General features: G+C 42.0%; 3 protein-coding genes across 8 annotated transcripts; 2 read left to right on the top strand and 1 right to left on the bottom strand.

The window, feature by feature from the left end:
- Nucleotides 1-13,942: 13,942 nt before the first annotated feature.
- Nucleotides 13,943-22,967, top strand: PROKR1 (prokineticin receptor 1). The gene is made up of 3 exons (XM_065679258.1): nucleotides 13,943-14,119; nucleotides 15,626-16,302; nucleotides 20,723-22,967. Exons 2-3 carry the CDS (start codon nucleotides 15,806-15,808, stop codon nucleotides 21,417-21,419), a joined length of 1,194 nt encoding a protein of 397 aa, XP_065535330.1. The 5' UTR covers nucleotides 13,943-14,119; nucleotides 15,626-15,805; the 3' UTR covers nucleotides 21,420-22,967.
- A 10,348-nt stretch (nucleotides 22,968-33,315) lies between these two features.
- Nucleotides 33,316-70,778, bottom strand: APLF (aprataxin and PNKP like factor). 6 transcript variants are annotated; one of them, XM_065682287.1, is made up of 9 exons: nucleotides 70,425-70,778; nucleotides 57,941-58,092; nucleotides 56,376-56,502; nucleotides 52,307-52,482; nucleotides 49,218-49,606; nucleotides 42,895-43,020; nucleotides 41,005-41,051; nucleotides 38,910-38,948; nucleotides 33,316-34,335 (listed from the first exon to the last, which is right to left on the bottom strand). In XM_065682287.1, the coding sequence occupies exons 2-9, from the start codon at nucleotides 57,971-57,973 to the stop codon at nucleotides 34,130-34,132; spliced, it is 1,143 nt and encodes a 380-aa protein (XP_065538359.1). In that variant the 5' UTR covers nucleotides 57,974-58,092; nucleotides 70,425-70,778; the 3' UTR covers nucleotides 33,316-34,129. The 6 variants fall into 6 exon arrangements, with proteins under 6 accessions (XP_065538359.1, XP_065538361.1, XP_065538358.1 ...); XM_065682289.1 differs by lacking the exon at nucleotides 70,425-70,778 and adding an exon at nucleotides 70,219-70,412; XM_065682286.1 differs by lacking the exon at nucleotides 70,425-70,778 and adding an exon at nucleotides 59,260-59,825.
- Nucleotides 59,343-63,615, top strand: FBXO48 (F-box protein 48). The gene is made up of 2 exons (XM_065682296.1): nucleotides 59,343-59,823; nucleotides 61,398-63,615. Exons 1-2 carry the CDS (start codon nucleotides 59,542-59,544, stop codon nucleotides 61,557-61,559), a joined length of 444 nt encoding a protein of 147 aa, XP_065538368.1. The 5' UTR covers nucleotides 59,343-59,541; the 3' UTR covers nucleotides 61,560-63,615.
- Nucleotides 70,779-71,760: the final 982 nt, after the last annotated feature.

Genomic DNA, 71,760 nt, shown 5'->3' with positions numbered 1-71,760 from the left:
AGTATATTACAAAAGATGTAATTACCTGGCAGTAAGTCACATATTTTTGCTAAGAGAGCTAACTGAGGCTTTTATGGAGATCTGTGTAGGCACCACACACTTTCAATGGGTTGAAGGCTAAGCTCCTTAAATTCACATAGAAAAACACCATGTTTAAACTTCCCACACAGTGCTTCATCTCACACAGCCAAGGGACCCACAGTTACCTCACAGGGATCTAATGAATGTGAGGACCCCCTAGACAGGTGAGGAAGGGTGAGCGTTGCACCCAAGGTAGAGCAGATAGGAACACAATTGGCCTTGGCACACTAGGGAGCTCCAGGAAGTCTCCTGCTCCCAAGGAGGCTCTGCCTCAACCTCCCTCCCTCCTGGCAGAAACCACTAAATGGACATGATTTGTAACTACATGCTTAGTCAGACCTCAACACATTCCAGCCCACCTGAAGGAATCGGAAATATATGGAAACATGTAACCCACATATCTGGTTTCCTTTTTGTGGTAGCTTTTCTGAACCCCATACAGGTGATCGCCCTGCTAAATCCCACTGTTTTCAAACTAGAAAAGATTGCACTGGTTTCAAAGGACTACCTCAGGCCCGTTTCTACATGCACAACTTCTCAATGCAGAATTTCACTGGCGTGCCTTCATCACTCTGCCAGCTGTGTACTCATAGAGCAGTCTTAACCTGCTCATGCTCCTCCAAAAGAACAAACAGAACAAAAACTATCCATCACTTAATGCAACAATGCAGCTGGGACCGAGACCAAGAGCAGATCTGTACAGATAACGTGGTAACATCTGCTCTGCTCTTGTACAGGCTGAAACTCAAAAAATTGGTGGTCTTTCCAGCCACACCCTTGCTGAGTGACTAATTAGGCTAAGTGGACTGCTGGGCTAGGGGATTAAATGAGGAACTGAACACAGGTTCATGGAGCTTTCCCTTCCAATGGGATTTCTTACGTAAATGAAGGGAGCATCTACTCCAGCTGGGCTCCTAGAACAGGAAGAAAGCAGTATCTAAAAGCAAATACAGGTAGAGAAAAGTATTTTTCTTGCCATGTGGAACAACAGGCAGCAAGGTAGAACTACGCAGCATCGAGGCAGTCAACGTGAAAAGCCTTTCTGACAAAGCATGAAGAATAGCTATATTGTTTGCCAAGATTCAACTTCAAATGAATCCAAGTGTAGCCTGAAGCAAACAGCAGCATAACTGTACATCACTGATGAAGCTGAGGCAGGGACGACAGTACCAAGCTTCTCACCCAGGAGGAAAGGACACAGCTGCATAGCCAGATGCCAGCAAGAACAACACAGTCCCAACTGCGGCATGCTCTTCACAGGCCAGCCAGATGTCCAAATAACATGGAAAACGCTACATAAAAATAAACATACTATCAAAAAAACCTAGGTCATGTTTACTGTGTAACCCCATTTTCTTTAATATGCATGATGCTTTCCCAGTTGACATTGATGCACATTCTAACCTCTTCTAGAAACCAAGAGAATTTTAACCTACCTTTCTGAAACAGGCAAAGGAGATAAGGTCTTCAGCATACTGATTATTTCCCTTATTCCCTTAGCTCTACCAGCTAAGCTTACCTACAACTTTGGTAATCACTACTGCAAGTTCAGGATCACAATGCGTGAATGTTACAGCATTTGCAGTACTGAAGGTAATTTAGGTTGGAAATAAGTAAAGTAATTCAAAAGGCCAAAATGCTGGTGAGGTTTGAAATACCATTGTCTATCAACACTATCTTAATTTTACAGGGTGCATACATAAGCATTGTAAAAATCCTTTTGCCCTTGGGGATGACTGCAACTTAGTTTAGCATTATGGTATCATGGATTTCCTTAATCTTTCCTCAGAGTATTGGAATGATTCTATAAATTTCCTGACTTCTCTTTCGAATTAATTCACACCTGCAAGTATGGCTCTAGAGGCCTATTCTCCCTATGCCTGCACTTTGTTTAATTATGCTCAAGGAAAAGCAGCAGCAGCTGAGGACAGAATATTGCTGCTCTGCCAGCGTAGTGTTCACCATCACTGGGAACAGGAACAAAGGCACTGCATTGGAGATCTGACTGTTTTTACACACCACTACAAACCCCCTGGAGAGGGTACTGCAAGTGGAATGGCAGGTCCGTATACTCTAATGCATTTGGTCTCTAGATATTTCTAAGTCTTGGAATAACTCGCAGAGAAAACACAAATGCTGTTAGGCACTGCAGTTTGTCTGACATTTTAGACCTTGTAGAAAACCCACATGGCTAAAAGCTACAATCAGCACCCTGGCGTTGGGCCACCCAGCCATAAGCTTGATCAATATTACATTTGGTTCCATAAGCTACTATCCCTATAACAGAGCTATCAACACCTTAGGAGCAAAGTGTCTTTTCTGATTCAAATTTCAAGGTCACCTTGGTAGCACACAAGAAGTTTTAATTGAAGACAACTTCTGTTGCAAGTCATCTGCCTCAGTGGGGTTCCAATGCTTCAGCCTGACTAGTAGTTTGTCCCCATTTCAATGCTATGCAGAAGTTTCAATTGTCCAGGTTTACCTCCTATGCAATCCGTCTGTTGACAAGTCACCCTTTGACATCAGTGATGCTTAAACGGTTTTCTCTCTGCCTGCTCCCAATAAAAGGAGATGACTAATTTTCTTCTATGTTCAGATTTTTTTAGGTTACTTGACTCTAACGAACCTTGCCTTTCACAATCACCCATAATTTTACTTGCTTTGCAATCCTGAAGTCCTACAAACCTAGAAACTGACAGTTCCCATTCTGTTGCTTGGAAGGACAAAAAAAAGCCCTATCCAAACAATTAAATAACTGTTTGAAAATGTCTTTAGCTTAAGCTCTTCTCAAGGTAAAAATGGGGCTCTGTAATGTTACATACACGGCTCCTGAATTTAGGCTCCTGGGTGCCTGAGCAGGAGTACAGGTGGAAGCTCCAGGTGGGGTTAATCAGGGTCATTAGGAGCTATTAGTGCCTACAGAGCCCTGATGCTGAGTTTGTGCAATCAGTATTTATAAGAACCAGGATTGTTCATTGTGTCTTTTTTTTTTTTTTAGAAACTCAATTTAAAGATGTGATTTTATTCCCCCCATCCCTGAGACAGCAGCTTTATGCTTAGAGCAGTGAGGGAACCATACAAAGTTCATCTCTTCGTTAGGGTAAACTACTAGGTCAAAATTTCTCAGAGCAGATAGTAATGGTTGATCAGTTTGAGCTCCAAGGCAAGCAAACAGAGGAGTGAGAAATACGAGGTTCATCCCATCATTCATCATTTCTACCCACCAAATGAATGACAAAAATAAGATAACCTTTAAAACTATGAATACCTGAATACTGAATTTTTAGTACTGCGTAAACTCGTACTTGGTGTATACTGGAGGGTGGAGGGGTGGAATTTTTCAGCCATTTGTATGTAAGCCTGTAGGCTCTAGTAACCCCCTTTTCATCCAATTTTCATGGAAATGATCAGTCAGGAGCAAAGAGGTATCATCATACTAAAAGTGACATTTGACCTTCAGGAGACAAAGAGAATTGTTTGATCTAGTATTGACAGCTTGCAGAAGCTAACAGGAAATTCAAGGGTTTGGAGGATTTTTCCCTTTATTTGTTAGGTCACAATCTCGTGAAGAACACCTGAGCCCTTCCTGAAATCCACTGGGTGACATTTGCTGGACAAGAGTAGAAACATTTTTTCTTTAAATTTTAGATCATGTCAATTTTTTGAAGACCGATCTTGTCACTTTATTTGGCAGCACAGTGAAGCAGGCACTGACAGACAGTGAGGGCTTCAAAGTGGTTCCAAATACATCATTTCACAACAGAAAGTTAACTGAAGCAGACTTACCATGGTGCCTGAGCATTCACAGAGCACAATGGAAGAGCCCCTTACTACCTCCCTCTACCCCTACCCAGCTTAGCAGTAACTTGTTTGTCTGCCTGTGTGACTTCTAGAGAGGTTTATCACCTCTGAGCAATCCCAGGCAATCGAACTAATTTAATTAATGTTTAATCCTTTCTGGATTAGATCTGTTTAACTTGTTCACCTTCATGAAGCAGAAAAGGATTGGTTTTAATGACTGGTAATTTGTGTTGCCTGCTATTTTAACTGCAGAATTTGTTAAAGACTCTTGTCTGTCAGCATGATGGCTCAAGACTTAGACCACCCCACCAGCACCAAGTGACTTTCTTTAAAAGTCCAGCAGAAGGGTTGCCTCAGGCAAGAGGCAAGGGGACCTGTGTACCAGAGCTCAGCAACAGTTTGCTATTTCTCTTCACATTAGTAATGTTTCAGGAAAAGAACCCAAAAAGTGCAGAAGCAATGCAGAGCAATGCATGTAGAAGAAGGAACTCTAAAGCATTCCTGCAACAGCCCTCAAAATGATCAAAGTTATCTTAGGGTCATTTTGTTCTGAATAGCCTCAATGCATAAGAAGTGGTAGTGGACCTGTTATCGGTATAGGTGAGGGTTCTCAGTACTTTCTTATCCCCTGCTGACTTGTCAGCCCTATCTACAGACTTTCCTATGACTGGTACTACTGCAGCTGAGGAGGAGCTTTCTTTCATGGGAGCAGACTGGCACACCTCCATCTGACTGCTGTTAGACTTCCTGGCTTAATCTCATTAGTCAGATCTATATTTGAAGGATGTCAAATCTCACTGAAGAAGAGTGCATACCCTGAAGACAATCAGCAGTTGATGTACCCTGGGGAGCACTGGTCCTTTGACTAGTTTTCTGTGGGCTTTACCAAATGACCTCGTAACTCAATCAGCTAAACAGAATAAAAATACAAGCAAAAAATATTCCCCTGCCCAGGAAACCAATGCAGAAAGCTCAGGAAAATCCATTTGCCTTGGCAGAAAGAACATCCTTTAATGTCCCTGCACAGTAGGGAGGGGGAAACTTTTCATCACCTTTCTTTCATTATCTTTATCTGTGGCTAAAGGGTGTGCCAGGTTCAACAGGGAGCTACAGACCTGGAATATGCAGCCAGCTCTAACAGCAGCAAAAGGCAGAAAATAGTAATGTAGAAACCGCCAGTGGTAAGGTAATGTTTCAGGTATTGGGTAGAAAGGCATCTGACAATGGTTTCAGAGAACATTAGTAAGTCTGAAAGGCAAATGAGCCTTAAAAAGACCTTCTGAATGGTACTCAAATAACCAATCTGTCATCCTTTTCTCTTCAAAATGAACTCCCTGCAGCAAAATTACATAATTTAGGGTACTGGGAAACTGATTTTTTATATAGTTAGAAGTGTTTTACAGTTGGGCTTTCTGGTAGCTAATGACAACAAATTGGTTAATAAACAATTTCATTTGAAAAGGCCATTTGGGCTTACATGAAGTATTTCTTCTGGGAAAACTTGGGGCTTCAAATGTCAAGCTCATTTAAATAAAAGTTTGAGCAGAAAAATACTGTGGCTAAGAGCAGGCTGTCCATCAGCAGTCACAGGGACAAAAACTCCTCCAAAAATTGTCTCACAGCAGCTAAGTTATGCTCTGATTCAAAACCTGCACCAGATCCACTATGCTGGCCTTTGTGCATCATATGCCACAGGATGTTATTTTTCAAAGTGAACTCCCACCGATTTACTTTGGTATCATAGAATCATAGAATCATAGAATAGTTAGGGTTGGAAAGAACCTCAAGATCATCCAGCTCCAACCCCCCTGCCATGGGCAGGGACACCTCACACTAAACCATCCCACACAAGGCTTCATCCAACCTGGCCTTGAACACTGCCAGGGATGGAGCACTCACAACCTCCCTGGGCAACTGATACTCAAAAGGCTTAGATAACCTCTGAACACCTAAATTTCTTCTTGAAAGAACTTCTAGAGATTGGCATCTCGCGGCTTCATGGATTTAGCAGCTAGAATGCAGTTTTGGCTGAATAGCCCATTCTTCCTGAGTTATTTTTGTGGCACTATGACTGTGTCACAATCCCTGTGCAGTGGGTCATTTAAAATTCCTGCAGTTAACAGGGTTTGATTTCAAAAGGCTAGTACCATTCCCTGCAAATTTTGTTCTCTACCAAGTATCAGCAACAACAGCCTTTAGAAAAGGTTGGGACTTACTTTACATATTCTTAATCAAGAACTTGTAATTATGGAGCTGAGGGCTGCCCCTTCTCACACAGCTTTAGCCATGGAAAACTCTCCTAATGCCTCTCATCTGTCCACATTGTTTCTAAATATTCTGTGAAAAGCAGACCACCACTGTTTTGAACCAGGAAGTGCTAGTTTGTTGTGATCCTAGTAAGCAAGGCTCTCAGACTTTCTGAATCATCACCTAAAACGTCATTCAGTAGAGCTAACACTACAAAGAGGATAGTATAGATAATCTTACCTCCCTTCAGATGGTGGGACCCCTGAGCTGTGCAGTATTGAAGAGATCTTCAATCGCAGGGCAGCACACCATCTGCTTTGGCCTTGGACAGGATTTTACGAAAAGAGTTCTGTTCATCGTTCCTCCTATCAGACAGAAAGGATGTTTATACGAGAACTTGTCACTGCACTTTTAGTTAAAGACAAGGACACACAGGTGGTATAATTGCCTATACTGAGGGGAAGAAGCCTGCAGGTTCCTTCATTACAATCAGCTAAGATGACCTTGCAGCAGGGGATATGCACAGCATCATGCAGGCATAAAATCCAAGTTACGAATGTGGCACAGGGCAGCACGCTTACACAGGTTAACTGGTTTGTGGATCACTAACTGCTTCATGGGCAATGGATCACTGTGACCACCAGCAGAGAGAAGTGCAGCTTTGCTGTTTCGGTGGTGGCAGGGAGGTAAAGACATTCCTTTCTCAGTGTGCGGGTTTTGTTGCTTCTGCCCCATGGTATTTATCACACATCATACTAGGAGGGGAGATGCTGAGCCCTTGGCTCTGGCATCTGTGCCCCTGAGTTGTCTTTCTCAGGTTAAGGTCTGCCTTTTTTTGACCCTAACCCAAAACATCTTAACTCCCACAGAGCCATGGACTGGCAGCAGTATGCATGCTCCACCATAGCCCTGGGGTGCTCAGAGGGACACAGCCCTCATCCCAAAATATGGATGTGTATCTTCTGGGTTGAATTTACTTCATCTCCACCTTGTTTGGGCAGCATGAACATACCTTTCATCTCCTGTCAGAGCAGTCGCTTTTACATTGCTGCCTCAGACTTCAAAAATGTTATGAAAAGATGGCTAATCTGTCCCTAGAGTTTTGACACCACATCAAAAGAACTTTAAAAACCTTTTTTAAAGTCAGAAATAAGTTGTGATTGCAGCTTTTCACGACTCATCCTGACACCAAGACTATGGTTTCATGCTCTAAGCAGCTTCAAATGAAACTACCATTAGACATTATTCTGTTGGGTTAGAATTTATTTCAAGTGTGTACAGAAACAACCAGCAACATATGATACCTGCAATGAAGCTTTCACAGTTTATTAATCTTTCTCAGATTGACGCTGAACTCCTGACAGCCCTTTAATTGCAAATAAGTTGTGAGGGGAAAAAAAAGAACCATTAACTTTTAATGAAGCACCAGAAAGTATTTTGGGCAGTAGAACGGGGCATACTTGATGTCTTGATCAAGGAGAAGCTGGGCGCCTGGGGTAGGGCCCCTCTCTGCATGTGCCCAAACAAGCCGTGTTTGACATACACACTGCTCGACATAAAAGTGCTTCATAGAGACATGTTCTGGTCTGTATGTTTATGCTGAGATGGCAGAAATAAGGAAAAGGAGAGAGTCTTTCAGTAAAAGTGGGATTACGGGAACAGCAGAAGGAAATTCTTGGAACCATTCTATCTGCCACAGAAATACAGGGTGAAATGCCAAGTTGCCAGTGACAATGGCAAAACCACCACAATATTCAGAAGGAGAGACACAAAGAAGCAGGATTCTGTGGTAAAAGAACAGAAATTCATGTTCACTGAATAAAAAGAGGAAAAAAAAGAAGATGCTGAAGTGATGATAACACAAATCAAAGGGCTTTGCCAACCGAGCACAGAAAGGGCAAAGGAAAGTGCTGCCAGTTTAGCTTAAATTTAAGATTGTAGCAATGGATAATGGTTATTTTTTTAAAGAAACGCAACATCCAGCTTCTCCTACTTATATCCTTCCAAAAACCTGCTGACTTCCTTGGAGGTCTATCTCCCACTAAGGTACTTCAATTAAAAAGCTGCTTCATTTCCAAAGGCATTCTGCAGCTCATAGCACCCACTGAAGGAGAATATGCACGAAGTGTATCTTTGAGTAAGATCCAAAATAAGCAAGACTGTCTCTGAAAATCCAAAGGAGTGATGAGCCTAACTTATGTATAGGACATATTAAGCTCCTTTTAGGTATTTCTATATTCAAAGGCTTTTGAATATGGGGTACGAGTAAAAGAGTTTTTGAGGAGGAGGCCTAATGCAGACTCCTGATCTGGATCAGAGATACTAAAATGAGGAATTTAATTTATCTGGTGCAGCTAAGAAACCTTTAATAGTTTCATACAGAAGACATGAGCTCCACATTACAAAATTTCTCCACCAACAGGCCAGGAAACGATTTGTCACACATCATTTGTATATATGTAACACCGCCCAAGAACAACAAATTAGGTGATAATCCTAAACTCTCTTTTCAAAGGTTGTTCTGTGTGAGCTACTTACTATTTCATCTTCATTCCCTTAGAACAATGTTCAGAAATAAAGAAAAACTGACTGCCTTCTGCAATTGTAAACCTTGACTAATAAGTATTGGTTTGTACAATGGGCACAAAGGTAGAAGCAGAGGAAAATATCCAATTTCCAGGTAAAGTCTCCAAGGTTTAAGTTTGAAAAGGCATTCCTAGAAATACCAAGTAATTGCAGTAACATTCTTTAGAGGCCAGTATCAAACCAGAACATTTCAACTCGCTAAGCTGATTTTTATCTCCAATTGGCAAAAGTTTCCAAGCACTCATCTTTGTTATTCCAAATATCTGGCATAGAACAGACAGAACTTACAATGATATGGCCTTTTAGAGTCTCTGGAAATGGTCTTAAGAGTTGTAGTCTAAAATTAAGCAACCCCTAAGAGCTGACTGGGACTATTGTGACAGGGAAGAGTCTTGGCAGAGAACAAAGCTGGTGAGTGGAGCAAAGTAGGCTGTCTCAGCAATCATATGCCTTGCTGCAACAGCAAGGCAGTGCACTGCTGCTCACTGCTGCTGCCCACAGCCGGCACATCAGTATCCACCAAGCTATGAGTGTGCCCAGGCAGGATCTGGGGAGAAAAGCATTTAAAATTTGCCTTCCAAGGGGGTCCTGCTCCGGAGAAAGGTTTGTGGTAACAGGCGTTTGCTCTAAGGAAGACTGGGTTAAAAAATATATATCACAAAACCTAACAAACCCATCATAAATAAAGGAGAAGAAAAAAAAAAGAGCTATATTTAATAATTAAACAAACTATTGAATGTTTAAAGACTGAAATGTTGTTTCTGTGGTCATTCATATCTTACTACTGTGGCATCCAAACCTGTGCACAGTCCCTGGGCTGGTCTCTGCTTTCTACATTGCCCAAATACTGTCATTTTTGCTGTAGGTAAGATGGGCTTCTCTAAGTAAGGGTGGTAACTGACAGTTAGGAACATAAGCTTCATGTAGATATTTCTACGTATTTCATAGACTATTATTGAGGGCAGGGGTGGGCTTCTTACAGAAGAATGCCATGCTAAGCTGAGCTGAGCAAAATAAATATCATTTTCTTACATTGTCACAAAATCATAGAATCATAGAATAGTTAGGGTTGGAAAGGACCTCAAGATCATCCAGTTCCAACCTCCCTGCCATGGGCAGGGACACCTCACACTAAACCATCCCACACAAGGCTTCATCCAACCTGGCCTTGAACACTGCCAGGGATGGAGCATTCACAGCCTCCCTGGGCAACCCATTCCAGTGCCTCACCACCCTAACAAGAAAGAATTTCCTCCTTATATCCAATCTAAACTTCCCCTGTTTAAGTTTTAACCCGTTACCCCTTGTCCTGTCACTACAGTCCCTGATGAAGAGTCCCTCCCCAGCATCCCTATAGGCCCCCTTCAGGTACTGGAAGGCTGCTATTAGGTCCCCACGCAGCCTTCTCTTCTCCAGGCTGAACAGCCCCAACTGACGACAAAAACCAAAAATACGTGTTGGAGGAGAATTAAAGTGACAAAAAAGAAACAAGTAATAGGAAAAGGGCTTCTTTTTGGAAGAAGGTTGCCAATTTCGCCTGGGTCACCTTGCACCATTAAGTAAGCTCTGTGCAGCCCTTCTAAGCCTTGTGTCATCTGGCCATGAGATTTGCCTTAATGCCACTGTCTGCAGAAACCTGTGCAGTTCTGAAAGGGGAAAACGTTTTGGATGAAGGTGCCATGTCTGCTGTTTAAACAGTGCTGACGACCCTCTTTGCAGAGTGGGCCTATGGCTATTGACAACCTGCAATGCTGCTCCTTCAGATGCTTTGCCCCTTTTTCCAAGCCAAGAAGTGATACACTCTGTAAAAGAGCAGGAAAAAGTGGGTAAGAGAAAAGTGGCATGATGGCATGATCCATTACTAATGGCTCTGCTCTCACCTGCTCTCTGATCCTGCGCTCTGCAGTCTCTGCTCTCTCCTTCCCAGGATTTCTCCACAGCCCCAGTCACCATCGGAACAGCTGAGCATGGTGAGGTTACTCCTGTGTGCACCTTTTTGCCAAACTCCATCCAAAAGTTGCTCTCCTTTAGTACCACAAGGCATGTTTTAGTGAATTAGAAAAATATACCTAACTCTTTAAGTAAGCAAGTCTAGTATCGTCTCAAACACTGCTGTCAGTTACACACTCTTAGATTTCGCAAAGCCCCTGGGCTGAATGTCTGGTTAGAATACTGAGCAGAAATACATGACCCATGAGTGCTGCTACCTTTTGGGGTTTTTTTTTTTTGCAGAAAATCACAGGATGTCTGATGATTTTGTCACATTTCACCAACTGATTTGCATTAGCAACCTTTATAAAACTCCAACTATACTTTATGCAAAGCTTATGTAAGTCCTCTAGGATTAATTACCTCGCTCAGAGTCCAATTTATTTAGCAATTAGGAAAAAAATTGACAGTAGCTGGTGAATTTACTGTTTTGAAATGAAAGGCCAGAGTCCTTTAGGTCTGTTGCCAGGCTAAATGCTAGTTTTAGAAATTCATTATTTGAAAGCCTCTAAACAAGTATCTTACATTGGAATTGTTTTTGCATCATTTAGCCTCCAAATAACTTCCCCGTTCAAACTGTGAACATACTAATGAAAAACCAAACAAACAGGAATGTCAGTTGTTGACATGGTAGCTTTCAATATCAACTTTTCTTTCTCAGCCTGAATTCATCAAACTGGTAACACTGGTCTCAGAAAATGCATTGTGATGCTATGTCAAATCTTGTGACACCATCGGGGAGCCACCAATAAATGTTATCAAGGAGAAACCTTGTTGTCATCATCATCTAATGGTTTGGGTTGGAAGGGACCTTACCGGTCATCTGGTTCCAACCTCCCTGTAACAGGCAGGGACACCTTCCACTAGAACAGATTGCTCAAAGCACCATCCAACCTGGCCTTGAACACTTCCAAGGATGGGACATCCATAGATTCTCTGAGCAACCTGTTCTAGTACCTCATCACCCTCACAGTGAAGGACTTCTTCCTAATATCTAATCTAAATCTACCCTCTTTCAGTTTAAAGCCATTGCCCCTTGTCCTATTGCTACTTGCTCTTATAAAAAATCCCTTTCCAGGGATGTCCCATGCAGAATTCCAACACCAGAAGTGTGTGTTTTACAGAACAATGGGATCTTTGAAATAAAATGTAATAGAGTGCGATCGTGAAGTAAATGGATGCCACATATGGGCTGTGAGGAAGGATCTCTCAGTCTCCTCAAGCCTCCTAGTGCCCTGTTTTGGGAAGAGGAGACCTGTAGACTGCAAAGCCTCAGGGCTGAGCAATGCCAGTAGAATGAAAATCCCAGCTGTGCACAGAAAGACAAAGACAGTTGCCCAGGTCATATTGCAGCCTGGCCATGCCAGGGAGCTGCTCTTTCAGCACTTTTACACCAGAAGTCACAAGAGACTATGGTTTTTGAAGGCAGCCTTTGGGACTTTTTACACAGCATCTATAGCTGGGAAATCCTCCTCCACATCCCCCATGGCTTTAGAGTCTTACCACTACCACCAGCCCTTGTTGTAGTGGGGCAGGTTATCAGGACAGTTATGGAAGCTCTAAACCCATCTTTTACCTTTCACTCTCCCCATTTGGCTCTAAGGGCAGGTGTCAGGACTATTGGTTTCATTGCCCATTAAACAACTTCCACTCAACAACTTCTATTCAACTACACCGCCTTGCACAGCACATTCAAATCACATAATTTCACAATATTACTAGTATTTACTGAGAAACAGCTTAACACATATAGCAAAATTACTCAGAGCATGGCAGATGAACAACTGCCATACAGAAGCTACGTACATGAATCTAGAGCATAAAGGGGCTGTAGTTATAAGGGCTCCAATACTACCTGTCGATGGGGATAGACAGTTCTGTAGCAGCTGACTTTTCAGCCTAAAGTAATGTAAGTATTTGGGTATCATGCTGCTTGATAAATTCACTAGATAACTTAACGTGAGACAGCTGAAGAAAGCCTTAAAGAGATCATGCATCGTCCTAATGTAAAGTTTGCAAGGTCTCCCTTCAGTGTATTAGCTTTTCATAAGGGACATATAAAGTTTATGTGGCCCATTTTAGGGATCTTTCACACATGGTGCTAATGTATGCATTAAGTTCACTTTGCTTCTCTTACTATGTTTACACTTTTGTGATGGAACTCAACAAATAGACTGCGTTTGATTTCCTCGTTGTTCATTTGGTTGCACACTTTCAGGATATTAAAATCCCTTGATGGTTTTCGCCTATTGCATCATTAAAATAAAGCCAAGCAAAGTATACACTGTGAAATTCTTACTGCTGTCTGCTGGCTCCAGATAGCGGTGACTCTCTGACCTTCCACAGGTTTCCTGGAAGAAATGTCACATTAGTGGCCCTTTTACCCCAGACATATTTCGTATTAACAGATTTCTTTCCTCGTCTTTTTCTTCTAGAGCTAAGTGTCCACTAGTTCCTGAAAGCTAGGTTTCTGCAAACCTGCTGCACTCTTCATGACCTTCGACAGTGCCCTATGGACTCATCCACTGGTGCTCCCAACTACGCACCTTGGAAAATGTCAGCTAATGTGATTAAGCCCAGAGCTGCACATGAGGATGGGGATCTGCTCTGCATTTCCTTTCTTTCTGGAGAATTGGGAAGCAAGAAAACTGCTTCCCGAGGTGCAAGTGCTTCAGAGCAATGAGGAGGCAGCATCAGCAAAGGACACCAAGTCCTTAAGGATTCACTGCCTCTCATCCACTCTAAGTAATTCCCTGAGAGGGCAAGGAGAGCTGTCAGGGGTCCTCTGATCTACGGCTATTCAATGTTTGACCCTCCTTCTGCAGGAGCTGCCACAGCTGCAGTCTCAAAGACAATAGCCAGGGAGAGATACACGGAGAAAGGTCCCTAGGAAAGTAATTCACCCTCTCTAGGAAAGTAATTCACCCTCCTTCCTCCCCCTCCTCTTCACGGGGAGGTTTGTGTTTTGCTTCTGTGTCACACCAGGTGTAGGTAGCTGCTGCCCAGCACAGACAAAAGTCAAAGAGCAAGTGCAGACTGGGATTTTAAACCTTCCATGCTCAGACTTGATAACAAAGCCACTCTGTCAGATTGATGCAGTCGGGGGGCTTAGAGTAAAAAAGGGCTGCGCTCTATTGTCTCCGTATCGCACTGCCTCTTTAAAATCAGAAATGCATGGACAGCTTCAAGGTGCCTCCCACTGAGAAAAGGCTTTAGATGCACGCACAGAGCCAGCGGAGCCATCCTCCCCTGAGCAGCAGGGCAAACCTGCTTGGGAGAGAAATGATCATTCAGCAAAGTCCTCTGGCTGCTTTCAGTGATCCTAGCTCTGCTCCTGTGACAGCAGCACATTTGCAGGGGACAAACCTGGAGGCTATCCCCATGGTGCCTGAGAACTCCAAGAAGATAAGAGCAGGTACAGTTAGCTGATTGTGTTATGTCAGTTGTGGATGGTTGTGTTGCCTGTGTTTATTTTAAAGCTCTCTCTTGACATTTTGCAGGGAAACCTGTCTGGAACAGACGCTACACCTTGCTTTGACCAATATACAGATTTTGCTTCCAAGTATTTATTTAGTACTTCTCTTAAATGAACATTCGTATTTCCAGGCAGCTGTGGGGATGTCTTGGAAAGCAGTCAATTGTTTGAACTGTTATTTAGTTTCAGGCTTTAGTTTTCTGTTATTCTGTTGTTCTGCAACCCTTCAGTTTGGAAAGCAATGTGGAGACAGAAGTTATGAGAGAGTTTCTCTCAGAAATTTATTAAGTATTGGTACATCAGGGGCTGAGAGTTCCAGGGAAAGAAGGGGGCAATAGCTCTGCTATGTAGATTGCCCTTTGTAGCCATGCTGGACAGTGTTTGATAGCATCCAACACCCTGAAGACCTACTGCTTCAATGCAGAGAAGTGGCAGTACCCCCGAGTCTCTTCTAGGATGGGGTGGGACTGTCCTGACAGCTGGGAGTTTGGTGCGAGGATTTCTAGATGTGCCATGGGAAGCAACAAGAAGACAGCCTGCCTAGCATTTTGTTAAAGAAAGAGGCAAAATTAGGGAGTAGGTTAGATTTTTTTTACATCAGTGTAAAATATCAATACATTTGTAACATTTGGTACGAGCAGCAGTACAAAGAGGGAAGCCTGCTCCTCCCAGCCTTTAAAAGTGCAAGGCACTTTGCTGGGAAGGCAAATACACCATTCACAGGGAGAAGATCTTGTTTAAGCAAGATTTTCCCTTTCACCTCGAAAGTCTGTGGATGCAAAGCCCTACAAGCTGGTTTACGGGACAAAATCCTGTCTACACAAATTGGCAGAGCTCCGCTGGTTTATGAGAAGCGATAATGGATTATGCTGGCTGAAAATTTGGTTCCCCCACTCAATGTCTGCCAAAAGGAAAGTGCTGGCTTCACTATTTTCTTGGGGCTTAGCAACTCTTGCTTAATTAAGAAATGCACTTAGAAGCCAGGACATCAGTCCTGTTTTAATTCTCACCTACCACATCAATCTGAATGACACATCTAGAATAAAGCAAAAACTTTTATCCACAAGGCACATCAGACACCCTTCAGCAAATTGAGATGTCATCTCATTTTAGCTTTCTTACCTTGCACAGGGGTGACAGCACTGTGGGCTTAAAGGCTGGTGGAGGTTTAAACTGGATTTTACACTCCTCCTATATTATCATTTCACTGTGTGCTGAAAACAAAATTTCACCATTGGTAAATGCTGGGTGTAACAACTGGTGCATTACACAACTCAAGGGGTTTTATGATAACAGAAGCATCCTTTCACAGAGTATTTTTTCCCACTGGACACAGCCAGCAGTAGAGCTGTGGGGCAATAATGTGGCTATTGCTCTGGCTCCAGCACAGTATTTTTTCTGTAATTTCCTCTCAGGAAATGTTTTCCTCTTTTTTTGCTTCCACAGAAGGAGATAAATGAGGCTGTTGCTCTATAATCTTATGGGGACAAACACAAGGTGACTCACTGCTCAGAAGGAAACTTTGGATGAGGTCTCTTGCCTGCCAGCGTTGTACCCTGCCACACTCGGTAATTCCAATACGAAACCAAGGGCCAGCCAAGCCACGTATGCCATAACAAGACAGAAATGGCCATGGAGCAAGCTGAACATAACTCAAATGCCACCATTAACCCTAACTTTGCTGCAATCTACAATCTCCATGATGGGGATTTAACCTCCTTGCGAAACTTCTCCTTCCCTTTCAATTTCAGCTACAGTGATTATGACCTGCCACTGGACAGTGAAGATGACATGACCAAAACCAGAACCTTCTTCGCAGCTAAGATTGTGATCGGAGTGGCTCTGGTTGGCATCATGCTGGTCTGTGGCATCGGCAACTTAATCTTCATTGCTGCTCTTGCCCGCTACAAGAAGCTGCGAAACCTCACCAACTTGCTGATTGCCAACCTGGCCATCTCCGACTTCATTGTGGCCATCGTGTGCTGTCCCTTTGAGATGGACTATTATGTGGTCAGGCAGCTGTCCTGGGAGCATGGCCACATCCTCTGTGCCTCAGTCAACTACCTACGGACAGTCTCCCTCTATGTTTCTACTAATGCTCTCCTGGCTATTGCTGTCGACAGGTAAGTGGGGTGCTATGACTACTACACAAGGAGATGGCCAGAACTTCTGAGGTTGGCTATCCAGATTTCTGGGGGTTTAACATGGTATGCTGTTCTGCAGCATTTGCTGATGCCAAGGTAGGGACTATGTAGACCTGGGCGTGTTATTTAATAAAAATTTTATCACAAGAGATTATGACATTCCTCCAGAGAAAGCTCGGTGGATATTTCTTGATTTAACTTTTCAGGTGAAAAGAAGAGATTTATTAAAATGATTTTTTTTCCATAAAAAATATGCTTGATTCAAGTGTAGGAGAGGATTTATAAAATAAGGGAAAGAGGAGAAAGAAACAGACAAATCAGAAACATGCAGAGGAAAGGGTGTTCATCAGCACTATGTAATCCTGATCCAAAACCGTACATCTGTAAGGAACTTTCACTACTGGCCTACATAGCTTTTCTGATTCTAAACAGTGAAGTAAAGACTTTACAACAAGAGAAATAATTGACTGGTGATAGAAAATTTAACAAGTGAGTTTCCAACAGGGTTATTGCCTTACTGGATATTTCTTTCTCCCTCTACAGTATTTTCACAGGTTTTGTTTTGGTGTGAAAGAGTCAAAAATCAGACTTCAGTGTAGCCTGCAAAAAAGAGTTCTTATTCCCTATCATGCTGTACAGGAAAAAAAACCCAACAATCATTAAATTAACCATTTGATAGTACTGAGGTATTGGCTGGATGCTCCATCCCAGCAGTGGATGCTCAGTGAATGTGGCCAGGACTCTCCTCTCCATTAAATTACTCTCCTCTCATACTGTCCTCTCTCTTTACACCTCTTTGAGGATGACACAGTAGCAAGTCACAAAAGACCCGCAGGTCATTTATGACACTGTCCAGAAAGTGATAAAATGCTCCTCCAACCCAGTTTAGCAGAGATTTTTCTACAGGTTTGGAATAAGCAGAACATAATCACAGAATCACAGAATCCCAAGGGTTGGAAGGGACCTATGATGTCCACCTGCTATACTACCTGTTTTACCCTGCAGTCCTGAGGTATGGCTATGCCTGCCTCTCACTCAAAGAATTTTAACAATATAATGTAACTATATTCTTTCTTATTACTCCTGCTCTCTTAGCCTCATGCACTATGTACTCCGCATCAGTCGTGCCAGACTTACGTCAGCCTGAAGCTGATCCTTAGTGCCCACAGCCATCATAAAAAGCCATAGACCTGCAGAGTAAACTCTTTGTGGAAAGGACATCACAACAAGCCATTTTTTGTGTACAAACGCAATCTACATCTCTGTATACCCTCTGTATATATGCACTGTATGATTCCTCCCCCCGCAAACCCCTTCACTTTTTTCCCCCAATTCCTCTCATGCGCCATTTTATGCTCTAGTCTAATATTTCACAGTTTTTGGGTACCTGATCCAAAAGGCTCAGGTCAGTTAATCCTGCTGATGGTTGCATAGTCATAGCCTGTGTACAACTGATTATGCTGTTATTGATGTCCAAAGAAGTCTGTGGAAAGACTCTGGGAAAGTTCAGAGATGTTCTGATGTGGCAGAAAGTACAATCAGCTCCTATGAAACAAATTCTTAACAAGCATCTAACAAAATAGCCTTAGAACAGCAGCTGAGGACTCAGGGTTAAGCTTCTAAACACTATCATGTATACATTACCATTTTCTGTCACTACTCTTAGTATCATAGAATCATAGAATCAATAGTTAGGGTTGGAAAGGACCTCAAGATCATCCAGTTCCAACCCCCCTGCCATGGGCAGGGACACCTCACACTAAACCATCCCACACAAGGCTTCATCCAACCTGGCCTTGAACACTGCCAGGGATGGAGCACTCACAACCTCCCTGGGCAACCCATTCCAGTGCCTCACCACCCTAACAGGAAAGAATTTCCTCCTTATATCCAAACTTCCCCTGTTTAAGTTTGAACCCGTTACTTCTTCAACTTCTAAAAGATTTTCTTGGAAAGCTCTGCTAGTGCATCCCGGAATGATGAAGTAACATGGGTCACTGAGCCCTTACGCCTGCTAACAAATCAGACGATTTCTAGCATATCTCCCGAGGCATCTTTAAAAACAATCCTGGAAATAATTAATCACTGAAGTTTGTTGAAAGAACACACTGTTATAGTTCCACTGCAGGGTTTGTTCTTTTGTTGGTTTTTTATTTTTTGTGAGCTTTTGACTTGGTAAACAGAGAGAAACCTTGTTCCTTTAACAATCAACCATTCCACGTTGGTTGTGTCATATGGGTGGTTGACTTCAGTCTCTAAAAAGAATAAGCTCCTAGGTAAAGTTTTCCTATGCCATTTGAAAGGGCTCACGTTTGTAGAGAGGGTAAACCTGTCCCACAGGATTTCCCTCAGGTGGGGCTCCCTTTCATCTTCCTTGGTGTCTATTCACATGAAAAGTAGGAATTTTGCATACTTAAGGCCACATCTACACTAGAAAATAATGCAGTGTGAAAGGACAGGATCTGAAGAGCAAGAGTTCATACTAAGGATCCAATGTTCATGCTGTAAATATCTGGGGGAAGAGCTTTAGTGGGTCCCCTGGACTGAATACTCATGGGCATGTGCTGTGCTTTATGCACATGTTTGGAGCACATCTTCCAAGGCAGTTTCATCTCAACTCAGTTCATGTGCTCCAGGACCATTTCACAGTAACAGCCCGAGTGCGATAAGCAACAAGAATCGGAAAACCTACCACAAAAGCTCCCTCCTGACTCTCTTGTAGAGATTTTAGATTGGATATAAGGAGGAAATTCTTTCCTGTTAGGGTGGTGAGGCACTGGAATCGGTTGCCCAGGGGGGTTGTGAGTGCTCCATCCCTGGCAGTGTTCAAGGCCAGGTTGGATGAAGCCTTGGGTGGGATGGTTTAGTGTGAGGTGTCCCTGCCTATGGCAGGGGGGTTGGAACTAGATGATCTTGAGGTCCTTTCCAACCCTAACTATTCTATGATTCTATTTACCCCATCCAGCCAAATGTTCTGCTGAGCAGATATTCATACTTATGAATGCATACACATGCATTATTCCACAACCTTGTTTCCACAGGGCCTGATCTAAAAATATTCATTTATCAGATCACAATGAGGCTGATTAATTCTGCTGCCCCTTGACATCTAGCCTGCACTATTAAGAGTGATGAACAATTCATCTGCTTATAAGATCTGGCTGATGAAAAGCATCACTGACTTTCCATTTTATTTTAGAATTAATATATCCTGTGGATGCTCTTTATGTATAGCCTCTGAATGAATGAGAAATTCCAGGTTTTGAAAAAACCCTTTGTGTTAAATACAGTTGTAGTGGGAACTCTGGAATGTCTCTGATAAAAAAACCTCCTTTTAGCAGAAATATCATAATCTTTTTGTGAGACTGTGCGCATCTTCCTGCATCTATAGCATCTTAAGAAACCACCCACCCAAACTCCAACAAAAAAACCCCAAACAAACCAATATCCAGAGTGAATACCATTTGGTCCTAGCCCCCTTTTAGCTGAATTGAGGGCAATTGATGAATCTTTCATTTCTCCTCCCTTTTTTGTGAACCAGTGCAGTACACCTTGCAGCTTTACAGTCATAAGGAGTGCAAATACTGAACTCGAGTTTTATGGTTTGGCATATTACTTAACATAGCATATTTAATATTAATTAGCAATAGTCTCCTTCAATACATGAAACAAAAATTTCCATGGGCAGAAAAATGATACACAATCATTTGCTGGTGACTTGAAAACACACTCACCCGTATCCATTCATCAACATCAGCTTCAGCTCCTTGCTTCTTGGTAAGAAAAAGCATATTTAAATAGTTCTCTGCCTTGGGAAAACATTTTCCTGCTTCTACATGTTCATATTTTTACCTGTACCTGACTAGGTGTAATTACTTCACATTTCAAACTCATTTCCAGCAAAGAATTTCCTAATGCTGTATCATGGCACGTCCTGGGTACAACATCACGTGCATATTGTGCTAGGGCCTGCGAACATATTTGCCAGTAACTGGCATATTACTTCTCTTTCCCCTTTCTACAATTCCCAGACATGTTATCTGTGTTAAAAGGAAAAGCTTGCGATACCAAATTGCAACTTTTCTAGTTTGATCTTGTTAACAGGAGTGAGTTTAAGACTGAAGTCTTTAAGCTAAACTCTAATGTATGCTCAGGTTTTCGGATTGCCAAGTACCTACTGTCCTAACCTTCACCCACTCGCTCCAGAGTTTCTGCCTAGATTTAGGAACTCGGCTCTTGGCTGCTACTTTGGAAAATTTTTTAACTCTCCTCACAAATATATTTGTCAGGCTCTCTCCTTCTCTCAAGAACGACAGCAATTTCCTTCTGCCTTACTGTCCACTCTGTGATCTGTGCTGTGATCAATAGTGTCTTCAGACTTTGTGTTTGTCTGTTCTAGGTATCTGGCCATTGTTCACCCACTGAAACCACGCATGAATTATCAAACAGCAACCTTCCTAATCGCCTTGGTCTGGATCGTCTCCATACTTGTAGCCATCCCATCTGCATACTTTGCTACTGAAACGGTGTTATTTATAGTGAAAAACCAGAGGAAAATTTTCTGTGGTCAAATTTGGCCAATTGACCAGCAGATGTACTACAAATCATACTTCCTTTTCATCTTTGGCATTGAGTTTGTTGCACCTGTGATTACGATGACTTTGTGTTATGCCAGGATCTCTCGAGAGCTTTGGTTTAAAACCGTACCAGGATTTCAGACAGAACAGATCAGAAAGAGGCTTCGATGCAGAAGAAAAACTGTTATGGTACTGATGTGCATCCTGACGGCCTATGTTCTCTGCTGGGCACCTTTCTATGGCTTCACAATAGTCCGTGACTTTTTCCCCACCATCTTTGTGAAAGAGAAGCATTATCTTACTGCTTTTTACATAGTTCAATGCATTGCTATGAGTAACAGCATGATAAACACCATGTGTTTTGTAACTGTAAAAAATAACACCATGAAGTATTTCAAGAAGATCATGTTGCTCAGATGGAGATCAACATACAGCGGAAGCAAATCTAGCACAGATTTAGACCTGAGAACAAGTGCAATGCCAGTCACAGAGGAAGTAGACTGCATAAAACTGAAATAAATTTGCTGCCTTTATAATCTCATATAACGCCTCTTCAGATGCTTCTCCCTTGTTTGTGGGAATACAACTGGTGAGAGTCTTAGAAAAGCAGCCTACTGTGCACGTCCACCAGAACCCTTTTCACCGGACTGCTGTATAATTCTGTAACTCAGACTGATGCTGTGCTTCAGCCACTTGTATATTTGGGATGTAGACACCCATTTTAGAGCTGTTTAAAATTTAAGATGAACAAAAAAGTTGAATGCATTAAAGCCTGTTACAACGATGGAAGAGTTAATTGCTGATCCTAGCAATGATGTTGCTTTGTTTCTTCTTAAGAGAAATCTCTTAACCCCTTTTAGCTTATCATTTGTAGCTTTAAGCTATTTGGTGTTCTTTTCCTTCTGCTCAAAAGAAGGAGGATGGCAAAAAAAGCCCATTTTGCTTCATGTCACTCTTTAGCCTCTCAGTTTACCCCTCGTGATGAAGCTCCTTGAAGTCTACAGAGCACCAGCTTTCTATTGTCCAATGTGCAGCATGCTTTTATGAAAGGCACATTCTCTACAAAGCTAAATACTGTTTCAAAGTCTAGTGAAAACCTGAAGTTTCTTCCTGTGATACCTTGTTTAAGAATGTTTTATCAATATTCCACTCTGTAGTTTTATGTAGTGTTACTCTATTATGTATTTGGAAATGGCACAGTTACATGTTGAAGGGACCTGTTCCCTTCTCTCACCTCGAGGCATTCTAAGGCCAGCTTCTGCTGTCTCAAGCCACTGAGCTCTTCACAGAATCCACCACAAAACCTTACAGGTGGGGAACATGTAAAGATTGCTTAGCCTACCCCTCTGCTCAAGCAGGGTCAGCTAGGACAGGCTTCCCAGGACTGTGTCCAGTTAGGCTTTGACTGACTCCAGGGATGAGGACTCCATGGCTTCCCTGGACCATCTGTGCAGTGTTCAACAGCCCTCACAGTAAAATCATGTTTTCTAATCTTGAGATGGAATTTCATGTGTTTCAACTTGTTTTTTGGTGGGACCTATATAAATCTATTGTGCGTTAGTGGGAGAAATTCCACCCTGCTGAACCAGGCTTAGACATCTTACCAAGTCTGTGTACACCTTCAAAATAAAGTACAAGTAGGGCCAAAACAGCACAGATATCATGAGACAATCTGTCTTTCTGCAAGCAATGGAGACAGACTCTGGGCTTCAGCAAGCTACTCACTGGTTGAGTAGCTCATTGTCTGGTCAAATGTGAGGCAACCACTCAAGATGAAGTCTGCATTTCCTCCCTCAGTGCTGTTTTTACTGTTCTGATTTTGTGCAACTGAAGGACAGGTGTTAAACTGATAATCATGATAAAGCAGGTGACAGTAGCAGTAATACCTACTCATGTAAACTACACATAAGATATGGACTTTTGTGTATTGAAATGAAGTCTTTTCTATTGTGATGACAAATGCTTCCTGTTTTAAACTATGTGGCATAGCCTACTTTTGGAGTAAGTGGCTTTTGTAAATAACTTGTCTATTTGTGAATTTAAAGAGAGCAGCAAATCCTGCTAATAAACATGGAGTCAACATGGAGTCAATATCAGCATTGTGAACCATTTTTTTTTTTTTTGTATTTTTCCTTGGAGACAATTTTCCTCCCCAAGTGACTAATGTGAATTTTCCTATTAGACAAACTATCAGCCTGACCAATTAAATTTAATGGCAAAAGGATACTCAAATCCATTCAAGTGCCCAAATCCTCTTGTCATTAACTGCTCTTAAAAGATGCACGTTGGAAAGGGTTTCATAATTTGCTCTGTTAGACAAAACAATTACTAAAATCATTCTTCAAAATGACATTTCGAATAGGCTAAGTACCAAATCAATTTGCTTCCCAGCCTGCCAAAGAAATTTAGGGGACTAGAGCATTGCATTATTTCATCATCAAGAGGCTTGATCTTGTAACTTCTCCTGAAATCTTACAGTTTCTTCCAAAACTATGCGCCCATATTTATCCTCTGAAGCCTGTACTAATTATAGGAGTTTAGCCAGCAGTATTAGAGTGTCCTGATACTCCTTCCACTTATTTTCACAGACTTTTCTTGGTGCAACAAAGCCAAATAGCTGACAATTTTCCACACCTGAAAACGCACCTCAGACTGAATACTTAAAAAAGAAATAAAAAAGCTCAGTCCCCACCAAGCGCTATAGAACAAACCAAAACAATGGGAGAAATAATTGCTTTAAAATTCATAAAATCCCATTGAGAGCTCCAGGAGAGCTCTTCTGGTCCAGCCCCCCCAGGGTTCTCAGCCATCACTGCACCCCTGTCCCTGCAAAGGATTGTAAACCAGCAGCTGCCACAGCCCCTACTGAGGATTTAGGTTTTGGGGTCTGCGACATTGCTGTATTTTGACATCTTGAGGTCTTTTCATCAGCAAAGCAGTGTTTCAGGCTGGACCACTGGGTAAGGCAGGAAAAAAAGCTGTGCTTTGCCCTCAACTGCATTTGCTGTGAGCAGGATGCCCAGAAAGAGAAGTATTCCCACTGAAGAAGGGCGATGTTCCCCTGTTCCCTGATAAGAGCATCCACATAGCCACATTGCCCTTCACCTGTGTCTGCACCAACTCAGAACACACCAACACTGGTCACGGTCTTCACTTTCAGGGACAAATGTCTGCTTCTAAGCTGGGGTCCAGCAACCATGCACCCAGGGCAACAAGCCCTGCATGAGGACAGAAAACCCATTTTGTCCCCACAGTGCCCATTCTGTCTTTGTAGTGACAGGTCCCTCTCCATCTTCCAGGGCCGGCCTGCCTGCCACCCATGACTGCACTTCCATGGAGAATTTGAGACTCTTAAAATCACTTAACTCCCTTTAAGTGCTGAAGAGTGCAGCAGAGACAGGTCCCTTGGGCAGGGGAAAGCAGGTAAGCCACAGTCCAACCACAGCCACCAAGGGAGGGGGCCAGACCACATACTCCTTATAGCTTAAGTTGTGCAGGAAATAAGAAGAACAGCAAGGCTTTCTTTGTACCCACACAAGTTAGGCTAGGGAGCATGGACCTGCTCCAGAGATAGCCTCCCTTGGGTCTCTGGTAGCTGCCTCCTGTCCAGCCCCTCCCTGCAGAAACACTTTCACACCTACACTGAATGACATTTAGTGAAGGAATGGAATATGGACTGCACCTATCCAGTGCTCTGCTTGCAAAACCCATGCTTAAACAGAGAAAGAATAGCACAAGCTGGAAGGCAGACATGTCTCCTCTGTCAACAACAAGAAACAGCCCCTTCTGGAAAAGCTCCAAAACCATAGGCTTGCTTCCTTTTGCAGCAGCTCCTCCAGGGAGAAGCAAAGGTAAATCCAGTCTGCTCCTTCACACTAGCTCTCTGAAAAACAAAATGTAACTGGAAACTAAAATGGTGATCCTGAATAACTAAGAGAGGATTAAAAGAAGAAAAGGAAGTTGCTCTCAGCTACAGGCACTGAGAAAATGATGTATTTTAATAAACCAATAGCAGGAAAAGAAACTCCAACCATTGTCCCTCTACCAAAGCATGACAACCTGCAAGACCGCAGGCCAGGGTGGCTTACAACATGACATGAAATTTCCCTGAGGACTGACTGACTCAGGAGCTCAGACCTAACTGTGCTTTATTGAGCCTAGAAGACTTTCCTGCGGCAACAGCACCCTCCAGCTGCTGCCTCTGCAGCACAGCATCATGCCTACATCACCGAAAACTGTACCAGCCGCCTTGGTGATGGGGACATGGCAGATATCCCCAGGATTCCCGTGCCTCCAATGCATAGCACATATGCTTCAGCTTTCATCACTCGGGCACCCAGGCACTTAGCAAACACTTCTGGTGTCTGCATTCTCCCTTTCTCCCTGTGTCTGCAGGGCAGGGACCACTTGCTGCTGCATTCTGTATTACCTGTGCTAAAAAACTCTCACCATTAAACAGAAGAAAGATTGAGAAGAGATAGACACTACTCACTCAGACTCACAAAAGTTCCCTTTTACACTCTACAGACTGCACCCTCACCCATGTTGGCAGGAAAAGCCCCCAGATCACTGATGAGACAGATACCACTGCAGCTTCCAAAGCAACCTTCCTAACACCATCTAGGATAAGAGAAAGATGGACAAAACCTGCCTCTGTAGGCCTTCTTTATGCTCTCCAGGCTACTGCTATCTACATCACTAGCACCCACATGGATCACTAGAAGTGGGTAATAGTCAGTGGGACTTATTAGAGCAGGCAGCCTCTCTGCAACATCCCTGATCCATGCTCCTGGTAGGCAACACACCTCCCTTGAGACTGGGTCAGGACAACAGATGTGTGCCTCTTCCTTTCAAAGTACAGTCCCCTACTACTACAGCCCGCCGCTTTTCCCTCGCAGCACCAGTACAGATCTTCTTTACCAGTGCATCAGCTGGTTGCTCCTAGTGTGAGTGCGTTTCCTCATCAGCCCCCCGCAGGACGGCAAAGCGGTTCTGGGTGGGGACAACAGATTTAGGAGGAAGCCCCTTGCTTCTAATTGTCTTTTTCCTCCTTTTTTTGTTGTGGTTTTGGGGGGCTTTTTTGTTACTATTTCCCAGCTTCCCGGGGTAACAGCCTCCTTCTTTCCTTCATGAGCTGGAGGGGAAGCTTGAGGCCCCTGCACAGTTTGGGGCTGGAGCAAGCAGCCCTGCTTCCTCTCAGCTTCCCCGACATCTTTTATCCTGTTGACAGCATCCCGCAGCTCAGCCCCTGCTGCAGGAGGACCTCCACCAGGGAGCACCGAGTGCAGCCCTGCCCATCGTGCTCCTTTCCCTCACAAGCCCAGGGCAGGCACCCTCTACACTCCGAGCTCTGCACTGCAGCCTCCCCTCTCATCGGCTCTGTCTGGGTGCCTACGCTGGCCACCGCCGGGGCAGCCGGAGCAGAGCTCCCAGAGCGGGCCCTGGTCATAAGGTGAGTGGTCAACATCCCACTTGCCTGCCCACACGAACTGCCATGCGAACTGCCTCAACCTGCCCTGCTCGCCGCGATCCCGGTCGCTCACGCTGCCTGGGGCAGGTTTTTGACCAGTCAGTGCTGGTGCCGCTCCTGTGAGTCCCTGCTCGCATCAGCTGAGCTGCCGGCTCCTGGGCAAGTCCTGTTGAGAACTTGAGGCTCCCTCGGTGGCTCTCGCCACTCTGCGTTGAGGCTCCTGGACGCTGAGCTTCCCCCTGCTTCGGTGTTGAAGGCATCCTCTCTTGGGCTACTCACCTCAGCAATTCAAGAACAATACATCGTACAAGTGCACAACTAAAGCACAGTAAAGCAGAAGACAAGAAAACACAGAGTGTACAAGACGTACAACACAGTGCAGGGAAAATAGCAGATGTACAGTACAAGGAAGACCTCTAATGCTGCTGGATGAAGGGCTCCTCCCATGTGGTGCAATGAACAATAAGTACACCACCGTACAATTCCCTATGGTACCACACCATCCATACAGTACAATACAAAAGAATACAGGGCATACAAAATGAACCATGATACATGATACAAAATGTAGACAGATGATACATGATACCTACCATAATACACAGCAAGATACATATGTTATGTACCATCCAACCTAATATTGTAAAATCTAAAACCAGACCTCAGAACACATAGCATACAATACAATAAAAGGAAACAAACAGAAATATACAAGACAATAAGAGACAAAACACAAGTAACTATAAACTGCCATGGAGCTGTGTACAGGTCCTGCACAATGGAACGAGGAAGGGTTCTTTCAGCATGCCGTGATGATGAACTAACTTGGAACAGTGCAATGAAGGGCTCTTCTGGTGTGGTGCAGTGAACAATACGCAATGAAACCACACCACAGAAGACCATATGATACATACAATACAATAGAATACATACCATACAAAATATAATACTAGACTAGACAATATTATACTATACTGCACCATACAAAAACATACCATAAAATACAGTAGAAAATACTGTACAAATCAAATGCACTCAAGTATAATACATACAAAAGGCACTACATACAAAGTGCAATACAAAACAGAAGATATACAAGTGACAATACAAAATGCAAAACACTGTACAATACAAATAATAGTAGATGTGATAACTGTCATATAATACAATAAAGACAGTACGCAATATGGACCAAATGACATTACAATATAAAACACACAATACATACAATACACAATACAAAATGCCAAATAAACCCGAAAATATTTTATAATGCCAGCAATACAATAAATAACATTCTCAACACTACAAACAGTACACACTACAGTATACATAATAAACCACACAACACCAACTGAATCACAATGCATACCATACATACAGTAAAACAACACACACAGGAAAATGCAAGACAAAATACAATACATACAATACAATGCATACAGTATACACAAGCCAATGAAATCTAGAACACAGAACATACCACACAACATGCAATACAAATCATACCATATGGTACAACTACAGTACTATACAAAACATCACAATCTAAGAACAAGGCAATACAATATGCATTCTCATACAAATACAGCCAAATACATGGAATACAAACCAGGACCATACAGGCAATACTATAAGTACCACGCTGCAAATACAAAACATACAACCCATAACAAACAGCGCCAGAGAAAATACCAGACCTGCCACAGAATACAAAGTATAAGACTAAACTTTCCATATGCACAGTACGCACAAGGCATAAAATACAAGACAAAATACAATACAAACACAATAAATACCAAACCATACAATATGAAAGAAGCACAATCCAATACAAAACGCAAGACACACCAGACGATAAAATACAAACCACAGAATACAATCCGTACCCTACAATCCATGCAGCACAAAGCAACACACAACAGAACAATACAGAAAAGACTAAAGAACACCTACAGTGCACAATACAATAAACAATGCCAGAGAAACTACGGTACAACACAGTACAGATCCTACAAGATACATACCACACAGACCAGGTAACGTAATACACAGAATACACAATACAATAAAACATGCAATTAAATAAAACAAAACCCCACCACAATACATAATACCAAACTCAAGAGACAATGCAAAACAAAATACAGTGGAGCACACAACAGAATACAATACATAAAATAACAAAACTAAAACACAACACAGAAGAATGCATGCAAGAAATAATATGCAGTACAACACCTATAGCACAATAAATCCCATATCATACAAGACAAACTGCAATACAATACAAAGTACAAACAACACAACCGAATACATACAATAAATACCATACCACACAATAAAAGACAATATATGAATACATATATATACAGTAAATAACATACAACACTCAAAATTCAAAACTTACAATGCAATACAAGACACAAGACACGACATACCCTTCAGGAACCACAGCACAACAAAAGACTAAAGAAGAAATACCATACAGTCAGTTGCACTCCATCCCACAATTCCTCTTGTGGGATTCATTTCACCAAGTCTCCCTAATACCCAGGAACACACAAGAGAACACAGCACATATTGAAGATGCCATGGTACAAAACACTCTGACACTACAGCACAGGACAAGACAAACTCAAGCATAACACAAGCCAGATGCTACAAGACCTAAACAACGTCAGAAATTTACAATACAACTCAGAAATTAATACAAAATACATCACAATAGAAAAGTTAGATTCCATACAAAATACACAGCTAAATAGAATACATAAAATGGAAAGCAAAATGAAATACAGTACAAAGAACACAAAATACTCCATACCATACGATACCATCCAATACAGGACCTGAAATACCATACCATACAGACAACAAAAAATACCAGCAAGGCAGTCCAATGCAGGCAATACAAGCAATGCAAAACCTCCCAGACATTACATACATCAGATACAAGAAAACAAATAGCATAACATCCATTCCAGGAGCTACATACAGTGCAATACTTTGCACTAACACAATATGCAAACTCCAACAAATACCGTATCAGGCAATACAGGTAACACCATACCACAGACACAGTACAAAGTAGGCAATAAAGCCCAGACCACTTGTACAGTGCACAGTACAGAACAAAACAGAATACAGTACATAAAATGGAATACAGGAAAGACAAAACTTAGAAGACAAAATAAAACTGAAAGTACAGTACAAACTGGAATATCAAATACAACACGCAATGCAATACAAAAGACAACACAACATACTACACATACAACATACATATAAAAAATTATCCAGACAGGAAAAACATACAGTAAGACAGATAAGATACACATGAAACATAGAACACATAACTTACCATACAATACATACAATGAATACAAAACCTTTGCATACAAGCCATAAAAGACAACACATACCATACATACTGTAAAAACCACAAACAGAAATATACACAATACAAAATACAATACATATTACAGATACATACCAGACCACATAACATACAATAATGAAGGGCTCCTCTGGCAAGGCACAAGGAAGGGCTCCTAATACGTGGCACGTTGAACAGCTCCTCCGGGGCAGCACAATGAGAGGCTCTTCTGGTGTGAGATGATGAACGCCTCCTCCAGGATGACATGCCAACAGGCTCTTCTGAGTAAAGCAATGTAGGCGCCCTCCAAGATGGCCCAGTGAAGGCCCCTTAGTAATGATGTGACACAGGGCTTATCCAGCACAACATGATGAAGGGTTTCCGTTATTGCAGTGCAGTAAAAGTCTCCAAGAAGAGGTGGGCACCATGATGAAGAGCTCATCTGGGGCGGCAGTAATGGGCAGCTTCAGCACTGAGCAATGAGGGGCTCCAAGAAGACCTGTGGAGCACGATGAAAGCTTTTCTGGCGCAGCATAATGATAACCCCTCCAGTGCAGCAAAATGAAGAGCTATTCCAGCACAACGTGATGATGGGCTCCTCCAGCAGAGCATGATGAAGGACTCCCCTATGCCAATGGGATGATAGGTTCCTGCAGGCAGTGTGGCGAACAGCTCCTCGGAGGTGTTGCAGTGAGAAGCTCCAAATAAAGCCAGGCAGTGAAGCTCTCCACAAAAAGGGAACACAGTGAAACACTTGAGTAAAGCTAACCAGGGAATAACCCCAGAAAAACTGGGCAGGGAAGGACTTCTGGGGTGCCAGGAGTCATGCGATATATTCTAACAAAAGCCTGGGGAGGAAGCACTGCTAAAGACATAAACAGTCAAGTTCTCTAAAAGATCCCGGTGGTGAATGAGCCACCATACTTGAGATACACAGACTCCAGACACAGGGAGGTGTCAGGCGCTTGGGAAGCACCTAGGAAAAGCAAGGAGGGAGAAAGGCTACACTTGGCTTTCAGTCAGCTAAAGGAACTGAACATCTGGCTTGGACAAGCAAGGCAGCAGCAGCATCACAGCATGAGCACAAGTGCACTAGTTTGTGAAAGCTGGACTAGGTGTCACCTACACAAGGTATTCGTTCCTACCAAATTTCAGTTCAGTTCAACTTTTCACCTTCAGAATACTCCTTTGCAACTTGAGTTTCTTACCCACAGCTGGAAAGTCACCAAAGAGCTGATCCCAGTTCTATACATCAGAGAAGCTGACTTGGTAACCAGCCTGCTCCGGTCCCCTCATCTTCATTCCAAGCTCAGCAGAAGGTGCTGCAAGAGACAAGCTGCATTACTACAGCCCATTCCAGAGATTCACGTCTGGGCTGCCAAACATCTCAAACCAGCAAACTCGGCGAATGGATACTTAGAGGGAAAATAGTGAGCAACCCAGGGCACTTCAGCCTAGACCCTCAGGACTTTGACACATACAAGGGTGGGGAGACCTCTCTGGAAGTGAGCCACCTCCTCCCCCTGCAAGCAGCAGGGAGGGAAGAGCAACAGAAACCAGACCACAAGCAGAAGCACATTCGCAACATGGCTCCGAAACGAAGACTCCACACCAGCTTTTCAGTCAAGCACCCCAAAGCTGGGTGGCAACACAATTAAATCCACTCAGGCAGCTCCTGCTTTGCTTGGGGTAGCGGACATACATGGCCATGAGTATTTCCTAGGCCAGGACCATTCTCCCCATGCCCAGCACAGGACAACCGCAGCTCCCCAAGCACAAAGCCTTGCCCTGGTTCTGCCCCACAAACCCCACCCCTCGATGGAACTCAGTGAACGGGCCAGGCCTGATTTATTCCAAATAACCCATTCCAAAGAACAGGATTTGAATGTGCTTGCACCTACAAATCTTCCCATCTGCCTCTTACATCAAATGCTGCAGCCATACCAACTGCCAGTTTCCTGCTGCCAAGGTGGGGCTGCAACGATCTCTGTTCAGATGGAAGCAGGCAGCACTCATGGTCCCAGCTTCTGACTCCAGGGCTTAGCCTCTGAACTGCAGGAACCTCACACCTCAAACACCCAGTGGTACACCCATCCTCCTGACCCAGTTGCAGGACCCTGCACTTGGCTCTGTGGAGCCTCATGAGGTTCTCATGGGTCTATTTCTCAAGCTTGTCCAGGTCCCTCTGGATCATCCAGTTCCAATCTCCTGCCACGGGCAGGGACAGCTTCCACCAGACCAGGTTGCTCCAACCCCCATGCAGCCTGGCCTTGAACACTGCCAGGGATGGGGCAGGCACAGCTTCTCTGGGCACCCTGTGCCAGTGCCTCAGCACCCTCACAGTAAAGAATTTCTTCCTATTTTCTAATCTCAATCTCCCCTCTGTCAGTTTAAAGCCATTCCCCCTTGTCCTGTCACTATATGCCCTTGTAAAAAGTCCCTCCACAGATTTCTTGCAGGTCCCCTTTAGGTAGTGGAAGGCTAGTGTAAGGTCTCCGCAGTCTTCTCCCAGCTGAACAAGCCCAGATCTCTCAGCCTGTCTTCACAGGAGAGGTGCTCCAATCCTCTGAGCATGGTCCTGATTCACTGAAAAAATATTCAGTAACTTGACATACGAGTGTCTGCTGAGTGTCTGGGTAGTCTCATCTGCACCTCAGAGTAGGGTCCATCAATATACCAATACCCTGGAGACACAAGGTCAGCCCTCCAGAAGAATATATCCTGTTATTAAGGAATTAATACAACTGGAAAATATGCTTTAACAGAGACAGCTTCAACCTACCAGTATAGAGCAGCTACATTCCAGCTTTGACTTTCCCAGCGTATCAATAATAAAACTTGATCTAATATGCAAAACCAAGAATTACTTCTAAATTTGCTTTTTTGGTGATATGTATCTGTGAGCCTCCAGTGATAAAAGAGGCTATTTCAACTTTTAAAAGTAAAGGGTAGTAGCTCCTGAGAGCAGTTTAAACAGCCATTCACAAAATAGTGCTATGTTAGAGAATGCTCCAGCTTGAGGAAGGTTATGGTCACAGAAACCATCAGACTTTGTAAAAAACACCTACTAGATTCTTTCTGTATGAAAAAGCTTTAGTAACCAGTATGCTGCTGGCCAACAGAAGCAGATGTTCTTCAAATCTGAAACAGCTGCCCATCATGAATGTTTGTATTTTTGATATCTGGAGTGTCTGAGTGACACTTCTGACACACAATTGGCAAAGATGATGCAGTATCCTAAAGCAACCCTGCACCAGCTAGCAGCAACGGACATCTAATATAAACAGAGAACATTCTGCCACCCAACTGAAAAGCTTGAGTGTATTTGGATGTCTGTCTTCAACCATGATTGAGCAGATGTTCACAAGGGAACAAAGCCACACAAGAATGCTTACCCAGCTGAATTTCAGGATTGTGTCCAAAACCAAGTGCCAAATTCACATGGCTCCAGTTTCATGTCCTGAAACATACTAGAACTTTTTAAACTTACTTTTCTGAAAGCTCGGGAAAGTTGTAAATACACTGAAGGCAGGATCTTCCAAAGTCTTTAGAAATCAGAGTCATAGTTACAGGTTTTCCCCACACTATGTTACAAGTTTAATTGTGCAAAAATACAGTCAGCAAGACTTTGGATTTGTTGTGAATTGAACATAATTCCAGTGATGTACAGACACGGCAAATGATATTGCTGTAACCAGAGCAAATACACACCATAACTGTTGTGGAGACAACCGAGTGGTTCGATACACTGAGACACTGTTCTCAAGTGATTTAAACAACCTGTATTTAATGACTGTACATTAAGAGAATCAAAGAAATGACACCTAAAAGGAAAGCTAGGAGCAGGATAATGAAGTTTAAGACTGCACCAACTTAAAAGAACATCAAAAAACTGGTTTAGAGAGATTCCCCAGCAATGGCCAAGCAGGTCTGCAATACTGCAGGTGTGAAGTATAATTCCTCTTCAATCAACACAGCGCGCGTGTGTATATATATATATATATATATATGTATTGCATTTCAGCAAAACAAAAGGCTTTCCTAATGCAAATGTTTCTTTTAAGTACAGGAGGGTGAAGCATTAACAACCTTTCAAACTAAAAGACACCAATGGTGTTGCAAAAGAAACAGATGAGGGGGAAAGAAACAAACAAAACTTTCAGAGCTCAGTCCTCTGGCTCCCCCACTTAATGAAACAAGAAACCCCAACAAAGTAATACATGTGGAAATGAAAGGCTTTGCTGAATCCCCTCACCCCCATTAAAATCTTTCTGTAGTGCCTACATCACTGAGGAAAAACCAGTTTTCAAAGCAGTTCCTGTCCTTGCGCATCCATGTTTTAACACAACCAGATCAGACGTGTAATGCTGTTCTGTGCAGCTACATTTTGGTCTTAACAAATCTACGTGCTTCTTGCAAAAGTGTTTCAACATCTTCATTATCCTTGTCTTCTGAACTTGGCTCCCAGTCAGAGTCTTCATCAGTAGGGTCACACTCCTCTTCCTCATCATCTATAAAGCTGTCATCAAGGTCATATTCATTTGGTTCATCATCACTGGCACCATCTTTCTCCACAGCCCTTTTTCCTGTAAGGACAAAAATGTCATATATTCATGTATCATAAATACAGAACTAGAGACCTTCCAGAGACCATATAGTTAGTCTCTCTCCTCAGGAGGAGAAAGAATCAACTAAAGCACTCCACCCAACACTAATAATTCTGGGTTTGATTTTCAAGACTGTCATGTACCATCACTCTCTGACCTCCACTGCAGCACTTACCCATCCGATCACTTAAAGCTTTCCTTACTGACTTTTCTTCCAGCACCTGGAAAACAGTATCAGGCCTTTTAACAACATCTTCTGGTATCAGAAAAAAACCAGAATCTGATGTCTCCTGATCACTTTTCTCAAGGAGTTAGGCACACAATTTTCCTAGTTCTCTTCCTGCCACTTCTGTACCTAAACAATTAATCTACCTTGCCATTTATTTTGACCTGAGGATTTCCATCTTCATTCATCCACACTTACTTAGGGCTATTTTATACTCTTACTCTGGCACAGCTTTTAACTCACATTCATTTCTTTCCTGAGCTTCAGGTAAAAGAAGGGAATCTGCTATATCACTCACCTCCTATGCTCTCAACTTGGATCCCTGCTGGATAGTCTATGCTTCCTTTCTGAACACGGGTTAAGGAAACAACAAAAGCAGAACACTTTTTCCTGAGCGGGGTGCAACCTGTTCTGCAGTCCAGTCTATTCTATCACACTGCTTTCTAAGCTGCTGGCCATCCAGCTTCTTCACAACTTACATTCTGCACTCAAATTGGCTTCTCTCTTCACAGTATTTCACAATACTCTGTATTGACACACAGACTCAGAAACCTCTGTTTACAAGAAACTGGTTACTGTTCACAGCATGTTCCTAACTCTTCAGACAGCTTGTCTTGAAGCATTCTTTTAATTGTTCAGATACGTTCGCACATTTAAACCCATTCCCCAAGGCAGGGTAATTCTGCTATTTGAAGAAGTCTTACTTATCTAACTTGGCAGTGCCCATAAAAAGCTGCTGCCATAGCAGCATTGCCTTCTCCTCCTATTTATCAGTAGCTGTGAACCTTTAACAAGTTTATTTCTACTGCTTCCTGATTTTGGTAGAAGTGCACAGCCCTTGTTCCACAAGCCTACTCTATCTCCATTTTTCTTACATGACCACAGTTCGTAACTGGCCAAAGTCTATTAATATTCCAATAGTGTTATTCTGCCCTTAAGTCATACCTCTGAGTAAACCCATTGTCATTCCTCTTCTTCCCAGCCTCTAATTTTTGCATTCTTATCTCATCTAGGAATAAATTATCTGTATGAGATCACTGGCAGGTTATCTCTTGAGCAGTTCTTATCATTCAGATGAAACTATAAACATGTTTGGGTTTTTTTTAACTCAGCTACAGACCCCAGTCCAAATCATCAATGCTTATATTAACCATAAGCATTTCTTAGCAGCTTCTTGAATCACAGAATCACAGAATCACAGAATCCCAAGGGTTGGAAGGGACCTCAAAAGATCATCTAGTCCAACCCCCCTGCAAGAGCAGGGTAACCTACAGTACATCACACAGGAACTTGTCCAGGCGGGCCTTGAATATCTCCAGTGTAGGAGACTCCACAACCCCCCTGGGCAACCTGTTCAAAGCTCTGGGCACTCAAGCTATGCGTACCATGGACAAACAAGGACATCAGCATCTTAGATAGTCAGATCACATCCTCTATCAGTTACATTTTTCTACTAGTCGGAGTGTCACTATTCCAGAATTACCTTACAGTCTTAAGACTTTATAGCAATCCAAGGTTATCAAAAGCATTAGTCAAGGTTCTCAAAAATACACAACTTTATGGTTGAATTGTCTACAGAGGCACTGAAAGGCTTCCTAGAACAATGTCAGACATGTGACACAGCCAATAATGTAACTGAGAAATATTCTATGGCTGGCCAATATTCTTGGAAGGACCAACTCTGCACCACCTAGCATAAGATCCTGAAAATGCCAACTGCCAATTTCAGCTGTAATCCACTACTGTTTATCTGACTTCAAGGGAAATCAATCACACCTATGCTGACCCATACCAGCAGAGTTTCTTAAGAGCTTCTTCAAGAACTGCAGGCTATGGTCCTGCAGAATGAATTACGTCTTGGAGGGAAGAGATCAAAACAAAGATGCTAAATACAGTAAGAGCAAAATCCCTCTTCTCAAACTAAACTTATGAGAATAATAAGCCCAAGACCTGCTTAGTAAAGAAAACCTCTTCTTCACTTTCACAGTGCTGTGGGTGGTATTTTATAACAGAAGTAGGAATTCTGGCAAAATACTACTTCCATGCTTTTCCTACAAATGTACAAGCAGCATACTATGTTTTTCATTCCTGTACATCAACAGATTGCATCAGTGAATGATGCACTTCTTTCCACTCTACTACTTTCCACGTCTTTCCACTCCACTTCTTTCCACTACAGTTTAATTCAGCCCCACTACCCCTAAAGATGATTGCTGGGTACAACTCCGCCTTTTCCTTAGTACTGTGTTTATAAAGATGACCTTGAAGCTTTCTCTGAAAGCATCTCCTTCATGTAGGGAGAAAAAGCCTGCCAACTACCCCTTTCAGAGAGTTACATTTGCAAGTGCTTAGCAACTTGCTAGAAAATCTACAATGAAATGTGTAGAAGAATCCTGCATAGCTGCAGCAAATAACTCAGCTAAGTAGCGGCAGTGCAGTGAGGTCATTCAGTAGTAACAGTTTAATATAGCATAACTGACCTTTTTCTTTTCTTCCTCCCTTACAACTATTCCCCCCAGTAATTAGGCTTCTATGATTTCTCAGAACATAGACCACATTCTCTACAGGTAATTCATAATCTGTCTGGTAACAATTAGACTAAAAATGTTAAAACCCAACCATGTCAAATGCCAGGTAGACAGTACCCTTCTTTTCTTGGCTGGTGGAGTTTAAATACACTTGCACAGAAATTAATGGTTTACTTAACATTGTAGTTGTGGCAAATGGCACAGAATAAAAGTTAATGGAGCCCTGACTGTCTGTGACCTTACATGGCTCGGTGTGACTGCCTCAGACGTGATGCTGCTGACCTTTGCGTCCTCAAGATTGATCAGAAACCGGTCAACAAGACATTGGGAGGAAAAAAAAAAATAATCCAACCGGTAAATGTGATCAGCACTTTAATAAATGAATTCCTTTCTTTCCCGTGTGTAGAATATCAGTTCTTCCCTGGTTGCCTCATTATAAAATCTTAACCCCTCACTGTTCTTACAATGCTATTAACAATTCTTACTGTGCTGGAATACACATTTCTACAAGGGAAGAGTGATCAGGGTGAGGCTGGTACTTTGCACAATGGGATGTGGCAAAGCATACAGGTAACAAACAAGCCTCAGAATGTACTAGTTCACAGATACAATCATATCAAGAATTCAGTAATGGCAAAAGTGCACACATACATGATAAGGAAATGAAATGGGAAAGAAATTTCTCAGTGGAAAGTATAAAAGCAACCTCTTGCATCCATCCACAACAGAACTGGGAGGCAAAACCACTTTGCCTAAAAAACTAACTACAGCTATTTGCACTTTTATTTATTTTCTCTAGAAAGCAGGCATCTCTAATGTGAGGGTTTCTTTAGGAAATGCCCAGCCACACCTTGGTGGCCTCAAGAAAGACAAGCCAGTTCCGACTCCATTTGAGACACAGCAGCTCCACTTCCTCATGCCTTGTTCAGGCCAGCGAACATGAAGATGGCATATCATCAGACTTTCAGAATGCTCTAAAAGCTCACTTTTAAATTGCTTTAGAAAGACAGGAAGCTGAGACACAAAAGCAGCCTGGAAACAGACCTTAAAGGGTGTTTGAAACTGGAGTTTATGCACCTGCAACATGTAAGTGAACACTGTTGGCAGCAGCAAAGCAACCTTAGGTGCACCACTGGTAAATGGAGAGATATTCATCCACAGTATTACAATTTACATTATCAAGATAGACTACAGCTTGCCTGTGCTACTAATAATCCTCACTGACAACAAGAAACTAAGAAGGACATATCTGTAGTTTAGTATGAAAGCTGCCCTCAACTCAAAGCCATTAACCTCCTACACTTTAGTCCTAACAAGCCAGTATATTACTTCACAGTAAGTATAAGGAAAGCTTGTAAGCACATGCACAGATATGACCCAGAAGTTATTTAAAGTTTAGTGCAATGCAGAAGGAATATCTCAATGCTTAAAGAGCAATCAATCTTTACAGGGCAAAGAAATACTGGCTTCCTTTCATCCTATTATGACTGCTACTGCAAAACCCAGGACACCCCTATGTAAGGAAGGAACAATTGATTCAGCCACATGTGTCTCCTTAAAACATTTGTTTGTTTTCTTGTCTGCTCCTAAGGATGTACAAGTATGCTCATCCAGGAAGCCTGGTACAAATTCAATTTCAACACTATTACTTTTAAAAAAGCAAGCTGAGTTTTAGTAAAATAACAACTACGTCAGGTAAATATTGCCAAGCATCTCCAGCACTATTAAACACCAGAAAACCACTGCAGATCTGTGGTCTCATGCTGATGTGCCCATTTATCACATTAGAATATACTCACCATTTTTTGAAGTTCTTTGTCGGGTTGCTCTTTTAGTTACTAAAGAAAAGAAAGGTATAAGTCAGGACAGACTACAGCCTAGAACAAGAGTTATTCATACAGTTTGCTACAACAGAACACTGACCTGTTAAAATTAATGCTGCAATGGTTCTGCTCTATCTACAGTGAGAAAACTACTCTGCTGGCCAAAAAAATCCAGGTGAACTGTTCTTACAATTATGAACCATGCCATCTGGAGATGAGTGTCATTAATATTGGTTCACGGATTTTTTTAAGCAGAAAATTGACATGACAAAGCATTTAAGTATTTTACAGCATTGTTTCCATAATGCAATTTTTCCTTAATAATACCATAATCCAAATTCTTTAAAGTAAAATACTTTGTCAATACATTTCCACAACTGTTCTACTTTGAACTACTGTTTACTACATTGGGATTTCACGTGGAAAAGATCTCCAAGTCCAAATAATCAAGAAAAAGCACAAGAAAATGCAAAGTAACTCTCTGAATTTTTTTAAGAACAGACAAAATGTAAACAGTACATTCCCATGATTTTCAACAAGCCTCATTACTGGAATATAAAACAGGAGTAGAAAATTTCTTAATAAAATCATAGAATAGTTAGGGTTGGAAAGGACCTCAAGATCATCTAGTTCCAACCCCCTGCCATGGGCAGGGACATCTCACACTAAGCCATCTCACCCAAGGCTCTGTCCAACCTGGCCTTGAACACCGCCAGGGATGGAGCACTCACAACCCCCCTGGGCAACCCATTCCAGTGCTCACCACCCTAACAGGAAAGAACTTCTTCCTTATATCCAATCTAAACTTCCCCTGTTTAAGTTTTAACCCATTACCCCTTGTCCTGTCACTACAGTCCCTGATGAAGAGTTCCTCTCCAGCATCCTTGTAGGCCCCCTGCAGATACTGGAAGGCTGCTATGAGGTCTCCACGCAGCCTTCTCTTCTCCAGGCTGAACAGCCCCAACTTCCTCAGCCTGTCTTCATACGGGAGGTGCTCCAGTCCCCTGATCATCCTCGTGGCCTCCTCTGGACTTGTTCCAACAGTTCCATGTCCTTTTTATGTTGAGGACACCAGAACTGCACACAATGCTCCAGGTGAGGTCTCACGAGAGCAGAGTAGAGGGGCAGGATCACCTCCTTCGACCTGTTGGTCACGCTGCTCTTGATGCAGCCCAGGATACGGTTGGCTTTCTGGGCTGTGAGCTCACACTGAAGCTGGCTCATGTTCATTTTCTCAACAACCAACACTCAGAAACCCAGATTCATTTCTAATTATATTCCCTCCAAGCCTCAAGAGAACATATATGCAAAACTTTGTTCTCTCAATAAGAAAAACACTGGTTAAAAATAAATAAAATTAAAAAATAGGTGACAGATATGCTTGTAATGTTTGTTTTAGAGCATCAAAAGACTTGAAAAATTGTATGCTACATGAGGATTTCCTATCAAAAGGAAAATAAGAATAAAAAGTGTAAAATCATAAGACATCAATCTTTATAAAGCATAAAATATTTCTCTGTATATAATTTACTACAGGGATGGGAGAAAAGCTATAAAAATCATTTACTGCAGTATCCACTCGAAATTTGGAGAAATACTTCAGTAACACCTAAATATATTCCCCCTTTTCATTGCAATACTTCAGCTCTGAATGAAGGAAGTAGAATACAGAGATCCGGTAATGTCACACTATACTGCGTTTAATTTTCAATAAACCCTGTAACTCACGAAAATAGCCACTTGTCACATGGCATTTTTGTCAATTCCTAAGATACAAATCAACCAAACTGTGTCAGTTGTGTCTGAGCCAGCCTACCTCTCTCCACTTGAAAAACATGCGTAAAAGTGAGTGCAAGTCTGCGGTGGCCAAGAATCCTCCTTACCACAGAAAAGGGCAAGACCTCACACTTGAGAAAAGCAAAGGTGCAGGGCAATATGGAGTAAGCTGCAAATGCAGTGTTATTCACTTACAGCAGATGAAAGTATTTTATTCCAAATGGTTTTTGTATTTGTTGCTGGGATTGGGGGGGGTTCCCCTTGACTTTGAGCTATATTGAACAAATGTTCTTACCTGGAGGTGCAGTGTGCTTGTATTCTAGCTTGTGCTGAGGATTCTTCCTGCAAAGAAGAAAACCATATAAGCTTGATTCACTACCTTGTTCCACACTTAACAAGACCAAAATTCCTTAGTATTTTTGGTCCAAAACTCCTTGGTATTTTATGAATCATTTACATTACTTTTAAAAATAAAATTCTGTGACCAATGCCTTACCGCAGTGTCTCAGCTTATAGTTTACAGAGTGAGAAAATACAAATCAGGTTCAGAAAGCCTTCCTCTTGTTACAGCATTAAAAAAATAGATGTCTGATCAAAACCAAGATATGAGATAGTTTCCAAAGTTGTAAAATTAGATGCGTTTGTTCAGTGAGATAAGAACTGATCCATGTGACATGCTTGAAACTTGAGGTTCATTTCTGCAGCTCCAGAAACTTCTGGTGTATTTTATAAAATACCCTTGCTGTGAAGACTGCCTCCAGAACTAGTTGCTTATTTATATTCTCTTATTTTTCAACAACAGAGCACAGTCAGTCCTCAGTAGAAAAACCTGGTTTTATCTCAAATAACCTGTGACAAATTCACACGCTTCAACTTGATTTACAATTCTATAGCTACTGCTGTCCCAAAGTAGATTATGTGTGCACTACAAGTGATGGCTATCTGAATAAAAAAATGGAAGTACAGCTTCCTACTAAATACCCTGTACTGAAACATGAAGAATTGCCTATTTCAGTGGTTTACTACTGTCGCAAGCATCAGACCATTCGATCCCTACCCAAGGCACAGAGTCTTGATCATTCAGTTACGCTCCCTTCAAATAGTAACCAACAGATGAACACAACAAATGTAACACAAATCCCCTTCAAATTACATGTTGTTTTGTTGATAGAATTATCATTGCTTCATGGGTGCCTCCTTGCCTCTACCCACCATAGAATGAAACACAAATTAAGAAATGATCAATTAATACAGCACAGAGGTGTTCTTATCTGGAAGGAAAGAGTTTGGTTTTGGATAAAGCATCTTTTGTACTCCTGAAAAGGATGTTGGTGATTTCACTACTGTTATAAAGCCAGATTTCTCATCCCAGGATGAGAAATTCATCTCATAGATGCTTTTCAGAAGAGAAATACTTTCTCTGCATTAGCTCAATATAACATGGCTTTTTCTTAAAAGTTTCAGTCTTTTTGTTCCATTTCAGAGAGAACACACTCTTTAGGATCACCACACTTTCCGGGAGACAGGAGAAAATGCTTCTGCTCAGGCACAATCTTTATTCACAGCAACTGTTATTTTCAATATACCCCCACAGAAGTGTCATTGCCTCAAAATATATCCTTTTGTCCATTTTATCAATTACACAGAAGTCATTAAACTCCGCTAAATAAAAGTGTAAACCCTAGATATTTGGAAATAAATGGAATAAAACAATCTTTTGAGGAAAATCTGTAGTGCTTAACAAAAACAGCAGCCAGCCATAAACTGGATTTTATTGCTGTGACTAAATTATGTTTTCTAACAAGTCAAATATTGATTAAGAGGTCTTGTACAAAATCTCAACAAATACTTTATCAAAATTTAAGCTAAAAGTTATGTATCAAGAACATATAACAATAAATTATTGCTTATATAAAATAAGAACGGTTTACTAGATGCTGACAAGTGAAAAAGTGTTGATCTTCAGGTCACTGAATAGTTTCCATAAGTCAAGTTTCCATGTTCACCAGCTCACACAGGCTCTGGTGCTTTAAAGGCAACAGTCTGTCTGCAGTAAATTTCAGAAGGCTACAGTCAAGATTTAACATCAAGAATTACTCTTTATTCTATTGTCATTTTGGAACTCCAGGGGAGAACATTCCTAACATGTAAAACAAGATAACCCATTTTGTACAGCATTTCTTACCTGTAACAAGCTGTTCCATATGGACATTCAGGCCGGTTATCATTGTCATCCTGAGCTATGATCTCTGTTTCATAATAGTCATCATCATTAGGGTGACTGAACTGCTGAAAGTGAATGGGATTCTTCCTGAAAAAAAAAAAAAAACAAATATTGCGAACTGACTGTTCCACTTAAACATAAGAAGTAAAGATAAGAAAGGTGTTACTGAATCAGTGACAACTCATTTTTCTATAATGACACAAAGACAAGCTCTTAATATTCAACTTTATGCAGAATGTAAGACCTCCTTTCAGGATAACAGGAGAAAAGTTTTTTCTCAGCATATGCTGCAAAAGAGAGTAAATCACAGATTTTCCTATTTGCCATCAGCTTTAAGTTTCAGACCCCCAACACATACACAATCTACTGACGTAGTCTTATAGCAATCTTACTCAGGGGCCAACTCGCTGAGTCACGATTCCCTCTGGAGCTATTGAAATGCCATGGAAAACATTGCTGAAGTCTTAGCTCAAGCTGGAAGAGCCAACGCACAGCAGCAGAAAAACTGCTGGATTTGAAGACTCCCCACACCCTTGAGGGATTGCTTGTTAGCTCAGGCTCTATTATTTCTGTTCTGTATGCGAGTTACTGCCTACTTGAATATTTACAATGACAGAATATTATTCTAGATGGAGCAGCCTGCTGGACATCACATTGATTGTGCTGTCAAGTCTGCCTTGGCTACCATGACATTTCATTTGAAATACCAAATTATAACGATGTACATACATAACTACTCTGTATGTAGTTGATTCACACCAGTGTTCATGATGACAGCACATTACCAGCATCCACAACTTCTTGCTCTAACATGCAGTTGAATCTGAGGTGAGCAAGTACTGAATACCAATATACACACCACTGAAAGAACAATTCTGCTTCTGGGCAACAGCTTTGACTGCAACCATACCAGACACAGCAGCCATAAACATCACTTAAGAGAAACATTTGCTTTATAAAACTTCTGCAACTGATGTTGAAAAGAACAGAGAATAACACATTAGGACTTTGGGAGAAACCCATGTGACAGATCAAAACATACTACAAAACATTATGTCAAAGTGAACATACTGGTACCAACAGCAAATCTACTTTTCCCATTTAAGGATGCTTTTTTTCAAGCATAATATTCAAAAGCAAGAAATATGAGCTACTTTAATAAATGATTTTCCAAAAGGCATCCACAAAAACTTCAGTAATTTACCACACTAATTCCCAGAGTACATAACCTTCAGTGTGTGCAAGTTATAAAAGTGAACCGCTTGCCTCAAGCAGGAAGAACGACAACTTTGAACTGCAAAGTACCTTAACCACTTTAATTTATGCTTGTTACAGATGCATTTAGAAACACAAAGCCAGAAACATTTATGCAGCTAGCTACATACACAACAGCTCCCTCATCCATCACAGGCATTCTTTCCTTTAAATTCAAAATGACCTGTTAGGAACTTTATAGGCAACAGCAAATACTAATTTCAGCATTTCAACTACTGCCATAAGAAATAAAAGCTTTTGCTACAACTTTTGCAAAATGATTACTTAAGCATTGTGAGCAATACTGGTCATTCAGGCCTCCTTTTAGGCATCTGAAAAAATTAGGTATTCAGTATTAATACTTTAAAATCTCCATTGCCTGGTATCTTCCACTCGGGGAACTCAACAAGAAAGCTACAGATGAACTCTTTCATGCGCTACTTATGAGAGAACCAATGTCTCTTGGATCTCTTTACACAGGTGAGAGACTTACAGTCCCGGTCTTTTCTGTAAATTTCTGCAAACTACTGGGTAAGTAAATACAGTTTCACTAAAAATCATAGAATCGTAGAATGGTTTGGGTTGGAAAGGGCTTTAAGATCATCTAGATCCAACCCCCCTACCATGGGCAGGGACACCTCACACAAGAGCATGTCCCCCAAAGTTCTGTCCAATCTGGCCTTGAACACTGCCAGGGGATGGAGCATTCACAACTTCTTTGGAGGACCCGTTCCAGTGCCTCACCACCCTCACAGTAAAGTACATCACTGCAAGGTTGTATTTTCCAGTCTTCGACAACAATTTCTTAGGAAACATCACTTCCTACACCAAACTCAAACCGGCTGCCTACTTTTTTTCCCATTTAAAAAATAAATGAGATGAGAACAAGTCATTTTAGAGGCTACTGGCTTTGTTTTCTGAATGTATACTTCCTTCGTATTAGCAATAGCAGCAAGAATTTTCAGTAATTTGAAACACAATTCACCTTCTCAAAGGGATACAGAAGCAACTAATGTTCTGTGAAATTGTGGATGCCTCATCGCTGGCAGTGTTTGAGGCCAGACTGGACTGGCCTCTGAGAAACCTGGCCTAGTGGAAGGTGTCCCTGCCTGTGGCAGGGTGCTTGAACCTAGACAATCCTTAAGAACCCTTCCAACCCAAACCATTCTATGATTGTATTTAATTTATTCCTATAGTAAAATACATGTAGCATCATAGTCACCAAGGACAGAAGGCCTAATAGGTTGATTATCCAACCTATTGTATTTCAGGAGATATCCAATTCCTTTCAAAAAAAAAAAAAAAAGGAACAAAAGGATCTTGATGTACGCTCCCTGTCACAGGGCTTCAGGATTCTTTGGACCAGTTGATGATGCTCCTCAAACTATATGTTACCTATGAAGTACCTTACAACATGTCCTGCTTCAGACATTCAGGACTATTAGAAACATCATATTTTATCTCACCTTTACCTGGATAATTTGTACTCATTCTACTTCTATGTCTTGTGCAACAATATTCAGCAAAATAAACAGACGCATAGAAGTGCATAGCTTATATTAAGCAAACATTTTCCCTCCATGCAAAAATCTAAAGCCTCTTCCTTTTACTAAGGGTTTGGCTTGTTTAAGGTTTTTTTCTTTCTTTTTTGGGCACAAGGGATTTGAGTGGTAAGAACACAGCATTTATCACGCTGTAAGTTGCACTCCAAAGCTACTTAGTTTCGCCACAAAACCTCCCTGCACAGGAATATGTTATTTGTTTGATCAAAACAAAATTATACTCACACAAAAATCAACCAATTAAAAAACTATTTTAAGAATAAAGTCTTACAACAGTTGCCTTCTCAAACACACTTACTGCACCTTTGCTTTTACAGCAGCTATGGATTTGTGCACTTACCCTTGAGGATGCAAAAAATTATGCAAATAAAAGTCATGCAAATAAAACTTATCAAGTTCTTCAGAATCAATGCGGTCATCTCATGCAGAAGTTGCATACTGCCTAGTGAAACATTTAAGACAGTTTTTCTCATCTGTGCAGCTACCAAAAGATACTTAGAAGCTTTTCCTAAAGCAAGTTTAACTGATAAGTTAAGAATCCCTGGCTCTTTACAATCACATGCAGAGAGCCCTGACATCTTAAGGGCTATTTTCTAGCTTGTAAGGAAACTGGTAGTGAAAATGTAATGAATTGCCAGCATTAGTTATAAAGCCACAGAATTCAAACCTGAAGTTATGCCACGACTGCATGTAACATGCTTCTCAGCTCTATATTGTAAGTCTTATTAGAAGACAGGACTCAAAAAGACAGATACAGGTTTTCAGCTGACAGATTTACAAGCTTAAGGTGAAAGGAAAAGTACTAATCTTCATAAACAAGGAGCAAAGCATTTAGAAGAATGCACATACAAACTCAAAGGCTGGTTGAGCGCGCCCTGCTTTGACAGTTGTGAGAAAGCTTTTTACACACCCAGTCAGCAGAGAACAGGTCTACCACACCCCTTCTATGCAGCCCTTGAGAAGGAGGGGTGGGTTTGGATCTATTTTTCTTTCTTTTTTATCTCTAATTTCCTGTTCTTCTAACTTTGAAAAACAAGCAGCAGACAAGGAAATGAACACAAGAGTGCCGAAAAAGTTCCTTGACAACAAACATAGCCAGATATAACACACACAGAACACTTGTCTCCTAACAGCAGTTTCTTTCAATGCGGTAAAGCTTCAGGCTATCTCAGAAAAAGAATCTGACACTGAAGAACAATGAAAAGAAGCATCCCTGGAGTGAGAGGTGTGCATGAAGCTTGAGTCTTTCAAAAGCAGCATTTTCAAATTAATAAGTTCAGAAACTGAACTATGGATTACAAAGTTATTTCCTAGATGTTTAAGATGTTGGAGAAATATAATAAAATTAATAGAACATTTAATATTTTCAATTTATGCTATTTTACTAAGCATGTACCAAACATGCTGGAGTTCTATCCAAAACACAAGTATATCTTAATATGAGAGTACAAAATAAAGACTACAACACTGAGGAGCATCAGCTATTGGATAAATAACATTTTATGAATAACGAACCTCACCTAGAAAAACAAAACTTTAGGGAAATGCTATGGTTACTAACGCAGTACTCATTTAAGATGCTGACTTTTTAGAAGATGTTCTTGTTTGAAGAGACCTTTCACAAAGTTAAAAGTCATGAAGGAGAAAGAAACCTGTTGTACTCAAAGAAACCTGTTGTACTCAAAGCAACTCCTCTTCCTTCACAACGCTAAAACTAGTTTTTGAACAAGAAAAACACTATGGAATGGAAAACCGTCCATACGTTATCAGTGTGCTCCTTCAAAGTATCCACTCATGTCACACTTAGGTACGTGTTGTCAAAAATATGGGTAACTGAGTGATGTGCTCTACTCTAACACAGCTATCCCATCAATGCAGAAAGACTACTTGGTGGTCTTGCATCAAAAACAAATATTAAGACAGACTACAAAGCATATTTCTTTTGCCGCAAACAAAAAGGTTTAGTCCCCTGATATTTCCTTGACGTTTCCTGAAGATCAAAGCTGATGGTTTTGATATTTCCTACTTAGTAAGATTTTGTTATGTGTTATTTCAGAGCATTCTTTTTTCTTATAAGGCAACACTTTCCAAAAGTATTGCTGCCAAATGTTTTCAAATAAAAACCCAAGAAGAAATGTGCATATGCCAACTCCTATTCCGTATTACCTGTAACTAAAATCTGCTTTCCTAAACATTAGGAAATGTTTAGGAAATATCAGAGCATTAAACCAGATTAACCCACAAATACAAGGAAAAACTTGTCTGAGCAAAATTAAAAGGTAGCTAGAGCAAACTAGAGGCTGCATTTGTACTACTGGATCAGCTTAACTGCCTAACTAAAAACATGTTCTCAACATAATCCTTAAGGGCAAAAATTGAGATATGTGAAAGAAAGGTACATGAAAAGTGGAAGTCTGATGTGCCCATTAACACAACAGCTTTATGCTACTGAGATACAGCTATCCACAGCAGTAGGCACACCTCACGTACACAATAAGCCATTTATTTGTGCTTCTTTATTTTCTAAACCTCACTGTTTTTTCCTATTGCTCAAGCCCACTGGGGGAGAATCAAAAAAGAAAAACAATTGTTAATAAGAAGAAGAAATCACATGACACAAACACCACTCCTCCCACCCCCCCTGTTTTCTGGATTCCCCTTATCTTTTGTGCTTATAATGAACATGGATTATCTAGAGCTGAAAACCTTCTCCTAAATGTACTTCTCAGGTTACTGGTCATTTGCTAGCACTCAGCACTAGTGGTTCTGAACTTCACTGGAATATTTGTATCACACAGAACATTTCTATATTTCACCATAAATTGAGAGGTAATGAGTAGCAGAAGAGAGAGTTAAAAAAAAAAAAATACTGCTCTTCACTTGAAATATTACCAAAGACACTAAGCAGACAAGGGTTAATCTGGAGTTTGTAAGTATTCCTTGTTCTGGTTTTAGGAGGAGGACTGAAAGCTTAAAAAAAATTGGGATGACAAATAGGCACTTAAAGTATTCAGATCACAAAGCATGCAATAACTTCAATAAATACAAGCATCTTTCAAAGAAGTTTCATCTGCTAACAAAACAAGCCCGTTGCTCATTTCAACCACCTACATCTCTTCTCCCCCAGCTACCTGTACCATACACACATGGGTTTTATTTGTTTTCTTTTTAAAATTGACCTTATTATTGCTTTTTATTTCCTGCACCACTTCATCTTTTAATTTGCTGAAGTACTTCATCCCTTGTTCGGGTTATATTAACAGTTACCTGCTAATGCAAGACATCCTGGCTCCTCCTTTCATACTTCAAAATTCTTGTTACACCATTTGCTTCTCATCAGTCCTCTTTTTAACCAAAAGTTTTATTTTCAAATCAAAGCCTGTACCAACTTTACTGCTTCCTCTTCCATAGCTAATACATTACTTCTTAATAACAAGCCAGCTTAAGCTAGTTTTAATTTTGCTTTACCTGTAACAGCCTGATCCATACATGCAAGGTGTCCTCTTATGCTTGATTTGTCTGGAGCTTTCTGAAGCATCTGCACTTCTGGTTGAATCAGAAATTTCAGTCTCATAATCCAGATTTGCATCAGGCTCAAGAATCCCTTCCTGGGCATCAAAATTTTGGGAAGTCCTGCCCCAGTGAGCATGTTGGCTTGTAGAACCAGTAATCGGCTCTTTGTTTTCTGTTTCCTCAATTCTATTGTCTTTACTGGAGATCTGACCTACTTTTTTGGACCGTTTACTATTCAGCTGCCTATCATTTTTTTCCAGAGAACTTCCATGTTTTTTTGTTCCAGTCTTGCCATTTCCTTCCATGTTTCTCATGGTATTCTCAAGAGGAAATCCAGATGTATTCTGTGGAACAAGGTTACATTTTGAAGAACCTGAAAATTTACACTCTTCAGAATTAAATGCTTTAAGGTCAAACTCTGCCTTATCATTTTCAAAATCAGAGAATCACAGAACAGCCCAGGTTGGAAAGGACCTTGAAAGAAAAGTCTGGTCCAGCCTTTAAAATCTTCTGCTCCACTTCCCAAACTCCAGTTAGATGCTAAATACAGCTGCGGAATGAAAGGCTCAAGTGAAGCACACACACACACACACACACACTTGAAAGAAAAGCTTATCCAAGAGCAACCATCCTCCGCTCCATTTTCCTCACACTGGAGTCAGGCTCCTCTCTCACTTCCTCAGTTTGTGAACAATCCAAGGACTTTAGTTTAAAATATTTATTAGAAATACTGTTCCTGAAAAATGAATCGGGATTGTATGTGTGAAGATATAGTAGGATCTAGAAAAACACACATTTCAATAATAGATTTAATTTTAATCCCTTAAGTATCAAGATATATGGAATATATATCTCTATACATAAAATATCATATGGGAGATACATGGGAATTCATGATTTATACATTGAGCTTAATCCCACCACAATACATCTTAAATGCCTCAGCTTGTGACTCTAAATCATAAAAACTTGTCAGCAAATACTCAGGCAAAGACTTCAGTTTTGACAAGTGCTGCATTTTAAAATTTGGTGCAATATACATTTAAAATAAGAGATGTGTGCTTTAAAAAAAAAGTATATGAGATACATAATGAAGAAAGGAATATTGTCCTCACAACTGATGCGTTACCTGAAAGCATACCTATACTGAAGGCTGAACTACTTTAAAACATTATAGAACTATTTTAAGGTCTCTGCTTTCTGCAGTTTATCTTAAGTTCCCCTCCAGTAAATTTATACTTAGTTTACACATGTTTGGCAGAGCTTGAAAAATCAGCTGGTAGTTTCCCATTTTATTTTGTTCCTTTTATTGCAAGCCCCATAAAATGGTTAACCAAAAGCAGAGACAATTAGATTTGAGATGGAATGTGATTAAGAAAGGGCAAAGTCCACATTAGTATCAACTGATCCTGACAGCAGCATATTCAGTATTTCAACTGCAAAGATGACTCTTACTGAGACTCACAAAATCAGGCTCAGCAAACAACTGCAGCTTCATTAACGAAAGGAGGACTAAATTAATTTGCCACTCCCATTTGCAACTCCTCTACTACACACTTCAATTGCATATAACGAGACCAAATACTTTCACATTTATTAGGTACTAATTAAAACCAGGTTGCAATCAAGGAAAACCGAAGCCATCATCAGCACTGCTGGCCCTGCTTCTAGCTTATACGTGACCTCATTGCCACCTGGCGGCTGCTGGCCCTGGGAAGAATTAACACCCTTTTTACTTCCTACCCTTCAGCAGATTTTCTCAATCACCTTATATGTAACAGCAGGAGCATGATTTTGATATCAAAAAGTCCAATCTTATAGAGCTGTCTCTGATTATTACTTTTGCTTGCACTAACCCGTTATTTTTTCCTGCAAAGTTCTGAAGGCAATTTCTTACACTGTGCTTGGGATAAAAATGACTGATTAAATTATTAGGAGAAAATAAGTAAAGCTTTACACTTAAAAATTGCAAAATGAAGTAATTCATTATGTAGTCACTCACCTTGTAATTTGACAAAGGGAAAACAGCACTGCAGCTGGTATTAATGTAGCTAGTCAACAACAAAGCTCACTGCTCTTTTCAGATAAAGATACCACAATGTTACAGCAAAATCACCCTGGCAGGGTATGCTCTCCATGAGTAGATCATTTCAACTATCCTTAAGCTGATATTATAAAAACAAAACCAAAACCCCAATAGTTTTCAGTGTCAAAAACAATGATGCATACCAAATAATAGTATTTTATCAGATCCTAGAACAGATCCAGGCAATTCTAATGCTAGAGATTAGGAAAACCTCCCCAGGTTGTTCACTTAAAGGAAACATCAGGGAAAGCCTCTGCTCTCAGCAGAATATAGTTTGTTTGTCTTTTATAATGATCCTCCTCTTTTCATTACTAGCAGGGTGCTATCACCAAGTCTTTAACTGCCAATAAACATAGCTGTACTTTGAGGAAACACAGGGGTTGACCAGCTGGACTGAAGTATCTGTTCGCTCATTGCCAAGCTTATTTTGGATTTCAGGGAGGTTTTTTTCCTCCTTTTTTTGGCTCAGATTTTAAGATAGTGGCATAAGCACACTCCATGCTACCTTTCTTCAAAACACAGAAGTTGCTGAGCTACATACCCTGATTTTCTGATCATAAAACTTCACCAACTGCAATGGCTCTAGTGTGGAAAAAGTCCAATGTTGCAATATATCAGTGTCATACCATCACCTGTCCCTAAAGAGTTTTCAGAAAGAAGAAACCACGCACCAAGCCACTCCTGGAAACAGTACATTGGCCCATGTCTTCCAGCCTCTTGCTATAAAGCTGAAAGTCTGGTATTTCTATTGGAACATTTGGGGCCCACGTCCCAAATCCTGAGAAGGAAGTGTTAGAAACCCAAGACTCTGAAGGCTTCCATTATCCTTGCCATAGACCTGGCCACTGGACTGGCATTTCAAAACAACTGCTATAGAACACATCACAAGCAGAACATGTACTTCTGTTGTAGACCCAACCTTCAACATGACATTGCCAACTACACTCTTAATAATTACCCGAGATGAAGGAACAGGGATGGAAAGACAGCTTCTTTTCTTTTGATCTTCCTCTTCACCTTCAAAATCCATAGTTTCTTCAGAAGCTGATCTTTTTTTCTGCTGCGCATTTACTTCTGATTCTAATGACTCCGTATTACTTTCTCCCCTTCCTTGGCCTTTTTTCAGTCTATTACCTTAAAAGAAAAAAAAAAGGGTACTTTTAGAATGCAATTTTACAAGAAAATCCTTACCATGTTAGAAATCTAAAGCTCCAGAAAAGCAGAACACTGAACAAAAGCATGAGAAATTGCAGCAGCTGTGCATATGCTGTTTCAACAATATATATTTCACTTCCCACTTACAGGAATAAGAAAACAAAACAAACATTTTTTAGAATGAAACAGATGCTTGAGGGGAAACTTTGGAAGAAAACAATAAACACATGGCAAAGGATATTCTGGACTGAATTTGGAGGAAAATAATAAATACATAGAATCATAGAATAGTTAGGGTTGGAAAGGACCTCAAGATCATCTACTTCCAAACGCCCTGCCACAGGCAGGGACACCTCACACTAAACCATCCCACACAAGGCTTCATCCAACCTGGCCTTGAACACTGCCGGGGACGAAGCACTCACAACCTCCCTGGGCAACCCATTCCAGTGCCTCACCACCCTCACAGTAAAGAGCTTCCTCCTTGTATCCAGTCTAAACTTCCCCTGTTTAAGTTTCAACCCATTACCCCTTGTCCTATCACTACAGTCCCTAATGAAGAGTCCCTCCCCAGCATCCCTATAGGCCCCCTTCAGGTACTGGAAGGCTGCTATGAGGTCTCCACGCAGCCTTCTCTTCTCCAGGCTGAACAGCCCCAACTTCCTCAGCCTGTCTTCATACGGGAGGTGCTCCAGTCCCCTGATCATCCTCGTGGCCCTCCTCTGGACTTGTTCCAGCAGTTCCATGTCCTTTTTATGTTGAGGACACCAGAACTGCACACAATGCTCCAGGTGAGGTCTCACAAGAGCAGAGTAGAGGGGCAGGATCACCTCCTTCGACCTGCTGGTCACGCTCCTTTTGATGCAGCCCAGGATACGGTTGGCTTTCTGGGCTGCGAGCGCACACTGCCGGCTCATGTTCATTTTCTCATCGACCAACATGGCAAAGATTTGTCTGGACTGACGGTATCAGTAACACTGACAATTTAATTTACACAAGGGACACTCATCAAGTAAACCACATGTCCAAGAACAACTTTTACCACAGACATATCATGAAAGTATCACTTCGTACTACCAGTTTATACAAACAAACGTCAATTAGGACACGGCAAAATCAGTGTATGCCCACTTGCCTAGTCAACCACATCATGGCTGATTATTTCCTCAGCCAGTAACCAACAGAAAGGCAGCAAATGTTGTGCCTCTCTTTGGAAAGCTTCACACCTCATAAAACTGTAAGATCTCTGTACTGAAGTAGTATTTTCTGGATACACAGCTGGGAGACAGCTAAGGCCACTGTCCTGGTTTTCTTACAGCTTCATCTGCTGCGAAATCCATTCAGAAGGAAGATACTTGATGCCATTTTGCAAGACTTCAAAAACTCTTCCCCTTCAAAAAATACTGACATGCCAAAGTCATGTGCACGAAACAAGGAATTTTTCCAAATTTTAACACCCGATTTTAAAGCCACAGATTAGCATTACCTTTCCAGTAGAAGACAGACAAAAAAAAAAAACCAAATAAATGAAAGAGCAGCCTTTTAGTTTTGTTCTCAACTTTTCTACCTTCCCATCCAATACAACCCTAAAAACATGCAAACCATTTCACAATTTTAAGGGAGTATTTTAGATATACAGAAGAGATTAGCTGTTTTAGTACAGCAGCCCATTCTAAGCGAGAATCATGATTTCACATAATGATTTTTTAAACAGCTCTGATTGTGGTTGTGTCTCTAGCTTCTTTAAGGTCAGGCCTTCAACAGCACACGGCTGTTGCCCTTTCCCTCTGTCATGGTTTAAGCCCAGCCAGTAATTCAGTACCACGTAGCAGTCTGCTCACCCTCCTCCCTTCCTCCCCCCGATCCCAAAGGGATGGGGAGAAGAATCAAAAGAATGTAACTCCCACAGGCTGAGATAAGAGCAGTCCAGTAACCAAGGTATAACAGAAACCACTACTGCTGCCACCAATAACAATAATAAGGGAAATAACAAGGGAAGAGAACACAACTGCTCACCACCCGCCGACCAATACTCAGCCCGACCCCGGCAGTGATCTGGCCCTTCTGGGTAACTGCCCCCAGTTTATACAGTGGGCATGACGTGCTGTGGTATGGAATGCCTCTTTGGCTAGTTAGGGTCAGGCGTCCTGTCTCTGCTTCCTCCCGGCTTCCCCTCCTCCCTGGCACAGCATGAGACTCAGAAAGTCCTTGGTCAGACTAAACATTACTAAACAGCAACTGAAAACAGTGTTACCAGCGCTGTTCCCAGGCTGAAAGTCAAAAACACAGCACTGCACCAGCTACTATGAAGGAGAAAAATGGCGGCTACTGCTGAACCCAGGACACCCTCACAGCTCCAAATCTCCTACATGACCAAAACCTTCAGTCTTTGATACAAACTTTATATGCACATATATAACAAACATGATAGTACTTGTTAAAAACAAACAACAAAAAAAAGTCTTGTACACACAATTTTTACACCTGAGGCAGTAAAAGTCAGCATGGAACAGTCTAGGTTTGGAAAGGGAAAGAAAGGCGAAAAGAAAAATAAAAGACAGTTTCTCAGAATTAGCTTTTGAGGAAAGGAACAGGCAGGGTGTGCACTGGCATATGACAGACGTTTTTTAAGCCACCATTGTCCAGGTCAATCCACCCAGACACCTGCATTTACTGTAGGAGATAAGAATTGGTCAGACACTGTATGAAATATTTCTGCGGGCCTGCTTGGGCATCAAGAGCCACATTTCTCCATTACACCAGCTTAGCAAAAATAGAAGATGGGGAGAGAGGCATTAAGGAATAGCTGTGGGACACGGAGGAGCAGACAGGCGCCCACCAACCACAGTTCGTACACTTAGACTGGCTACGAGAGAAAAGTCAGCAGCTAAACCACCTCACACCTCACCACAGGACTGCAAGCAGGGTGGGGCACATAGAGAATGACAGAAACACTGGGGTAGAATTGTTAATGTACATACTCATTTTCCTTCTCTCATTTCTTTAGTCCTCCCGTTCCATCAGTAAAAGTCATCAGAGCAACAAATGCCTTGTGGCAAGTTTGTGACAGAATGCCTAATGGCAGTTTTAGAAGTCTTAACAAGCTCCCAGGACCAAAGCCAGATATGCTAGAAAATTTTCTTGGGATTGTGCCAGTGTGGCACCCCTGTGTCTCCCATTGATAGTGACTGAACACAGTATTTTGCTGCTGTTACTGCTGATACACAGCAGCAGGATGTTATCATACATTCAGCAATTTCCTTTTGTGGAAAGGACAAGAGGGAATGCAATTCTAGTTTGGCCTCATATTGATATGAAACAATATAGAATATAGTTACTATATAGAAACCGTTATGAACTGCTCCTCCTAGAAGTAACTTTGGACTAAGTGATAAAGTTTGATGCAGTCAGTTAAAAAAAGTTACACAGACAACCATTAAAAAAAAAAAAAAACAACAAACTCAAAACTACCTTTAAGACCTGTGAAACTGGAAGAAACTGGATTTAGAAGGGCAACACATCAGTGACCTAAATGTGGAGACGGCTTGGAATTAAAGGTACAGAAACTATGTAGAATTTGTATAGCTTATAGGAAAGGGTGTCCAAAGACAGTGTATTACCTGGCATTAAAAAGAAAGAAAATAAAAAAGGAACATAAAGAAAATCAACTGATCACAAAGAACTCTGTCATGCATGTAGGACTGATGACAAAGGAGGTAACAGAAGTCAGTCTCTGTCAGCTGCCAGGCATGGAGCATGGAAAGAGAAGTAGCACATTAATACTTTCTACCACCACCATTATAATTGAAGAAAATTATATCAAAGCACACAAATGCATATTGGTATGCAGACGTACCACACTGCAAACCTACCTCCTTTCAGTACAGGCTCAGAAATTCTCTCAATCAGGAGATCTTTTTCCAACATCCAAGATGGAAGCACTCTTTTTCTCTGGGTAGATTTTGACTCTTCACTTGCATTATCATCAAAAGGAGGAACCTGAAACAACATTCACTGTTTAGTACCTTTTTCCATTTACAGAACAGGGGGAAAAAACCTAAATTACAAGTTTGTACACAATTATGTCCTTCAAACACAGCCTGGCTAACTACCTGCTTTTTGGATGGTGCCCATTGCCTGTTTTTTTATATTTCTTTTTCTGCTCCACTCAGAAAAATGACATCTGTAGAAACATTAATGCAGGAAAAAAAAAAAAACAACTCCTCAGACCTTTGGAATAAATATCTAAAAGACTACAAACTGAAAATTTCAAAGAAGAGCTTTACCAGCATCTATCTTGGTATAGAGTTTCCACATGTAAAGATAAGAGAAAGAGCAGGTTTAACAAACAAATGCCTGTTTGTCAAAACAGGCAACCTGCCCCCCAAAGACCCAAACAACCAGAACCCCAACCAATCAGGAAAAACAACAGAAAAGTCTTGCTAGCATTCTTTCAATTCCTTTCTCCAGAAAAGAACCACACTCTAACTCATCTGTATAAACAAGTAAATACACCAAACTCACGTTCAGGACATACTTATTTACTCTAAGTCATTCCAACTGTTTGAATCTCTACTTACTACTAAAAGGTGTCCATCCCAGAAATCTCAGCTACAGTAACTGCTGCCATTTCATTTCTTGTATGTAGATATTGTTACTATCTACTATACAATGATGTTGATTAGTGTATTCTTTTCAGCACTATGTTGGTAGACACACAAGAGAAGAACCAAGGAGAATCCTGCTGGCTCCATATACTATTTATCAGACTGTCTGAAAGCCATTTGACTTGGCAGTGTTTAAAAGAGGAAGAAGATTCTTGCTTTGAAAACTCTGTTTTGCTGGACAGCAAGCTGGCTGCCAGGGAAAAGCTGGAGGGCTCTTTATCTGTGTGTTTGGATGGATCTTGACAACACAACTCCATCACAACTGCACAATTCAAGTGAAATAGGCCGCTAGTACACTACGAACAGATATTATTTGTTGCCAGCACAAAGCATCACCACAGTCCAACTACAGGCACTCCAGATGCACATTTCAGAGGCTTTCAGGCTGGTTGGAAGAACAGGCATTCATTCCTCTAGCCCTTTGCAGGTACCAACACAGACCACAGCCCAGAACTGGACTTTGTTCTGTAGTACTGAACTCAGCTACAATATAGTTAGGTCAAAATATTCCTGTAGCAATAGCAATTTTTGTATATTTGAGAGAACAAATTATTGCAGCACAATTATCATAAACATAAATACACAATACAAGTATATTCATATACTTGTGTAGCACACAATCCTAATCAATAAAACAACAGATATTTTGAATATACAACTTTGTCATCATTTACTTCTCAGAGACAAAAAGAAATGGGTTTAGCAAACACACCACCTTTCAACACATGCCTGCAAATGTTAAAACCTAATTTAAAAAATTAAGCACCCACCGAATGTCTGGAAGTAGCAGCATTTTTTGTCATTTTTGCAGCTCCCTGTACCTCCGAGTTGGAACAAGCTGGTTCTATTAACAATGGACTACAAGACGTCTCAACCGGGGGAACACTCGGTGTTTCTTATGCATCAACCTCCTGGTTTTCTTCTGACAAAGCAAAACAATTGGTAGTTATTCAAACAAGTATAAACATGTACTTTTTACTCAAACACAGAAGCTGGTCTGAACATTGACCATTCATACACTTCTAAACTGAATGCAACATATTCTTACATCAATTTGCAGAGGAAACAAACATTCCTTCTTTTCTACCTTCCACTAGAAATATTCTGAACAAAAACACATTCCAATCCCTGCTGGTCACCACTGTAGTGGTTTGGGGTTTAAGTACGTAATTTATACTAGTCACTGCCATGGCAAAACTTTGAGAAGGCTGAAATCACAGCTTAGAATTTTTCTGCAAATCTTTGAAAGTTCCCAGAATTGGATTCTACAGTAAACGTGAGATAACAACACTGAGACCCAGTTTTCAGGATCAGCCACACAATGAATCCAGCACTTCTTGTCTAGCCCTCACTAAAGGTTACAATTCTGCAGCTCTGACGTGCCATCACACACTCAAGGGCTGGTTTTAAAAGGCTCAATTCAGAGCCACCTCACCGGAAAGTGCACCAAAACTGCATCTGTTTTCCCTTCAACCCTTTACCCTTCCACTAGACAATTCACATTAAAGCTCACCTAGTTACTATCGCCTACTATGGGCAGGGACACCCTCCCCTAGAGCGGGTTGCCCCAAGCCCCATCCAACCCGGCCTTGAACATCTCCAGGGCAGCCACGGCTTCCCTGGGCATCCCGTGCCCGTGTCTCACCACCCTCCCAGGGCAGAATTCTGTCTTAGTGTCTCGCCTGTATGTTTAATGACTGCTGTATGCACCGCACAGCACCCCTCGGGAGCCGCTGCCGCCCCTTCCACAGCTTCCTGCGTTACAGGCAAGGCACACACTGATCGGCCGCGCTGTTCGCTGCCTCCTGAAAAGGAACACAAGCCACCAAGCAGTGCCGCACACAACAGGCCCCTGCGGGCGCTCCCCGAGAGGTTATGGCTCTGCACGGGCTCCGGCCTTGGCCTGTGGCCTCTGAACACGGGGGATCGAGACACAAACCCACCCTGACCTCGGCCGGGAGCACACGCGGCAGGGCCACAAGATGCGCCCTACACCGCGCGGCAGGCCGAGGCGGGGGAAGGCCGCAGCCCGGCCCCTCGGAGCGATGCACCGGTAGCTCGGGGCGTTCAGGGGCGGGACCGGCCTCACCTCGGGGGTACCGGGACGGGGCAAGGCTCGGCCGAAGCGACCGCCGAGGGTCCCTGGCGCGCCGGCGGATGACGCAGGGACGCTCCGTCACATGACGTGCAGCGGCGGAGCCGGGAAGCGGAAGGATTCGCCTCCAAACACAAACACCGGCACCCCCGGCGCACGGGCACCCCGGCAGGGTCGGCGCCATGCCGGCGGGCGCGGAACAGGGCCCGCGGGCCGCGGATCACCGCGGCAACCCGCCGTGACGGGGGGTGCCCTCCGCGCCCCGAGGCTGCGGGGATGGACGAGGAACGCGCTGCCGCCGGCGGCCCGGAGCTCCTCCCCTCCGGCCGAGGGGGAGCGGGCCCGGCTGACTTCGTGGCTCTCCTCCCACCGGAGGTCAGCTCCCGGATTTTCAGCGACCTCGACGTTGAGAGCTTGTGTCACGCGTCCGTGACATGCAAGGGCTGGCACCGCGTCATCGAGAGCAACGACCGCCTGTGGAGACACCACTGCCTGAGCGTGCGGGCTGTGTGCCAGCGGGAGATCGACTGCGACCGAGGAAACGGATATTCCTGGAAGGTAAAGGTAACGCCGGCGACGTCGTGTCGGCAGCGTCGAGGCTTCTGGGATTGGCAGTACAAGCGTGTCACATTACTTCAGCAGAGCTCCGCTGTCGCAGGGTAATGGGAGAACCGCTGTAATCACAGCGTGGCTCTGTAGTGCTTCCCAACAGCTGGACGTCTGGTAAAATGCACACAGGCATGAGTCCAGGCTGACCTGCTTCCTGCCCACGACCACATCTGGCCAGCTGAGATCGCTCCATTTAGTCCTCACCGCCCCACACAGCCTCAGCACTGATGCTGTGGCTGCCCCATCCCTGGCAGTGTTAAGAGCCAGGCTGGACAGGGCTTTGAGAGCAGCCTGGTGTAGTGGAAGGAGTCCCTGCCCATGGCAGCGGGTTTGAACAAGATGAGCTTTAAGGTCCCTTCCAACCCAAACCATTCTATGGTTCTGTGACTCATCACATCAAAGTCTGCACAGCCCTAGCATGGAAGAAAGCCTGCATTCCTGTAGGCAGGGCTGGGGGATAGAAGACAACATAGCCCCACTTGGCAGTACATGCTCTCTAGCTGTATTTGGTGGCAATAGTTCTGGTGAGGAATGACTTCCCAGAATTGCATCGTGGCTAGCTCTGCTTCAGTACACCTTAAGCAACATGCATCCAGGAGGGAAAAAAAATCAGGGTAGAGACAAGGAAACATGGAGAAGCTCCGAGAAGCTGTTTTGAAACTCCCCACACACACTCCCAGTCACAGCTGCTCTGAGGAGTTCAGAGCTGATCACACTGGAAGATCTATCGCAGCCTGCAAGCTGAGGTAGGTCAGGAAGGGAGAGGTTTCACAGTCACGACTCTGGACCAGCTAGAGCGTGATTCCCCACCTTTTTTTAGCTGGTGTGATCGAGAGCAGGGGGACCATGGAGGGGTGAAAAGAGAGATGCAGCAGCAAAAAAAGGAAAACCCAAACCCAAAACAACCTAGTTCTGGACTCTCACATGCAGAGGTGTTTCAGCATGAGGCAAAGCCATGAGCAGGTAGTGGTTGCCTTTTGAATGTACAGATCTTGCTACTCTTGCACAGGAATTTCCAGAGCTACCTGTACTGATTCTCTATCTTATCTGGTGGGGATTTGAAGTAGAAGGAACAAACACACAGAATCAGCATCTTCTTGCACTAAAAGGCTGAAGACAGTTTTCTTGCAACAAAAGGTTGCTGAAGAGAAGAAACCAGCCAGCCTGCGTTAAGAGCCCAGATGAGTTAAAGGTCACAAGTAACCTCAATAGGAAGAGAAAGTGAAAGGCATTTCTTTTAAGGAGTAAGGAAGAAGATGAATTCCTTGTTTAGGGTTTTCATCTTGACCTTCAAAGAATTAAGGCAAGAAGTGGTTCTCCACCCAACTTAGAACGGAACAGTTGGACATAGATGAAGGTCTGCTTCTTGGTAGCAGCATACCTTCCTGGGCTTAGTCTAGATATCCAAAGACACATGTCAAATCCTTTTTCTAGCATTACTCTTCCAATGCAAAAACTTACTTCATTGAATGCAGCTGAAATCAGTTCATTTCCAAGACTTGCGCTGTCTGTTTTTCCATCAGATCACGTTACTGAGAAACTACTGGAAAAGCAAAGTGAAGCAAGAATGGCTGAGTGGGAAATACAGCAACATTCCTTCACGGAACAGCTTGCCAGAAAAGAGCATGTACCCCATGGATGTTGACACATGGGGAGAAATCCTGGAAGCAGAACTTGAGAGATGAGAAACCAGTGCTTGTTCTAGCAACTTAAGAACCTCTTGTTATAGCAACTTAAGAACCTCTTGTTCTAGCAACTTAAGAACCTGCTATCAACAACTCACAGACTGCCAAACTGTAAATATTCTGCTGTTCAAAATCAGTTGTTTGCAAACATATGATGAAAGCTTCTAAAAAAAAAAAAAAAGTTATGCATTTTTTTATTTGCACTTTATCTGATTATTTTGCTGTAAAATTCTAAGTAAGACTAAATATTCAGTTGTTATTTTATATGTGTAAATTTAATGTTCTGCTGTATTGTCAAAGAGATGTTGATTGCACTTTTTATTTCAGTTTGCACTTACGTTGGAAGAGATGACTTTTAACAAAAAACGTGTGTTTGACTTGAAGTGTATTGTACCAGCAGCACAACATGAGAGCCCATGAAGGCAGGCTGGGGAAGACATTGGAAAGAAAAGGACAAGGCAGCCACCTCAGGATCAGCTGAACATCCCCACTGTACGGAGCCCTTCTCTGAACCTGTATCCACTGAAGTGCGGAAGTGTCAGTGTTCAGCAGTGCTGCATTTCCACTGTGGGATTTCTGGATTGGAACTGATAGATCCAGGCTCCAGGCAGGACTGAAGCAGCCACATAATTTACAGCCTCTCTGCACTTCAGTCATTTGCATGAGGAGGAGTATAGCAGAATTTACTACTTTAAAGAAAACAACTCAGATAACCATGAGAGATAACACAACTAACTTCATATATTTTTGTAGTTAGGCTAAAAGACATTCAGAAACTTACTTTTCTCCTACATCTCCCATCACATGAACCCTGCTTTACCAGTACTGATTTTTAGTATAGACTTAAAAAAATGCTGCTAGTAAAAGAGGAGATGCCTGTCACATTGCACAACACGGAGGTCACCACAAAACCAACCTATTGCAATTCAATTTGAATGCCACCTTTCCCTACTTACTTTGCACTAAAGAGTAAATTCAGCGGGAAGACGCTTTGAAGGTCCCTATCGCTGGAGTTATTCCTACAAAATTCAGTCACCAATCTGGGACGAATTCTCTATGGGAAGATTTCTACCATGCTTATGAAACTTAGTTAATGTGAAGTGATTTCAAATCAACTACTGTGGACTTTGGCAGAGGACCGTTTGGCAACATAAGGACAGAAATGCCTTGTCATGAGCATGAAATTCAATGACACTAGATCAGGCCCCTGTTAGATACCGAATTTGTTTAAATTAAGTCCAGCCCTGACTTTTAACAGGGCCAGATAACGCTAGATGGAGCAGTAGAGCAGTTCTGCTCTGAAAATACAGATCATGGTCATCTGGGCTGCCGTCCAACATTGGGCTTTTTTGTTCGATGATGCTGGTGGTTAAACAAAACCATTTGTTTAAACTTGCTTACAACTTATCCATTTTTATTTGCTCACCATTATCTAACTGTAGCAGAATATCGGTGAAAATATCTAGTATTTTTTAGTCCCCTTTATTGCAAGCGTGTGGGCTCACAGGCTGTTATAGGCACCCATCTCTACAGGCCAAGGAAGAAACAGAACAGCCAGGTGAAACTGGTAGTTCTAAAATGCTTCCAAGAACAGAATGTTATCTGTGTTCCCTTTTCTAGTTTGTAACATTCAACAGATTTCATCAAAACTGATCCACTTCTCTTAGCCTCCTACATTTTCCCCATTAGAACAGACTTTCAGTTCATAAGCACCAGTACCTTTTCTAAATCATGAGTAGCATATCTAATTAAGAGAGCTTTCTCAGCCACAGTATTATGTGACATGATGCAATGACTGCATAATGTTTCTTACACATCTTCTGCAATTCATTCTTTATAGGTGTTAGTCCCGGTATCAGGACCCCATTGCTTTAGGTTGTATAAAGATGCATGATAACTCTCTTTACTGCCAAAAGAGTTGACACTATTCTTGGGGGACGACTACTACATTAGCCAAAATGGATGCAGCATCCAAAATTCACTGAAGCTTCTGATATCACCCTGCTGCCAAACATGGCTGAAGTGTAACACAGAATAAAGAACATCGACAAATGTAGTGGATGCAGCACAATTCTTAGTGAATTGCGAACACTGCTTCCTTTATTATTAGTAATTCTGCTCTGAGATTATATCTAGTTAGTTCAAATGGAAAACCCAACACACACCACACCTAAGCACAACAGTTTTTCCACAGCTGTCAGTTCTCATGTGTGTGTCAGTATATTATCATGTATGTGTCAGTTCTCATGTATCATGTCCCAGGATACAAATTTTAAATAGAATAATTATTCTGGTATAAATCCTAACACAGAATTGTTTCACTCTGCACTTCAATGTAGCTTTTCCCCCTTCTCATACGAGCATAGGAATCACCAGTATCTGTCATGCCTCTACCTCTGTCCAGATCAGGTGGCTGTACCTCTTTAACCACACAAGGAATTAAACACTCAGCTGTGCAGTTAGACAAGGCCTGGATCTTTAAATGTGGGGTAGCGGTGGTGTAAGTTTCTCATGAAAAATCTATTACTGAAAGAAAAAGTCCCAAGTATTTAAGCACAAGTTCTCATTAAAACAAAGTTTGTTTCCCCCCTCCCCATGCTGAGCCCCTCCTTTAAGGGATTTCATCCCCCCTGGGAATTTCACTACCTCAGTTCTGGTCTTCTGTTCTAGCCCTCTCTGCCCCTGTACCACCTACTCAGCCTCTCAGCTCTGCTGCAGGCTGGATGTGCTCTCTTCCCCTTAAAGACACCTCAACAGCATCCATCACTCCAAACAGTGGCACTTCCTACACCACGTAGTTTAGGTGCATCTTTCTTCCTCTCCTGCCTCTGAATCAAAACGGCAGAAATTACAGCAACAGGAAGATTGTATTGGTCCTAGATTAGCCTAATGCACAGGTATCCTCCCCCAGAGAGCAGCCAAGGCCACACAAACCCACAAAGCTCACCTGCTACTCCAGGACCTGCAACAGCTACCCTCACACCTAGGTGGCTGGTGAAACCCTTTTTGTGCTTCAGTGCCCAGCTCTCTTACCCACAAGTTCTTGAGGAAGTGGCAAGTTCTACTTTAGCAAACCCCGCTGACCTTCCCGCTGCGCTCACATACCACTTCTACCCTCCTACTCAGAAGGTTTCAGCTGCAGAAAGGTGCCCAAGGCATCCATCACCCAGGCATCCCGTCAGTCACACAGCCTTCCTGCCGTTCACCTTCTGCCACCCAGCTTTCCAAAGGCAGAGGGGCATTTTGAGAGAGCACATGAAGCTTATGTGGTGCAGAGCAATTAGGATGTCCTCCACTCACACACGGCTTAAACATGAGCTTAAAACAGCCAGGCTTCTGGTATGAAAAAAAAAGCTCCCCTGCTGTATAAAATGTCCCAAGCTGCTGCGCACAGCTGGACATCAAAATGCCCAGCACTGAAGCTCAACCCGAGTATGTTATTTCTGTATTTCCAAGCCCACGTGTGACGTTAGAACCTTCCTTGCGAATACTCAGTTTTGCAGTGCTCCATTTCTGAAGGGAGGAGCTGACAGTGTGGCTTTATTGCACCATAGTGCAGGATGTGGCTTTGGGCCATTAACAGTCACACTAGACAAAAAAGAAAGCACGAGATGTTTAATCACCACAGACTTTTCTTCATTAGACCACTCAAATCTCAAAGCTAATCTTGTCAAAAGAAGCCTTTCTGCTGATAGGCTGGCACTAATGTCTCCAGTCTTTATCCTTGTCATCTCTAAAAGGTACCGAGTGGCAGAGTTATCCCAACTGAAGACAGAATAGTTGGGCTCAGGACTAGGATTGGCTCTTTCAGCCCACCAAAGCTGACAGAAGGGTCATAAAAGCATACAGATGGGAGGATTTTGGTAGTTGTGGTGTTATTATTTTCTCTCCAAATGAACTCGGGTAGAGGCCTATCAGATTCGCAGGAGTTGCTGAAGCAACTTCATGGTTGTCTTTCAGCATATTGCTTGTTTGGAAAAGTCTGTCCCTAAAGCCCTGGAAGGAATCGCCTGCTGCATTTAACACCACGTCAGCAGCTGCTTCTGATCAGCACAGCAATGCTAAAAACTGGGGGTTAGCGGTGTTTTGGTTTGGGTTTATTTTTCAGGCCTCTGCTAAGGGCTGGACCCATTTCAGCTATTCTGGTAAACCAAAAAACCTGAGCTACAACTGTGGCTAGAAGGGGGAGAAGGAAAGAGGTGACGGACAGCGGTCTCGGAGGTGCTGGGAGACCTACCAAGATAAAACCCTGGAGGACAATTCTATGTAGCAGCAGTTACCTGCAGCCCCTCAGAATTGTCCTGTACAACACTGCCACCCGTGTCCAGCAACCCTGGATTTACAAAGCGGGGGGGGGTTGGAATAAAAACCAGTCTACTAAAGCATGCAAATTGGGTACAATATGAGCTTTTTTTGTTCCACATTTAAATATATTGTTAGAATGGCACGTGATGGTTTTAATGCGTGGCCCTTAAAAATCTTAACAGGCAAAGGAGCTACTGCTTGCAGATGTGGAAGCATCGACTGCAGAGGTTGCTTTGTGGCTGAGATGCCAGACACTTGAACCTCTACACAAAGACTTCTCCAGATGCCACAGAACAGCATCAGCCATCAGATGAAGTATTAGCCGTAGCACTAAATACTGCTTTTAAATGTCTGAGTGATCTCAGAATACCAAACAGAAAACACCACGAGATGCTACCAGCTACCCATTGGAGGATTCAACTTGAAGGCTGAATTGCAGGTATAGATTGAGCAAGCTGGGAACAGGGGGAAAAACTTCAAGCAAACAGATCAGCCACCTCAGGGCTTTAATCCTAACAGAGGAAAAGAATATGTTGAGAAAGGCAAAACATTTTTCTGTATCAGCAGTATCTTATAGCTAATAAATGAAATACGACAGTACCCTGGGAGAACCTGATTTATCTGTTCAACTGAGCGACTATTTTCAATAGCTATTTTTCGGTCACAATGCTAAAGAACAAGAGTGCTGTACAAATTTAGCTAGGAGTTGCTAACACCTAGGTTTCACAAGATACAGTATATACAGCCATTTGACAGTACAGCCAATAAGAGAAGCTTGCCTCGTTTCACCAAGTGTGGCTGACCAAACCAGTCATCTTTTCTAATGACACCTTTATTTTTTAACTAGGCTTTTGTCAATTTTGTCTTGCTTATACTGCTCTTTAAAGCCATTCTAACACGCAACTTTTATCAACAGACATACTTAGAGACAATCATGCTGGGGGCTCCTCTAATACTTAAATAAGGAGACTATAACAGCATTTAATATCCATAATGTAAGCAAACATCTATGCAAAGCATGTAGGTATGAGGAGATGAGAGGAAGTTTTTGCTGTTCTAAAGGGGTGACCAGAGACCACTTGGTATGCTGTAGCACTGTAGTGACAGGACAAGGGGTAACGGGTTAAAACTTAAACAGGGGAAGTTTAGATTGGATATAAGGAGGAAATTCTTTCCTGTTTGGGTGGTGAGGCACTGGAATCAGTCGCCCAGGGAGGTTCTGAGTGCTCCATCCCTGGCAGTGTTCAAGGCCAGGCTGGATGAAGCCTTGTGTGGGATGGTTTAGTGTGAGCTGTCCCTGCCTATGGCAAGGGGGTTGGAACTGGATGATCTTGAGGTCCTTTCCAATCCTAACTATTCTGTGATTCTATGATTCTATGTTTATGTATGTGAGTTCCACTCTATAATGCCTAAGAAGCAGAGCTACATGCTTGCTTTTTATGTTAGAAAGCTTAGGTTAAAATAGCTTTAAGAAAAAGGCGATGTTGTGGAGGGAAGAAGTAACATGGGGGGGAAGCCTTCAAGTAAAAATATTAAGTTAAGAAAGGCAAACAAAAAAAAAAAAAGAAAAAAAAAACCACACAAAAGAAACCCACCTTATTTTACCACTTATGTACTAGAATGATGAAATAGTTCCTTTTATTAATCAGAAAACTTCATAGGAGGGTTAAAAATCTGGTCCAAACAAAGCTTCCTATTATTAAAAAATACTGCATGCCTGTATCTTGACTTTGTTACTGTACTTTCACCATCACATACGAGCGAGACACAGCAATTTAAGCCTTCAAAAGCAGGACACTTGCATACACACATAGCAGAAACAATGAAGGATAAAAAGGAAAGTTTCTTGGTTTTCTTTTTATATACTTCAGTGCTCAAGAAAGGATTCTCAGTCTTTTCCGTATGATGTGGAAGCAGGTAGATGAAGAGAGTGATTATACACTGATTTTTATAATTGATACTCTTATCAGACTGCAATAGGTTCTAGTATATTTCATAAGGAGAAAGGGGCTAATGGCAATACATTAAGAAAGTTATCAATGTCCTTTTAATCTCTGGGTTTGAGGATTTGGGAAAATTGGGGGGGGGGTGTTCATTAAACTAGCCAACCCCCAGTCCCTCCTCCTCTCCCTTCATCACTCTGGTTTATTAATAGTCAAGATGTTGGTGAAAGACATACTGAAGGCAAATTCCCAGATTTACTAATATATTTTCCCCTCCCTTTCAACTACATTAAACAGAAATCCACCAGTTTCATGAGCATTTGCCTTCAGTTCCTTTCCTCCCTCCTTCTCAGGCCTTTCTCAGGGATGGAAAAAGAGAGGGAAATGTGTTACCATCTCAAAAAAGCAAAGCAGCCTATACAGGGAAGATGAAAAGTTTTACTACACCCCAATACACTTACAGTGGAAGGCCAATGAAGCATGAAAAGCAGCATTTTCCTCAGCTTTCACACATGGTTTTAACTCTCCCTTCAACCAAACTGAAGGGGGGGGGAAAACTAAGCAATCTGCAGGAACCAGAAACAAAGTGTGGAAAGCCACACTTTTGGTTTAAATGTGAAGCAGGAAGTTCTTTGTGCTAATCCAGGGAGGAGGGAAAAGCTTATTTTGAGGCCAAATGAGAAACTCTCTTTCAAGAAATCTCATGAGCAACAGCAAAAGAAAAACCTTGTTTTCAGTGGGAGATTTCTGAAGGGTGTTTTTTGCTTGTTTGGCTTGTAGATCTCCACCCCACCATCTCAAGAGGAAAAGCAGTTCCTAAAATACCTTCAAAAAGTGATGAAATAACCACATTCAAATTATTCTTCATGCATCAGATTCAGACTTGAATTATATCATCATCCCACACAATAAAAACAACTCATAGCACACACGGCAGTCCCCTGCCACATTCATCTTTCAGGTGGGCCTGGACTAAGTCTCATTCTCTTACTGAAGCTGCTTCCACACTCCTCTTTCCGGCTACAATCCAGCACTGGAGGAGCCTGGAGGGAGCATTACTAGGGCTCTATATTGCAAAAAGGCTCCCTCTTGCAGCTGAGCCACGTGTGGTAGGCAGGCAAAGGCATCTGGAAGAGCACCATCGCTTCACCGGTCAGAACACTGACCCAGCCTCAACCATTTGCTTTTTAAGTCATCTCCGAGTTCCTTAGTGCCGCACAAGTAACACAGAAAGATATGAGACACATACTCAGGAGCCCCACTCCTGGGTAGCAGAGAAAGGGTTAGAAAGCAGTAGAAAGACCCCTTGCTGTCAAGCTTGGTCACAAGAAGCAGTACTGAGATATCCATCATGTGTTCTGATGTTAAAGAGCAAACATCTGACACTTTATACACTGAAAACTGCTCTTTTTACAGGCTAAATAGCCAACTATGCAATTACTTAATTGTATAATCTGAAAACAATCAAAACCAGAGGCATACAGCCTTGCATTTTATTTTATCCTAGCTTTTGAAAAGAACCTCTGGCATATCCTGGTGCATCATTAACACCTAGATTCCACCTTATTTATTTTAGGACAAACTTAACATTACTTAAAAAATATTCAAGTAGGTAGGCTAGGGAACTTGGCACTATTTATTGCATAGCACATGCAGTTTTCTCAGGCTGCCAAAGCTATCAAACCCCAAAACTCCCCCAAGAAAGGCGGCTGGTGAGAAGAAAAGAGACGAAAAGACTGGAGCACACATTCCCCTGTTAGCTGGCAGAAAACTCAAAAGAGGAGACAGAAATTTGAAGCCTGCCCTTTTACTGCACACAGAAGTTCACACTGAGAATGGTAAGGTCTCGATACGTCAATGAGAAGACCACAGTTCACAGGCAAATATACAAGCCCTTTCAAATCACAGACTAAAGGCACCCACAGAAATACTGACTGCCAACAAATGGCAGAGAACTGTGAACTACTCATTTTGCTTTTCAAAGTTCCTCCTATAGTCGCCTACAGCTTTAAAAGGTACAAACTGAAAAAGAGAACAAAAAACCCAACAGCTCACCCCCAATCTACTAGAACATTTCTGCGTCTCACCAGAAAGGTTATTTAAGGGAAGCTTTCAGGCTTCTTAGTTTTGGTGTTATCCAAGCCTGAACAAACAGAAGCACTTTAAAGCATTTAACCAGAGCCCTGTGGAGCAAGTTGTTTAAACTTGAAATAACTTCTGCAGTATTTGAGAACAAATAAGAAGCAAACACACAAACAAGGAAATTATTGGTGTTTAACATTTGTAGAAAGGTGAACTCAAAGACAGAAGCAGTATTACTGCACTGAAGAATGAACTGCAATACTATAAGAACAAATACAAATGAAAACTTCATCTAAGAGAGAGACTTGACAGTACACACTAGATCATACCTCAGAGGCCTTGACAGATTTTCTCCTCTTTATGAATACACTTGGATTAAAGATTCCTCAATAAACTGCTCTATTACTAAAACCACATTTTCAGTAGATCTTTAACACTTTCTGTTAGCTACTCCGAAATAAAAGGCAAAACCAGCACATTACAAAGAACAGCACCAAGATAATTACATTTAGCAACAAAATAATACTAACATTACCATTCAGAAGAAAGCTACAGAGTAAGGAAAGTAAGCAGCTCCTGGAAACCACTGCTAAAGATGCATTAAGACAGAACTACTTCCATATGCAATGCTTATTTAATCGTAAGAAGTAACACCTGTGGCTGAAAGCTTGTTGGGTGGTTGCGGTCCTCATGGATGTTATTTTTTCAGTGTATGGAGCTTGCTTTTTCCTTGGTTTTGTCCATGTTTTCTTTCAAACTATGGAATAAGGAGCTATGTGTCTACATGAGTGTTTTTATGGGTGCAATGGTTAATATACATTCCTTAAAACCTGACTGTAGTAAGTACACAGTCAGAGTTCTAGTAGAGGGAAAACTGCTCAGTGTGAGATGTGGCAAGTCAAACACAAACCCAAGAGGACCTTTATAGAAGATTATATCATACAAGTCTTCCAGTAATTGAAGATTACAAATACAGTCCTTATCCACAATGGTTTATTTTCTTGCCTTTTAGTCTACAAAAAAGAACTAATCGCTGTTATGAGTAAAAAAGGACCTCATGTTGATGTATCAATTGCTGAGTGCACAGAAGCGTGATTTAAATAGTTAGAGGGAGAAAACAGATGGAGGAAGCATGAACATGAAGGTCTGCTCTTCTGTTTTTTCTCTTTTAATTAGTAATGCCTTGTGGTAGGCCTGTTCCCTCTTCTCTTGTGCTAGTACTCAGGATAGATGTCTCTTCACTTCCATGCCTTCTAAGTAACTAGGTTGGCCTCATGATCTATGCTAGACTTGTAGCTGCTTTTAAATACTGAATTGGACACCATCTGTTTAGTATCTCTAGAAATTGTAGTGATGTACCTTTTTTCTTTTCATATACAGACATCTATTACAATAGTCATTCACCAACTTAGCTCCAGCAGCTCTCTCCTTAGCAACTTTCTTGACTCAGTTCAAGGATTGTGACAACTGTCATCATCTCACTTAGAACTCCTAAGGTCAGACTGCTGGTGGTATTCAGGTACCTACTTTGCTTTTCAAAAGCACTGCCATGAGTTAGGAAACCAAATCTTTGAAAACTAGCCCCATAATAACTGACCCATGATTCATTCCTTGTGCAGAGCTTATCGGAGAGAAAAGGTCTGTGAAATGTACTGATTTTCTTGTCAGGCCCTGTCTGAAAATGGACTAGGGCACATTCTCCCTAGAATACAGAGCTAATTCTTGATGTCAAGAAATGCATAAGAACCTGGCTAAAAGGAAGAACAGTTTGGAGTCACTCCCAGTATGAGTCTCGGGCAAATGAAAGCATTTATAGCAGGAAAAATAGGTAGAGTGATATCAGACGTACACTTCCAATTCTTCTGTTTCCA

Source organism: Lathamus discolor, chromosome 5 (assembly GCF_037157495.1).
Source record: "Lathamus discolor isolate bLatDis1 chromosome 5, bLatDis1.hap1, whole genome shotgun sequence".
Classification (NCBI taxonomy): Eukaryota; Metazoa; Chordata; class Aves; order Psittaciformes; family Psittacidae; genus Lathamus; species Lathamus discolor.
This window is presented reverse-complemented; position numbering and strand designations above follow the sequence as displayed.

What these genes read in the sequence shown, in the direction of transcription:
- PROKR1 (XM_065679258.1), top strand. Translation starts at nt 15,806, where the DNA reads ATGGCCATGGAGCAAGCTGAACATAACTCAAATGCCACCATTAACCCT. An exon ending in CTGGCTATTGCTGTCGACAG is followed by an intron (nt 16,303 to 20,722) that starts GTAAGTGGGGTG and finishes TGTCTGTTCTAG; the next exon opens with GTATCTGGCCATTGTTCACC.
- FBXO48 (XM_065682296.1), top strand. Translation starts at nt 59,542, where the DNA reads ATGGACGAGGAACGCGCTGCCGCCGGCGGCCCGGAGCTCCTCCCCTCC. An exon ending in GAAACGGATATTCCTGGAAG is followed by an intron (nt 59,824 to 61,397) that starts GTAAAGGTAACG and finishes TTTTTCCATCAG; the next exon opens with ATCACGTTACTGAGAAACTA.
- APLF (XM_065682287.1), bottom strand. Translation starts at nt 57,973, where the DNA reads ATGACAAAAAATGCTGCTACTTCCAGACATTCG. An exon ending in TATGGAACAGCTTGTTACAG is followed by an intron (nt 41,052 to 42,894) that starts GTAAGAAATGCT and finishes TCTTCTTTGCAG; the next exon opens with GAAGAATCCTCAGCACAAGC. An exon ending in CAAGCACACTGCACCTCCAG is followed by an intron (nt 38,949 to 41,004) that starts GTAAGAACATTT and finishes TCTTTTCTTTAG; the next exon opens with TAACTAAAAGAGCAACCCGA.